At 43.4% G+C, this 72,089-nt stretch overlaps 1 long non-coding RNA gene and 1 pseudogene across 2 annotated transcripts; one reads left to right on the plus strand and one right to left on the minus strand.

The window, feature by feature from the left end:
* Positions 1 to 37,802: 37,802 nt before the first annotated feature.
* On the minus strand, positions 37,803 to 39,445 carry LOC310965052. The gene is made up of 4 exons (XR_014593774.1): positions 39,398 to 39,445; positions 38,970 to 38,990; positions 38,490 to 38,517; positions 37,803 to 37,881 (listed from the first exon to the last, which is right to left on the minus strand). It is a non-coding gene; the product is annotated as an uncharacterized lncRNA (long non-coding RNA).
* Positions 39,446 to 46,728: 7,283 nt separating this feature from the next.
* LOC310965896 (E3 ubiquitin-protein ligase TRIM35-like) lies at positions 46,729 to 55,005 on the plus strand (annotated as a pseudogene). Its single transcript has 5 exons — positions 46,729 to 46,781; positions 53,317 to 53,506; positions 53,995 to 54,083; positions 54,345 to 54,436; positions 54,490 to 55,005. The product of its transcript is annotated as an E3 ubiquitin-protein ligase TRIM35-like (transcript).
* The last annotated feature ends 17,084 nt before the right edge of the window (positions 55,006 to 72,089 follow it).

Below are 72,089 nucleotides of genomic sequence, written 5' to 3' on the forward strand. Positions count from 1 at the left end.
TCCGCGACCCGACCCTGGGATAAGCGGTTGAAGATGAATGAATGAATGAATCTTGCTATAGTGTTCCAATGGTGGCTGCAGCTGCGACTGGCTGGCTGGCTGCCTGTCTGCAAGTTGTTTTTGAGTTCTTATGGTGTAAAGTGTGGTCATATGTGCTTATGTCGCCGAGTTTTTTTCCCAGTCCAACACTGTACTCCCCCATAGGAGCATAGTCTGGGAGCTGCTTTTTTTTCTCCTCCCCTCTCCTCTTGTTCTCCTCTTTTCCTCCCCCCTCTTGTAAAACTGTAACTTCAATGTATGTTAATGTTCTTTTTACAAAAATGTGAAGAATAAATATTTCAATTAAATTCAATTCAATACAATGGTAGAAGTTCAACCTGCTTGTTGCGCTCCAAAGAAAGTCCTGGATCCCCAAGAGGTCATGATCCTCAACACCAAATGTATACTTTTAACCCTCCTGTTGCCCTCAGATTTGACTAACACCATTTATTCTTGAGGTTTATTTGACCGCAGCAATTTAAACATCTGGAAAATGATCATAATCAATGTGTGACTCAAGTTAAGTCGGGTACTTTATGTATTTATTTAACAAAATTAAAAATATCACTGATGTTAAACTGCATGGAGGGATTTCTGTCTGTGTGTTTTAAAGTAAGTCTGTTATTTTAAGTGCTATTTTGTGTTATTTGTAACATCTGGAATGAAAGTAACGTCCGTTATCAACGACAGCAGCATGAATTTGACCTCATATAATATTTGAATTGTAAAATAAACGATAATAATAATGATTAAATCATCCAGATTATCAAAGTGACCCAAAGGAACACCGATGAGACAAGTACATGTACGATAAGAACAATAAAAAATATATATAATCATGACAATTTTAGGTTTTTTATGTGTTGTCCCCATAAAATTAGGAAAAGTCATAAATGTTTATTTAGAGATGTTAAATATTAAATGGGGTCAAATTGACCCTTAGGAGAACAGGAGGGTTAGTCATGCGTCATGTCTTTCAACACAGTGTTGGAATTACAACTTAGCTGTACCTACAGATCCCAATACAGACAAGCAGTGTGAAACATTTAAAAACCAATAGGGCAAGTAGTGAAAGGACATGTTTCTCTTCATGCGGGAATAAGGATAATACGCAAGAGCAGTGTTTATGAGAAATATGGTGTCTGGATTTTATAAGACAGAGGTGACCAGTCTGTTATGATCTCATTTGCTGAACTTAATTACACCACAGCACCACATACTAATTAAACAAGTATTTACTTCCTGTGAAAAATGAGCCGTGCAGCACCTTTTTCAATGACTTTAAATGTATCTTCAGTGACAGCGTCAGGCTCAGTGATTCCTCTCTGTGCTTATCTTCACATTTGCACCTGAAGACATTTGGCAAAAGATTAAATTAATTGTTTGACATGAAAATGTATTGAACCGTCAAACTTGACTACATGACAGCTCGCTTCTTCATTCTCTCGGTGCAGCTGTGGAGCTGGGACTGCACAGCTAATTTGACAGATTAAAAGGTGGAGATGTTAACATTTAACGCAAAGACAGTCCCACTTGTCTACACCAACACAGGCATGACGTCTGCATGTGTGTGACTAGCATGTGAATGACAGGCAGTGGTACACCTGCATTGATTTTACCAAGCTTGTTAACACTCTGAGCTGGTCTCGATGCTAATAAAGGCGTAGATCAGGGGTGTCAAACTCAGGCCTGTGGGTCAAATCTGGCCCGCGGTGTAATTATAATTGGCCCTTAAGATCATATCACGGTTCTGTGAGCGCTGGTCCGCGAGTATAAAGCACATACATGTCTACTTTCTGATCCATGCTACCAGACTCTGCAGACACACTTAATCCACCCCTCCCCAAAAACGACCCAAAGAAAGATGGAGAACAGGATTTTTCAGCAGCGGTGGGAGGCAGATGATCTGTGTCTGAAGGTAAAGAGCTGTTTGTCACCGTGGCTGTAACCAAAGAATCAAACAGAAGAAACACCACGACAAGAACAAGGACCTGCACTGGAAAGGGTCAATGTTACACATCTGGAGAGAAGGAGACACATGCACATTTGCAGGGTTTTTTTTTGTAAATATTGAGTTTGGCCGCAACTTTGTCCCAGTTTTTAAATTTGGCCCACTGTGAGTTTGAGTTTGACACCGGTGGTGTAGATGATTACACTTTTATAATAATGCCTTTATTATCAGTAGCTGTGCATTTTTTGTTGCAAAGTGATAGAGGCGGCAGTAGCTCAGTCCATAGGTGACTTGGCTGGGAACCAAGTAACCTATGGAGCCAGTTCATCTCCTGGGCACTGCCGAGGTGCTGTTGAGCAAGGCACCAAACTCCCAACTGCTCGGGGCGCCGGTCACTGGCAGCCCCCTCGCTCTAACATTGCATGTGTAGGTCCTGTTTGGGCGTGTGTGTGTGTGTGTGTGTGTGTGTGTGTGTGTGTGTGTGTGTGTGTGTGTGTGTCATGATTAATAATAAGAGTGAAAAAAATTAATTTCCCCGTTGCGGGATCAATAAAGTAATTCTTCTTCTAAAGAGACAGCGATAATATTGTACAATATACAGTAAACATGAAAAGCTAAGCTGGCCGATGATGGTCAGGCAAGTAGGTGTACAATGTCCACAATGTATTTTTTAAATATTTCCTCATGTGTTAAATACTGTACATGTTGGAGTTGTTTAAAGGCACCTTTGATGGAGCTCGTTAGGTGCGTTCTCTTTGAGTTTAACCTCCAAAAATGTGGGTTAGATAATCAGCCAAGTCCTCTGACTGTTGTGTTCCCAGATCTCGGCAATAAACTTGTCATTAATTTTAATAAGTCCCTTTCTAAAGCACTGGCAGCCTCAGCCTATAGAGCAGCCATTACAGGCCATGTGTCTCCTTGGGGTCACTGAATCAATTACAGTTCATCCTTGAGGAAACAGAACACCAATGAAGCATCTTCACACTTTGTTGACAACACTCCATAATTTTGTGCTAAATAACTTAAAGTAATGTAACAAGTGATGTGACATATTTTTTTTTGCTGTAGTAATGTACTGTTTTGTTTTGTTTTTCTCAGTGATAACTGATTACATTTTTCAGGTGGCTGGCCTTTGTGTATTGTTGCACTTCCTCTCTGCCCGTTATAGCTTTTTTTCTAATCCCAACCAAGTGTTTTTCAAGTCTAACACCAACCGTCACCTTTTGTTTGCTAAAATCCGTCAAGAAACGTTTTCTGTGCGTTGTTGCACTTCCGCTTTAGCGTATTTTGACTTCAGGTGCTTCCTTCCTCCATCAGCTTGGTTTTTTTTCGTAGGAATTTCTACGAATTCAGCTTGTTTTTGTTTTTTTTGTGGGAATTTTCACAAATTTCTGTGCATAACTTTACAGAGGATTTGCTACGAACGTGTTCATGCAAACTCGTTGGATGCCCTCTGGCATCTGGCATCCAGACTTATAATGAGGGAATAACTCCCTAACCCAAACAAAAAGATTAATCCCAGTGATATTACAGTCCAGGGCAGGATGAGGGCCTGAGAGAGAGAGAGAGAGAGAGAGAGAGAGAAAGATCATGTTTTTATCATCCAATATTTAATGTCCTCCAGGTCATTTCCCTTTTAGCTCCCAGTTCATCAATAAAGCACTTTAATCTCTCTAACAACTGTTGAGACGAGACTCCAGCCTCCCTGAGTCTGTTAATGAGATTCAACCAAGACAGAAACTCAAACAATCAGAGTTTTATTTAACAAGTGCAGATATATCTGGAGATTCAACAGTGCAGAAGCACAGAAGCGTGTGTCCAGCTGAATCTGACCCAAAAAATGTGAGGCTCTATCTATGTAGTGAAACTCACCCCTGCCTCCCCTGCTCTGTGTTTTTCATTCCTTCAATCATCTCACCCTCCTTTCTCTCCTCCTGTCTTCTCCATCAAACTGGTGTGGGCTTGCATAATCAAGGTCATGCAGCAATGGTTTATTTAAGGCATGAGTGAATCCAAGGCATGAAACAATGTGACACTTTGTAACTGAGTAGCATATTGAATAACATACTGAATTAAGTGAACACATATCAACATCCCCCCTTTACACACAATACACACACATTAAATATTCATCTGATGGTTTACCTGTGGAGAAGGTCTTATTATAAATTGTTCATTCATTCATTCATTCATCTTCAGCAGCTTATCCCTGTCGGGGTCACGGGGGGGGGGGGGGCAGGGGGGGGGGTTGGTGGAGCCGATCCCAGCTGATATCAGGCGTGAGGCTGGTTACACCCTGGACAGGACGCCAGTCTATCGCAGGGCACATAGAGACGAACAGAAATAGTTAAAAAAGTGAGTGCTTTGGAGATTTATTTTAAGATAAATTATGAATGTTGTTATTGTTCACAGACACACTTTTTAACTTTTAATATTCAGTCTTTGTGACACCCGCCTCAAAAAATAGGGTTTGCTTTGACTTTTGTTTTCACTGCAAATACACACTTACCAACTTACACACGGATACACACACCTGAAGGTTAGAAAGACTGAAAAACACAGTATCTGGACCCCTCAATTAAAAAATGAAGCATAGCTGCCTTTAAATATTGATACAATTCTTGTGGGAAAAGTGTGCAAGTCTGTGGTCGAAAAATGTTTAAATATCAGCCATAAATATCAGTTGAATAGCAGTTTCATTTGAACATCATCAGATAAAACACAGTTGGGTCAAGCAGCGGTTGGGACTGGCCTCACTGGCAAATCACAACTAAGGGCGCACTCACACTGTCCTTCCGCACCGCGCCCCGGGCTTTAGGGTACTTGTCCCCCCCTCCCTCTCCCCCCGCACCCCAGGCCCATTTGTACTCACACTACCTGGGCCTCGCGCAAATGCTTCTTGCCTGTCCACACGTCACACGCATTGATCGACGTCATCGCGATGCGTCGCTTTGTTTACAAATCTTTCCATAGACCTCGGAGTTTTTGTGCATCTTGTCGACTGTTTTTGAATCTTTTCATCGACCAAATCTGCAGTAAACACTCCACCTCCGCATCACACCAACGTGAACCTTTCGCCGCCATTGTTGTTGTTAAATGTCCGCGCATGGTCCGTCTTTTTTTTCTTCTATGTCCGAACAGGCGCCCATAAAATGACTTGAGAGCCGCCGTAGGCGTCGTGCTCGTACACGTGCGCACACTCGTGCTCGTACATGTGCAGACACGCTTTACAAAAGCCCACCTCTCTGGCCGCAGCTAGGCGCAGAGCGGTTGCACTCGCACTGGACAACGAGCTAGGCTTTACCCGTAAAACCTGTTTTGGCACAGTATGGAAGGACAGTGTGAGTGCGCCAAGTGAGTCAAACTTATGGTTACATCTTGGCTCTGCCACACACTACTCTGTTGCTAGAGTCTATGGTCGCTACTGCAGCGTTATCATTTTTATGAGTATCACAACCCCCATGAAATGACTCATTTAAATTAAGAATTTGATCAGTTCAGTCCTAGAATAAATGCAATGAGGTGCCTTTTTTTATTGAATTTGGCTGCTGTCTGCTTCCAGACCTCAGCATCATCAGGAATAACAGTGAGACTATAACTAATAAGAGCCAGCAGCGGGTCCCAAGTCTTGTTGACTGCTGTCAAAAATCCCCTCTGTGAAAACCTTAACTTCTCTAACCTTAGGCATGAGTCAGTAAAAGAGAATGTTACAACTGGCAAGCAGGGTAGTAAAGTTCATACCACGTTGTGTAGTAATGGGTGGACTTTTAGATAGAGGGAGTCCAAAAAGATCAGTTAAGGGATCGGTTTCCAAATTTTGTGTTGAGAGTCTGTTTGAGGGTATGAAGTATATCGGATCAAAATTAAGCAAGCTTCAGGCACGTCGAGAACATGTGTGAGTTGTCGGCTGGGGACTGTTTACAGAGGTTACAAGCATCGCTGTGACTACGGTATATTTTAGCCAATTAAGCGTTGGTGACATGGGCTCTATGAAGCACGTTCTACTGTAATAGGACGTGCCTGGCACAAATTGGGGATGAGTGGACCACTTTTAGAATTTCCCTCCAGTGGACCTCAGTAATGTCTACCTCCAAATCCCTTTCCCATGCATTTTTAGGTGATACAGTGGGGACTGGGCCCAGAAGAGCGATCTTATTATAAATGACAGATATCAGTCGTTTGTGTTGTACGTTGAGAGCCAGGGATTTGTCCACTTCAGCTTCAGGGGGACGGTTCGGAAAATGTGGGAATTGCTTTTGGATAAAATGTCTCATTTGAAGGCAGGCTGTGTTTGTCCGACATAGACAAAAACACCTTTGTCAAACATGTCATTAAGCTTTTTGAGGCCCTCACCTGACCATAAGCAGAATGCAGGGAGGGAGAAATGCATAGCTATCCAAAACCCTTTGCGAGCCGAACTGCTTCCTGAACTGGATCCAAATTTTAATGGTATTGATGACAACTGGATTAGGTGAGACCTTATGAGCAGTTATGGGGAGCTATGAGCAAATCGTAGAATACAAAGAGCAGAAGGAAGATGTTGTCTCAGTAAGAGCCCAGGGTGGGCAGACGTCTGCAACTCCACTGCAGAGCCAATATAAAAGTTTATTAATGTTGCAGGCCCAGAAGTAGTGGTGGAAATTAGGGAGTGCTAGACCCACTTCAGGTTCAGGGAGTTGAGGAATAGGTTTTTTTTTATACAGGCTGGTTAATTCTATAAAATAAAAGCGTTAAGTTGATGGTCTAGATTAGTAAAATACGATTTGTTAAGACAAATTGGGAGATGTTGGAAAAGATACAGAAACATTGGCAAAGTTACCATCTTAATAAGATTGACCCAGCCTGCAAGGAACAGGGGGAGGCCTGCCCATCTAGACAAGTCAGACTTGCATTTATCCAATAGTGGCTGGAAGTTCATTTGATAACGGTTGCTGAAGGAGCTGGTGATAAACACCTGCAAATACGTGAACCCATTGTCAGCTGTTCTAAAAGGGAATATGGATTGTGGGAGTGATCTTGCCAAGTTGTTGACAAACAATAACTCACTTCTCTGAATATTTAACATTTACCCAAATAGGTTCCCAAACTGATCCAGAATTGAGAAAACTAGAGGGAGGGAGGATGTGGGGTTCGCTTCCGTCATATAAGGAGAGTTTGTGGACTAGACCAAAATGAGTAATGCTTTCAAACTCACTCTGGTTTCTAAGCCAGATGGCTAATGGCTCGATGGCTATGTTGAACAAGGGTGAGAGCGGACAGCCCTTCAGGGTCCAACGTTTGAGAGGGAAATGTGCTGAACGGACACCGGGGGTAACATACAGAAGCTTAACCCAAGAAATAAAATTAGAATCAAAGCCAAATTTCTCCAAAATGAAAAATAGAAAACCCTACTCTACCCGGTGGAAGACTTTCTCCGCATCTAGCACCTCTACGACCTCGGGAGTCTCTGACCCTGGTGAGAATATGATGTTGAGCAGCCTTCTGGTATTGAAGTGTCTCCCTGACGATGCCACAATGTCTGACCACGCTCATAAGATAGGCTCCCTTGAGGTAAATGTGAATCTACAAGACGAGCATCTGCTAACACTTGAGGCCTCCTGTGCCACGCTAACAGAAAGGCAACATTAAGCTTCTGGCTAAAGTCAGCAACCTGGAGTCCCACAGCCAGAGCAATAATCTCTGTGTGATTGGACTACCTGAAGCAGAAGAAGGACGCTGCCAACAGCCTTCTTGTGGACATGCTCATGGAGGTTCACCGCACGCTAGCCAAGAAGCCAAAGCCAGGGCAGCGACCACTGCCAGTCATTATCAGGCTGCACAGATATCAGGTGAAGGAGAAAATCATAAGCAAAGCCCACGCCAGGAGAGGCAAGCTGCAGTAAAGAGACTCCCCCATTGCCATATACAAGGATAATGCACTGGAGGTGGTTGAACAGCGCCAGAAACACCAAGAGGTGATTTCGGAGCTTTATAACTTGGGCTTCAGACTTGTGCTGCCGTTCCCTGCCAGGTTGGTCATCATGACAAAGGATGGAGGGAGGAAGAGGCTCACTTCGGTCATTGAGGCGAAAACCTTCATAAAATCCATCCACATGGAGGAGACCTGATGACCGCAGAAGGTTTTTGATTTCATCACAGACGAGCCACTGTCATGTAATTCGGATAATCGTGAGTGAATGGAGTGATAACTGTAAAGCTGTGCTTTAACCAGCCCCGGGCTGGCCAGAGTTTCTTTTTGGACCGCAGCATTAATAGTTAAAGTCCTGATGGGTCACTGCTATTCTTGTCATGAACGGTTCAGGTATAACACAAAAGGTGGACCCAATGCAGACACAGACAAAAAGTAAAGTTACAAAACAAACGTTTAATATAAAGAACGGACAAACGCAAAAACACTACAGAGAATACAAACACAAAGACTAACTAACGAACACGGGAATAACTGGAACAGGAAGACGACGGAAGATCAGGGAGACGGACGGGAAACAGAAACACGGGAAACTACGGAGAAAAACAGAAAACAAACACGATTAATCAACTTATTACGGGGCGCGTGATAATCACAACGAGGAAAGGGGATGCCAGTCCGGGGGGAATATTTTTACCAATACAGGGTCGACGACGGTCCGGCGCTGCATGCCTGTCAGCTTCAGGTATTTAGGGTGTTGGGGTAATCAGCATAACAGGCTGCAGCTTTGAGGGAACGCCTACCGGACCTACACAGAGACGAGGGAGAGAACATGCAGGGAAACACAGACAGAGGGAGACAAACTCACACAGAACGAAAGAGAGGAGACTGACAGAACCAGATCTTGACAATTCTGTCTGTGAAGAGTTTTGAACATAAATCACTAAATGGACACTAACACACTGTGGACATGTTGACTCAAGATCTGGTGTTTTCTGATCATTTCTGATTATTATTTTTTTTTAATTCCTGTTTTTTCATCTGTCTCTCTGTGCCTGCTTACACGATTATGTGAATTTAGAATATCTTTAATCAGCCTTCTTGCAAGGTAGTGGAAGCTAGTCTGCATGTGGATATCAGTTCGTTATTATATATTTTCTTCACAGTGTGTCCCCTCCAATATTGGAGACAGTCGCATTCGTCCCACTCAAATAATGTCCCATTATACCTTGGATGACAGAAATATTACATTTTGAAATTGTGCTTGTCCTACGGGAATCATATATAAGGTTAATGGAATCAGTCCAAGGACAGAGCCCTGTGGGACTCCTAACTGACTTTAGTGTGCATAGAGGATTTGTCATTAACATGTACAAACTGATCTATCTGATGAATATGACTTCAACAGCTTAATGCAGTTCCTTTAATGCCAATTAGATGCTCCGGTCTCTGTAGCAGGATGCCCTGGTCAATAGTGTCGAAGGCCGCACTAAGATCTGATAAAACAAGCACAGAGACAAGTTCTTTGTCTGAAGCTATTAGAAGGTCGTTAGTATTTTTTACCAGTGCTGTCTCAGTGCTATGATTCACTCTAAATCCTGACTCCTCAAGTCCTCAAATATCTCATTATTATGTAAAAAGTCACACAGCGGATTGGCGACTAATTTATCGAGGACCTTAAGGAGAAAAGGAAGGTTAGATATAGGTCTATAGTTGGCAGGAATTCTGGATCAAGACTGGGCTTTTTAAAAAGAGGTTTAATTACAGCTACTTTAAAAGACTGTGGTACATAACCTGCTGATAAAGACATATTAATCATGTCTAATACATCCCCAAAGCAATTTCAGTCAAAAGAAACTGGACTTTGGCTTCATCAGTTCATGAACACAACTGACCAGGCTGGGATTGATCCAACTAACTGGTGTGAATCTGGATCTCCACACCAGTTAGTTGGACTAGTCCAAGCTTGGTCAGTTGCATAAAGAAAGAATCTCAAATCTCTTAGCAGTGAATAACTTAACTCAACATTCTGGCAGTTCAGCTGGAGCCGATCCCAGCTGACATCGGGCATGAGGCGGAGAACCCTGGACAGGACGCCAGTGTATCGCAGGGCACATAGAGACAAATAGAGAGACAAAGAAGGGTGAAAGTATATTATTTTCAATCTCAATCCCCAAAAGCAGAATAGGCGGGATAAAGGTGGCATTTTTTTTAATGGGTTGTGTCAAATGTCATATTGTCTGGAAGCAGTAACAGTACAAAGCAGACGTGGAAAATGTATCAGCAGTATAGATTTGTTTGACTTTTTTTTTACCAGCGCTAACCACATCCTCCACCAAGATCTAACTAATTGAGCGATATTTGATTAAAGTGGATCTTTCACTGGGTTCTGATTACTTTGATTAAAATAATCAAGTGCAGGCCTTGATGTGACAGCCACTGTTTTTTTATTATATGAATTTGTGATGCAGCTTGAACAGACAAGTGATTTTTTTCTGTACTGAGCCACAGGGCTGCTCCTCATTCAGATATTAGAGGCTAAAGTAGTTTGTCTGATTAGTTGAGTGCTTACCAGCCAGGCCCGATTCCTGACAGAACCCCAGTATCCATCCATTGTAATTAACACTTCATCACAATTAGCTTTGTGATCAGCACCACAGTGGGCTGTGGGTTAAACACAAACACACACACACACACACACACACACACACACACACACCGTACAAAGGCAGTATAGTAGAATATTTTCCATCGAGGTGCCCACAGCAAAACCTGAAAACATAATGGAGGTCAGTAGACCTCTATACACTCTAAAAAACTGATGTGTCACCTCTGCTTTTTTGAGATTATAAAACTAATGGTAGGACTGTGCAAGGATATAGGGTATGAGCAGTGTGTCTGATTACTTCTGAGCAATATCCGTCATCAGAATCAGAATCAGAAATACTTTAATAATCCCAGGGGGAATTGTTTTTGTTTCAAACTCCAGCTATACAAACAACAGTTTTAACAACAACAATATTATATAGATAACTTATTTGTAAAAATAGAAATATATAGAAATATATACCAGTATATATATATATATATATACTTACAATATATATTTACAATGATAATTTATATACAGATAAAAAGTACTGTAATAACGTGCAAAGAACTGATGGTTTATGATTGAGTCAGTATCACAGAGAGGGGGTGAGAGACTCTCCAAGGCAGGAAAGATTTCCTGTGGCGCATCTGGGTGCAAGTAGTCTTCTGCTGATCGTGCTCCTCTGCTGGGCCAGTGTGTCGTAGAGAGGGTGGGAGACATTGTCCAGGATAGACTGCAGCCTGAACAGCATCCTTCTCTCTGCAATGGTCGTCAGGGTGTGCAGCTCCTCCCCCACGACATCACCAGCCCTCCTGATCAGTTAGTTCAGTCTGTTGGTGTCTGCGACCTTCAGCCCACTGCCCCAGCATGTGACAGTGAAGAAGATCACACTGGCCACAACAGACTCATAAAACATCCTCAGCATCGTCGGGCAGATGTTAAAGGACCTCAGCCTCCTCAGGAAGAAGAGTCGACTTTGGCCCTTTTTGTAGACAGCCTCTGCATTTCTAGTTCAGTTCAACTTATTATTGAAGTACACCCCCAGGTACTTATACTCCTCTACAGTGTCCACAGGGACCCCTTGATGGCGACAGGGGTCACAGGTGTTTTCACCCTCCTCAGATCCACTACAAGCTCCTTTGTTTTAGTCACGTTGAGCTGCAGATGATTCCACTCACTCCAAGTGACAAAGTTGCCCACAACAGTCTTGAATTTACTTTCATCCCCCTTTCCAATGTAGCCAACTGTTGCTGAGGGAGAAAGGACAGTCCCCTGTTAGGCCCCAGTGTTGCTGACCACCCTGTCAGACACACAGTTCTGTAGGCGTATATACTGTGGTCTGCCCAGTAGAGCCGGACGGGTGGTGTTAATTTAGATGACCATGAGGCAGGCAGCGTTTGTATAGGATACTGAGCTGGAAAGTGCTTCACAGGGAACACAGAGAGGTGTGTAAGACTGCAACTCTGGTTCATGTGCGCCTGTGGTAAGGGCAGTGCAGAGAGGTGCGTATGACTGCAACTCTGCTTCCTGATTCCAACATGTGGGGGATGGGCCGCTGTATCTAACCTATTGAAAAATAGGTTCAGTTTGTTGGCCTGATCCACACGGCCCTCCAACCCTGTGCTCATGCCACTCCCCGGGTCCCACATGTTCTTACGCTAAGGCAAGTTTGTTCTCCAGCTTTCTCCTATAATTGTCTTTAGCCTCCCTGGTTTTTAAGTATGAGAACTCCTTGCACTCTTCTCACCTCTTCACGGTTGCCATCTCTAAATGCTTTCTTCTTTTCATTCAGAATGGTATTAATGTCCTTGTTGATCCAAAGTTTATTGTGGGCGTAGCAGGTTACAACCGGGGAACATAGGACCTTTTGGGAGGAAACGGGTCTGATGTTCCCTGAGCACATGCAGAGTGATTATTTCCGAGTAGTCCATTCAGAAAAGGGGGTTACGCATACAACTGGAAGGCTTTGTTACATCAGCACAATAGAGAAATATACATACACACAGTTGCAACTCAGAAAAAAGTGTACTGCGACACAAAACTCCACCAAGCAGTTTTAAAACACACCACATTTTGTGTGATGATCAGTTTCTATATTTATGCAAACGCAGTGATGCAGCTTATCAGATGCTGTGACAAATTTAACACACATTACTTAAGAAAGAAAAAAAGAGACACTTAATTATAAAGTAATATTAATGTAAACTTTGCAGGCTTGTTTACACATATCTCATCTGTAACTGTGTAACCAAAGCATCAAACCACAATTCATTATTGATTCATGAAAGCCTCCTATCTACCCAAACAAAATCCTAACCACAAGATTCACACAACAAAACAGACCACTACAATTACACTCCATTCAGACTAAGGGTTCCTTAGCACCATCCAATCAGGTATTGCTCTGATGAGCTGACAATGATACAATAGCTGGATAGACTGCTGAGGGAGGAAGGAGGCTGATTGAGCTGATATTTCTTAATTTTTGTGCTATTTAAGTCCTTTCTCTAGCTGTAACATTTTAAGTACCAGCATGACAACCAAAAAAAAGCACTTACACTAGAAAACTGATTTGATTTTCGTTTGATCCTAGCTCAAGCCTGATTTTGTTTGTCACGCTAGCCAATGTGTGGGCCAAGGCAGAGTGGAAGAGCCATCCATCCATCTTCGACTGCTTGGCGCTAACAGGGTTGGGGGGGGGGGGGGGGGGGGGGGGGGCTGGAGCCGATCCCCGCTGACATGTGCACGAGGCAGGGTACACCCTGGACAAGACGCCAGTTTATCACAGGGCACCTACTGTAGAGAGAATCAGAGAGAGACAACCATTCACAACTACCGACAATTTAGTGTGATCAATTAACTTGCAAGACCTGCATGTCTTTGGACTGTGGGAGGAAGCTGGAGAACCTGGAGAGAACCCAAGCAGACAAGGAGAGAACATGGAAAATCCACACAGTAGGATTCGAACCAGGAACCGTCTCACTGTGAGGTGACAGTGCTAACCACCACACCAACATGCCGCCCCAGAACAAGAGTGGCTACCATATTTAGTTAAATATGTGACTCTACAGCAAAGACGTTTTTTTAATATCGCGTTATGTTAGTGAACGAGTGGGAGCTCCCTGCTCACCCGGATGACTCGCTCATCAGCTGGCAGGAAATCGTCAGTTTACACCTTTAAAGTTTAGCTCAGCACAGTGCCATTGAAATGTCCCGGCTTAGCGCTCAGCTCTGCATCTTGACTAAATATGGTTTTAATGGGTGACATCCCAGTAGCTACCTCCATCTCTTTTATGCAGTCAATGGGTTGAACAGCATGCTTCCCAAGACAAGTCTCTACAGTTTGAGCTACTTGCCGCCAAAAGCATCAGTTATATTTTCAGAAAGTGTTTTTTATGACATCTATCACTGGTACAATATATCTCATCTCATCTCATACTCATCTTCAACCGCTTATCCGGGGTCGGGTCACGGGATTTACAGTAAGAAAAGACTTTGTTGATGCAACCCACCTCTATTGGATGACTAAATTCTCCTGAACTACAGTCAGATACAGGTGTTTCATACTAACAAGATGGATTTCAGATGGAGTATCACTTTAGCAATTGAACATCTCCCGGGATGTGTTTACATGCAGTGACTCAACTCTGCAGTAATTGAAATGGAATCATACACACACACACACACACACACAAACACACACACGTATTTATCCGGAGCAAAACATTGATGAAAAGGAGTGGCGTCAATACATCTTACACATACAATAACTCTATTACACTCTATGTCCGCCTGCAATTAGAGTCAAGGTGATGGAGATGGACACACACATACACACAAACTCATCACTCTATTTGTCAGTGACTAAGTTAACCTCATTTACTTTGCTGAGAAGAACTCTCCATGGTCCCTTCCCGATCAACAAGCATTGATCTGCTTGTGTGTTTGCATACATGACATTTATATAGTTATGTTTATCTGTACTGGCTATTCATCTGAATGTGTGTGTGTGTTAGTGTGTGTGAGTGTGTGTGTGTGTGTGTGTGTGTGTGTGTGTGTGTGTGTTGCACAGTCAATGCAGCATTCCTCCATTTTGTGGACAGATGTATAGTCTTTACAGCCTTCAATATGTAGGAGGAGTTTGGTTTGTGTGAGTTATGACTACAGAGAAAAGCAGTATATAACTGTAGAGCAACACTAATCAATATTTTTCTGTAATTGTGAAATTGGTTGTGATGAAGCCTGTGAATATTCTCACTTGTCCAGAGAAATTTAAGTAAAAAGCAACTGGATTTGGTTTGTCTAGGAAGACGTTTCACCTCTCATCCAAGAGGCTTCATCAGTTCATGTACGCATCTGACCAGGCTGGGACTGGACCAGGACCAGGACCAGGCTGGGACTGGTCCAACAGTCTGGTGTGGAGATCCAGGTATTTAAGCTCTAGTGAGGGTGTACACTAGGCCGAGGATGTCACCTGAACCTGTTGTGCTCCAGGTGCCAACGACAGTCACTGGAGTGACCTTCGTTGGTGGAAAGTTGGTTTTGACTTTGTTAGTGCTCTACTGGGTTATAATGACAGTCGTTGGAGTTTAAGGTTAGATTGTTGAATCTCCTAGGATGGGATAAAAGGGCAGTATTGTAAATTGGAGATAGGTGGTATCCAGGATGTGGACATTCTTCTCCTTGAAGGAGTGGGTTTTCTCCTTGAGATGTAAATGGACAGCAGAGTCCAGGCCTGAGGAGTTAGCTCTGCTGTGTTGGGCCATCCGTTCATGCAGTGGTTGTTTTGTTTCTCCAATGTAGAGATCTTTGCATTCCTCGTTGCATTGGACAGCATAAACCAGGTTGTGTCAGGATTCCTGTTTCTGCCAGCCTCTTCTTTCCTTTTGTGCTCGTGTTTGTCTCCCTCTGTGCGTGGTTCCACCCAGCTGTATCCGGTTCCACTGATGACCTGCTCTGCTGCTTAAAAGGCCAGACCGTTTTCCGCATTTACGTGGTAACTTCTCGTTGGTTGGCTCCTGTACTTTGTTGGTTTGATCCTTCCCGTATTTGTCTGTTTGTTAATGATTGTTTCTTTGTTCCCTTTTGTTATATTTTCCAGTGATCCCGTTCCTGTCTACCCTCGACCGTCTCATCAGGTTTTGTTTGGTCCCTTTTCCCCTTTGCTTGGATTACCGTGTTTTCTGTATTATTAAATATTTGTTTAAACCGTTCTGTGTTTCCTTGTCTGCATTTGGGTCCGATTCATCGTGCTATTCACTGCACTGTTCATGACAGGTTGCTTATGCGGGTGTGTGATGTTCTGTCGTTGGGATGTACTAATCTCTGTCTGAGTGTGTTACTGGGTTTGAAATACACAAGGATGCAGTGTTGAATATCCTCCGAGTTTCTCTGATACCCCAGCCAAGTACGGGTGTTAGGCCTGGGCAAAGGAGGACTCAGATGCAGTCAGGGTACGATAAATGCAGGCTTTATTTCCTTTGGTACATAATAAGGCTGTGGTAATGGCTGGGGGTACAGGATGAGACGACATACTCTGGCAACAAGACAGGGGAAGGGGAGGACTATATTCACATGAGGGAGGATGACCCAGCTGGACACAATCAGGTAATCAGGGAACACAGCAGACCGTTGACAAAGAAGGAAGGGCAACTCACCTGAAACGAGAGGAAGATTCAGACAAAAAAACCCAAGACAGGACACCTCTCACGATGGTGTTACAACAGGATGACTATGTTGTTTTTCTTGTTTTCTTTTTCTTTTTCAACCACTTTGTTTTTTTTGTTCTGGTTTGAGATTTGGTTGTGTAAGGAGTTGTACTGTGTGAGCTGCTCTCTTACTGTGGCCAAAGCCTCCATGGTTGAAATACAGGTGAACAGGGAGGTCACGTCGTAGGATACCATGGTTTCATCTGGATCCATTTTCAAGTCTCGGACCTTGTTCACAAAGTCTATGGAGTTTTGGATGGGGAGTTGTGTGTTGCCCACCAGTGGTGCAAGGATATTGGCTTTGTGCTTGGCAATGTTGTAAGTGACCGAGTTTATGTTGCTGACAATGGGCCTGAGTGGGGACCCTTCTTTATGGATTTTTGGGAGTCCATATAAGCAGGAGATTGAGTACTGGGGATAGAGCCTGTAATATTGTGATTTACTGTATATTGGTAGTAATGAACTCACAGACTCTCACCAACTCTGCAGCTCTACTGAGCCTTTTAGCCTCATTTAGCTCAAAGTGAACAGTAGGTCTATATTCCTCGCAGATCTCTTGACCTATCAGCTATCGGTCTGACAACGATTTGGCCTCTTGGGACAACAGCATGTGTTTTGAGGGTTCTTGTTCCTGTTCCTCTTCTGTGCACCGTTTGTTGTTTACAGTCTGATTGTCAACTTGAGACATGAGAATACATTAGTGTTGGGTTGATCTGAGTTGATCGAATACATGAATACAAAGCTTATAAAAAGCTAAACGTCATCCAGACTATAGCTGAGGGGTTCCGTCAGGATGGCAACCAAGAGGGAATTGAACCTTACTCAGTATTTCAAGCCTTCACTGACTGTGCGTTCAGCATTAAAGTTCTGAGCAGGGCTGTGTGTTTGTTTACTGTCATTACTGCCGATGCTAATTGCTAGCAGAGAGAATAATGAAGTAGTCTGCTTGTGTGTGTATGTGCGCTCTCCATCATTTTGCTGTCGTTAGCACTGATGCTAATTGCTAGTACGCAGGATAATGAAGTACTTCTGGTGCATGTGTGTGTGTGTGTATGTGTGTGCGCTCGTACATCATCAGTCACAGTCCTGTCATTAGCACCAGTGCTAATTGCTAGCAGACAGTGTAATGGAGTGGTCCCTCATGACCGTTCAACAACCTCAGACTTCAATATGGCCAAGACACACTGACTGCATGTGTGTGTGTCTGTGTGTGTGTGTGTGTGTGTCTATGTGTGTGTGTGTGTGTGTGTGTGTGTGTGTGTGTGTGTGTGTGTGTGTGTGTGTGTGTGTGTTTGTGTTTGAGTGAGTGTGTGATCTTACTACAAGAAACAATTGAGGAAAACACTCAGTAAGGATATTTATCGTGTCCTCTCCTTCAGACCTAAGTAGATTGAGGTTAAAGAGGGAAGTAACAACGATTTTGAAGTGTTGAAATTTGAAACTGATTAATAAAAAACCTCCGGAAAGAAGATTTAATGGGCAAGATTTAAGACCTTCTGCAGACAAGCTATACTGTCAAGCTGTCTATCGTTAACAGTCTTTGGTCAGTGCAAACAGTTTTGGTTTTATGTGGTTAAGTAATCTAATATTTCTGCCTCCACCAAAATATCCATATTTGTAACAAGTGTGAGCCATGCCTTTAATGTTATCTGACACCATCTTGTTTTCTTTCTCATGATTGAAATTACCTGAATCCTACAAAACCGGTTACTGTTCTCACATGGATGCTAGAAAGAAAATGTCTTTCTTTCTTAACCTGTAATCATTTCAATCAACCTTCATATCAAAAGATAGTGACTCTTACTATATCTCATTCTACTAGTGACAGTTTTGTGGTCAGTGAATAGTCAGTCATTATGTCAAACATCATTCTGATATTCATGAAAGACAGACCACAGAATTGCTTTATCAGCCAATCAGACCGGAGAAATGAACTGAGCTGTGTATTAAATTAAACGTTTTATGCTCCGACCTGACAGCTGCCATTCTGAGTGATACCAACTAAATGCAGACACGGCACATGGAGGATTTACACAGTACAAATACATTTGTGTTTGCCTGGAAACACAGTCAGGAACACGCATCTGCTGTGTAACAAGGTAAAGATGTTGAATTATTCCAGATGAAGCCCAGGCCTTTCTCAAATCCTAGCACCCTTGTTAGGACTGAAGTGTAGGATGTGCTTATCTGTAAAGAACCTCTGGGACCAGAAAGTGTAGGAGGAAAATAAATGCATTGCTTCAATAAGAGATGGTGTCTGTGAGTGTAAGATTTGAGTTTGAAAAAAAACCCTTAGCTCAGAATGAACAGAATGAAAAACAGTCAAAGCACCAAATGTAATCGATCAAAGAGACACAAATAAATGAGTGGAAATTAAGAGTGAGAGGATGTTGCTCTGTTCTTAAATGCTGAGTCTGTGTGTGTGTGTGTGTGTGTGTGTGTGTGTGTGTGTGTGTGTGTGTGTGTGTGTCTGTGTGTTTCTCTCACACACCTCTAGAAAGAAAATGAATGGTGAGTAAATGCATTTAGCTCCTCTGGTCTGACTGCAGTGTCAGCTCGACATCAATCATCTGCTCACACTGCATACACAAGCACGCACAAAATGCTTAGACACGTGTGTGTGTGTGTGTGTGTGTGTGTGTGTGTGTGTGTGTGTGTGTGTGTGTGTGTGTGTGTGTGTGTGTGTGTGTGTGAATGTGTGTGTGTGTGTGAATCCTTTTAGTCCTGAACAGTCTTTGCTAACACGTTTATACATATTACATCAAGCAATTGGGATTTAATTTATTGGCGTAACTCATTTTCTATCCCTAATAGCAATCAACAAGAACATTACACACACACACACACACACACACACACACACACACACACACACACACACACACACACACACACACATACAGACAGTCAGGGCAGTCCTTCCTTTGTGATTGTCTAGCAGTGCTTCTCAGACTGTAGACCACTATCATTGCATGAGGAATAAACATGCACACTTGTCTAATGTGTATATCAGCCAATTAAACCGTTGTCAGGCGACTGAATAAGCATTTAATCGTCAGTTGTTATCACTACCACATATATTAAGTGGTATGGCCCTACTTTACCCCCTATAGCTGCCTTATTAGGCCATTATCATCTACAGTTAGAGTAAGCTGGATTAGCTGGATCTTAATAGTGGCGCTATATGATGACATATGATGGGAGAAAGGTTTAAACTGTACCACATAGTTTTATTACCTAAAAGGGAGTGTACCTATTCTACCAGGGTCCTATGATCCCCGCTTTGTATGTGACCGGGGGACATCAGACCCTTTTCTTAAAAAAGGTCTGATGTTCCCCCGTCTGTTATTTTTTACACCATCAGTGCTGAATTCCTAAGGTCTATGTAGACCCTAACACTACCCCCTAACCCTGACCCTAACTGTTACCCCTAACCCTGACAAAATGCAATTAACTCAGCGGAGGCATAGGCTTATGCGACCAGAGAACTTAGGGATTACCCCAACCTAACCTTGCATTTTCATTGCCTAAACCTAACCGCATATTATTATTATTTTATTACCTAAATCCAAGCAATAATGTCCGCTTTATTTGTATTCACAAAGCGAATCCCAGACACTGCGTCACCAGTTACAGAGTGACACTAGGGGATCCTTTGGTCATCCGAACGGTGACCATTACCATGTGGATTGATGATAACAGCCTTCTGAACCTCGGTGTAGCAGGCACATTTCAACCCACATCTATGAGGCCGATAAACACTGGTTACAAACATGTACATGACTGATAATAAAGTGGATGACGTCTATCTCCGTTCCAGTGCCATTACTTTCTGAGATTCCTTATCATGTTTTTATTCATTTGTTATGGCCTTTGTGTGTATTTGTGAAGTAGTTATGTTTCTTCTAACATACAGGAAGTAAATAGCGGCAGCAGCTCCAATTGCAAATATGTGCAACTGGAGACTGAAGCAGAATGGAGCTGACAAAGAGTGCAATGTTCCCTTACATTTTAAAAATGAAATGTAATACATCAAGATATGCTTAAAGGCATTATAGAAGACTCTTCCATTAGTCTGTTAGCAATCTCATCTCATCTCATCTTCAGCCTCTTATCCGGGGTCGGGTCGTGGGGGCAGCAGCTTTAGCAGGGGACCCCAAACTTCCCTTTCCCGGGCCACATTAACCAGCTCTAACTGGGGGATCCTGAGGCGTTCCCAGGCCAGTGTGGAGATATAATCTCTCCACCTAGTCCTGGGTCTTCCCCGAGGCCTCCTCCCAGCTGGACGTGCCTGGAACACCTCCCTAGGGAGGCGCCCAGGGTTCATCCTTACTAGATGATCCTGAACCACCTCAACTGGCTCCTTTCAACGCTAAGGAGCAGCGGCTCTACTCCGAGTTCCTCACGAATGCTGAACTTCTCCCCCTCTCTCTAAGGGAGACTCCAGCCCCCCTCCTGAGAAAACCCATTTCATTACATTGTTAGCAATGTATCTACACATATACTAAGTCTCTGCTTTGATATATGGAAGAGGCTGTTTGCATTTGACCCACATTAGAAATATGACAAGCTGTGGTATATGATTTCAAACCCCCCACAGTTCTGCTTGAAGGTGTCTGAAGTTGTAACCCCATTACATATGTTTCATAAAGCAGAAAGTCCTACAGCAGCACCATACATTTTTATTTAAAAAATACATATAAACTGCATATCTAACCATATTCTAATTTCTTTTTTTGTAAGACAGGGTTTCAATAGAGAGATAGATCAGTTATTTAAAGGGACATTTGGATGAATTCTTAATTGACCAGCAAAGCTTCTGTGAATCCGTAGCTATCTGTAACTGCCTTTTAATCAACATTTGACCCACATAATTTATATTATGAATTCTACTACATCATTGTATAATGAGAAAAAAACATTAATTTATTCATGAAGGCATCTTCTCCATCAACAAGTATATGTTTGAAAGAAAGAGAGTTGAGTTGCATTACACATCTTAAATATTAATAGGAAGTTTTGATTTTCCATTTCATTATAACACAAACACACAACATTTCCTAACGTTTCACATGAGATCATTTGACACAAGTGAGTTTTGTTCGTTGGTTTCAGGCGTTCTTTGGTTGGTTTAAGTCAGGGGTCTGCAACCCGCGGCTCTCTGGCCTCATGCGGCTCTTCAGTCCCTTTTCAGTGGCTCCCTGTAGCTCTGCCAAAAAATAACGTTTGTGTTTTTTGCACAGTGGACAATCTTTCAAAGGGAGCACCTGTTATCTTGGAGTTCAAGGGGATTTAAAAAAAATATTATGTGAAACTTAAATATGTGCCACATGCTACGGCTATCGCTCAGCACCTTTACCTGCTAATCTCGAGTTTCTGACCTGCGCTGTCAGTATGCTAACTGTGAATTAAACGCTCCCAAAAAACGTATCGGAGGAGAATAGAGTGTTGCGTGGAGAGATCTATTTGCTTTCACTGCCAACATTGATGGCTTACGTGTATGCTTGATATGTGGTGAGAAATTAGCAACAATAAACAACAGGTAATAATAATCATAATAGGAATGAAACGTCAACAGCTGTCTTTATTTTTGTTGTATAATTTCATAAATGCAGCAAACTGTAGTTTTTTGTATACATTATATAACTATATACACAACTTTAAAGGCTGTGAGATCAAATATGTTTTGCGGCTCCAAACTAATTTTACTTGGTGAAGAGGGGGCAAAATGGCTCTTCTGATAGTAAAGGTTGCAGACCCCTGGTTTAAGTATTAAAAAATAAATTTAATGAACACTTCCCTGGTGAGAAATAAACGTATAAGTCGACTGAGTTTAAAATGATTTAATGAGGAACAGGTTCAGTCAACAATTATACAAACAAATGGGCTGACAATCAAACAGACAGAGTCATGCAACACTATTCAGCTGAGTAGGGTCAGAGTCATCCACCTGGCTGGTTTCAGAGTTTGACCATTTCTTGAAGTTTAGCCTCTTTATACTCAGCTTCCATGTGCAGTAGACGTGGGATGACGCATGGGAACTGTTCAGTTGTTTGCGTTGGGGCGAACTTTGTTCAAGGCTTGTCTGTGCCCCGGTTTAACCTAGCCGGTTCACTTGGGTTTTCTAACAGCGCACTCACACTGTCCTTCTGTCCCGGGCCAAAACCGGTTTTTCAGCTAAAGCCTAGTACGTTCAAGCAGTGTGAGTGCACCCGCTCCGCGCATAACTGCGGACAGCGGGCCGTCCAGGGCCCGCTTGAAAGAGGTGGGCTTTAGCGGAGCCGTTTGCACATGTACAAGCACGCGCACGTGTACGAGCACGAGCACGAGCACGAGCCCTACGGCGGTAGCAGTATGTGCGCCTGTTCTGACATAGAAAATAGAAGGACGGACCATGCGCGGACATTTAACAACAACAACAATGGCGGCGAAAGGTTCACGTTGGTGTGATGCGGAGGTGGAGTGTTTACTGCAGATTTGGTCGATGAAAATATTCAAAAACAGTCGACAAGACGCACAAAAACTCCGAGGTCTGTGGAAAGATTTGGAAACAAAGCCACACACACGCGATCAATGCATGTGACGTGTTAGGGCGTGATGACGTATGGACAGCGAGAAGCATTGGCCGAGGCCCTGGCAGTGTGAGTACAAACGGGGCTGGGGCGCGGGGGGAGAGGGAGAGGGGGGCAAGTACCCTAAAGCCCGGGTCGCAGTGCGGAAGGACAGTGTGAGTGCGCCCTAAGTTCATTTGAGACAAACATGTTTGAAGAGCAAAGGACGGTAATGATTCAGCAAAACAGGTTTAGAACAACAGGTTTACAATGGGAGAAGGCAAGGCTTATGAATATTTCAAATTTCTATCACATTCATTATATCGTAATATATAGTTGATGGACCAAGAGTCAACTTTGCTTTGATTAGATTTTCATTCATATTGTACCATTTTTATTACCCACATCAAAAAGCTTTCTTCTCCGTGTGGTGGTCATTTCAGAAATCCACTTTACATTCTGTTATTTTTTAAATAAAGTCATAGATACTAAAAGCAGGTAGCATAGGGGATGATACGGGCAGATTTGTAAACATAAAAAGCTGCTAATTTCTAAAATAAAGAAGAAGAAGAATTCCTTTATTAGTCCCGCAAATGGGTTTTACACACACACACAGGCCCGAAACAAACACACATGCACAGAAAGGACCTATTTACATGTAACTAATGGAGAGATGTTAGAGCGAGGGGGCTGCCAGTGACCGCCACCCCGAGCAGTTGGGGGTTCGGTTGCTCAACAGCACCGCAGCAGTGCCCAGGAGATGAACTGGCACCTCTCCAGCCACCAGTCCACGCTCGGTTCATGGTAAACACAGGGGACTCAAACCAGCGACCCTTCTGTTCCCAGCCAAGACATCTATGGACTGAGCTACTGCCGCCCAAAATAACAAAAAGGCTAAAAAGAGGTCAGAATTTCCTTCTGTATATCAATATATCTATATTATTAGAACTAATGTCTTGGACACACTTGCACGCTTACTGACCTAATTGTCTGCAGGTTGTTGTTCCACTTGTTTTATTTAAGCAGTTTTAATCTGAATGCATGTTCTTTGTTCTGTGAGGAAGGACTTTAATCCACTCAGTGACTCAAAAGAATAAAACCACATATCAGAGAGTTCTTCCAACTTGGCGGAGGATGAATTTTTAAATCCAGCTATAACTAAGAAGGAGTTGATCATCGTATCATCTGATTATCTTATGAACACAGATCTGTTTATCTCCGCTGACCTAAAAAAAGTAGCCACCGCTTTAGTTTGAAACGCCAAGTTAAACAGCTTTTGTCTTTTCTTTTTTTCTAATTCACATTGTCGCTTCTTGTTCTGTCTTTTACACTGTTATAGAAACATGTCACTGTGCGACATGTACATGGTTACTGTACAACGTATGCTCATCAACAGGTTTGTGTGAAATCTCACGAAAAGTTAAGTATGACTTTCTATTTAACAATGTGAAATGGCAACTGTAAGTGGATTTTAATGGTTACATTTGGGAGACTGTGGCTGTGAGAGTGGGTCGTCCTCCATTTGAAAGATTGGCAGTTCGATCCCCGCCTCCCCGGTCCACATGTCAAAGTGTCCTTGGGCAAGACACTGAACCCCGAATTGCTCCCTGTGCTGCGCATGGGTGTGTGAATGTGGTGTGAATGGTTAGATTAGATGGTGTGTAGATGTCCACTGTCATCAGTGTGAATGTGTGAGTGTGACAAACACTGTGAAAGTGCCTTGAGTAGCAGGAAGGATAGAAAGGCTCTATATAAGTACAAGACCATTTATTATTTACATTTAGGCAACAAAAGGTTAGGGTTAGGCATCAGAAAGAGATGGTTAGGATTAAAAAAAAGTCACCCGGATACAAACACCGGTTCCCTGGGTGGACGTCCTGTGTTTTGGGACCCATCCTCCAGCCTGACCCGTCTCCCTATGTAGATCGTAGTGCATCACCTGATTTCCTTCTCTGCTCCGGATATAATTTCAGATTACAGTGCATTACATTTTGTTATATGTGCGAACAGTGAATGAGGACAGCCTGCATTCATGGACAGATCATAAGACAATGGGCCCCTGAGCACAGACACATAAGAGCCCCCCCACACACACACACACACACACACTGAACTACACACCCAAACACAAAGTCTATATTTTCTATTTTTTACCTCCTCATGGCCATTTTGTAATTGCTTGTCATCTGTTTTTAGTCGTTTTGTCATATTTTGTGGTGTTTTGCTTCTATTTTTTTTAGATGTTTTGCAATTCCTTGTAATCATTTTGTGGTTGTTCTATGATTGTTTTACGTGTATTTCAGTCATTATGCATGCTTTGTTCGATTTGTATCCGTATCATTTTGCATCTCTCTGTGCTCATTTTGCATCTCTGTAGTCATTTTGGGTTGTTTGTAGTTGTTTTTTATGGATTTGTGGTCATTTAGCAGTTATTTGTCAGTGGTGACTAAGGGCGCACTCACATTATCCTTCCGCACCGTGCCCCGGGCTCAAGGGTACTTGTCCCCCCCTCCCTCTCCCCCCGCGCCCCAGGCCCGTTTGTACTAACACGGCCTGGGCCTCGCACAAATGCTTCTTGCTGTCCATACGTCATCACGCCGTAACACGTCACACGCATTGATTGACGTCATCGCGATGCGTCTCTTTGTTTCCAGATCTTTCCATAGACCTCAGAGTTTTTGTGCGTCTTGTCGACTGTTTTTGAATTTTTTCATCAACCAAATCTGCAGTAAACACTCCACCTCCGCATCACACCAACGTGAACCTTTCGCCGCCATTGTTTTAAATGTCCGCGCATGGTCCCTCCTTCTTTTTTCTATGTCCCAACAGGCGCACTTAAAATGACCTCAGTACCGCCGTAGGCCTCGTGCTCGTACACGTGCACGCTCGTGCTCATACATGTGCAAACACGCTCTACAAAAGCCCACCTCTCTCAGACGGGCCGTGGACTGCCAGCCAGCCGCAGTTATGCACAATACCTGTTTTGGCCCGGTGCGGAAGGACAGTCTGAGTGCGCCCTAAGTGCCCCTGACCCTATGTGCCCCTGGGCCTGTGCCTGGTAGGCCCTCTCCGCGATCCATCCATGCCTGTACTATAACGTTCTGACTGACAGCAAAATTGTGAAACACAAATCACAATTTTACCTCACATGAAAAGAATTCTGCAATTGCATTGGATCTGAAAAAAATCACTGTGCTGTGAAATTGTTTCTTATTCAGAATTGGGACATTTACAAACATATCCCCGCATCTAATACATACAGCACCCGCACATCACCGTCACGAGGTGCCTCACCCTGGTTTAAAACATAGCTGCTCCAAAAGAAGTACCAGCTTTCCAGTAGAACTACCAGTAGTAGTTTTCTTGACATGGACAACAAGTTGTTCAACATTCATCTATGTGTGTGTGTGTGTGTGTGTGTGTGTGTGTGTGTGTGTGTGTGTGTGTGTGTGTGTGTGTGTGTAAGCTTTCATGGAAAGGCCAAGTGGTTGTCTTGGACGTGAATGTCGGTGGCAGCTTGTCTGCTCTCTTCTCTTCACCTTGTCACCACACCTCGTCTGTCATCCCCCTCTCTCTTTGTCTGTCTGTCAAATCCTTTCTCCATCTGTTACATCTTCTCTTTAGTTGTTCCAGAAAGGCGGTCTGCCCTCTGTTTCACCTCCCTCTATAAGAGCTTGCAGTCTTCGAGTCTGTCATGTACACACACACACATACACACACACACTTAAATGTCTCCATGTCAGCCCTGGAGTATATTGGAAGTTACATTATCTATCTTTCACTAGTATTTGCAGCATCATTTTTGTTTCTTTTCAGCATATTTTATGGAGTAACGTTGCATGCATCATCTCTTCCTAGACAGCCACAGTTCACAGAAACCAACAGATCGATACATGAATTGATTGACCGATTGACTCGCCTGATCCATCTGGTTTCACACAGAGCAGACTGCTGCTCGTTTCTTCATCCTGAGAGGTGGCGATGAGCCCAGAGATGTCATTTATTCTCACAGTATAACAGCCCATGCTCAACATAAAGGTCTGAGAGGAGAAAAATAGTGGGCTGAGCAGTCAGAGATGGAAATGACGGCATTTATCTATGTACACTTTCTGCTGTATAGAGAGGGAGAGAGAGAGGAGGAAGAAATCACATGAGAGAAAGCCAAGAAGGAACAAAGCTAGAAGTCTGTAGCCTAACTAGAGGCGGTAATGCTCAGAACATACTGGAAAATAAAATGGCTAATTATACTGGCTGCATTGCCATGGAGAAACAACTGTGAAAAATTAATTAATTTATCATTCATTTAATCATTCATCTTCAGCCTCTTGTCCCTGTCGGGGTCGTGGGGCGGCTGGAGCCGATCCCAGCAGACATCGGGCGTGAGGCTGGGTCCACCCTGGACAGGACGCCAGTCTATCACAGGGCACATAGAGACGAACAGAGACAGACAACCATTCACACCTACGGGTGATTTTAGAGACATTATTTTTTAATTTAATTCCTTTATGTATTATTTAATGTTTTGATTCACTTCGATGTTTGACCTTCCTCATGCAGAGTAATATGAGCAGAGACTGTTTTCACATGTATCAGCTCGTCCCAGGCTGGTCAGAGTTTTAAAAAAAAACAAAAAAACATTGGAAATCTTGTACAAACAAGCACTTAAAGTTATGGATAAAAAACCTAGGCACTATCATCACTGTGCAATTTTTAAAAAACATAGTATTTTAAAGTACTGCATAAATGGGCTCCAGATCCACTGGCAGAGTTCATCAGCCACAGAAACAGCCTTGAGCGTGTCACTCGAGGCTCTGTCAGAGGTGAGTGTTATATTCCTCTGCAAAGGAGCACTTTCAGTAAGTCGGCCTGGTCAGTAAGGAGCGCAAATGTGTGAAACTCAGCACCTGAGGAGGTTAAACTGCTCTCAACATACAAGGCCTTCACACAAAAACTGAAAATGTGGCTCATAAATAGAGTGAAAAAATCGAATTTCCCCGTTGCGGGACTTATAAAGGAATTCTTCCTCTTCCTCTTCTTCTTCTTCTTCTTCTTCCTCTTCCTCTTCTTCTTCTTCTTCTTCTTCTTCTTCAACACTTACAGTTGCCAACACTAAAAGATAAGCCTGTTGTGATGTTATGGTGTTATGATAAAAATGTTATGTTGTGATGTTGTATTTTTTCTTAATTGTAAAGTAAGTGTTTGCATATGTTTCATGTCTCATCAATGCATGTTAGTAATTCAACTTCTTCCCCGGAGTTGTTTGTGCTTTGTCGTCTGGCAGGTCTCTGCTGATCGTGGTGGTGCCTGCTGCCGTGGTCCTGCATGACGCTTCCTGCTGCTATTATAATCTATCACCTTAGCTGTGCTTGTTTCTACTATTCTGCTGTATTAATAAGTCATATTGGCGGCTGTGGCTTGGTGGCAGAGTGGGTCGTCCTCTGTTCGAGAGATTGGTGGTTCGATCCCCATCACCCCCCGGTCCACATGTCGAAGTGTCCTTGGGCAAGACACTGAACCCCGAATTGCTCCCTGTGCTGCGCATGGGTGTGTAAATGTGGTGTGAATGGTTAGATCAGATTAGATGGTCTGTAGATGTCCACCGCCATCAGTGTGAATGTCTGTGTGAATGGGTGAATGTGACAAACACTGTGAAGCGCCTTGAGTACTCAGATGACTAGAAAGGCGCTATATAAGTCCAAGTCCATATTCACATTACTATAGATATTATTATAGTTACTGGAAGTGTGTCTGTCTCTGTCCATCTGTCCGTCTTTTCTCTCTCTCTCTCTCTCCCTTTCTTCCTCTCTCCGGTGCAGACAGATGTGCGTCCTCCACAGAGCTGGGTCTGTCTGACGTTCCTGTCTGTTATAGTGAAGGTTTTCATTGCCACCGTACTCTACGGGGGAATTGTTGGGTCTGTGTAAATCATGAATAAGTCAGTGTGGTCTTTACCTACTCTGTAAAGTGTCCTGAGATAACGTTTGTTATGATTTGGCACTGTAAATAAAATTTAATTGAATTGAATATGTATTTTGTATTATATTGTACATGTATTGTGTGCTTTTTTCTCTTTTTCTTCTCTCTTCTTCTTTTTTAAATTGTAATTTTTATTGCCTCTACACATCATGGCCAGGGAACTACAGATTAAAACTAGCCTTCTGGCTAATTCTGGCTTTTTTAACCATGTGTAATCATGTGTTTTATGAAACTGCACTGTCCCCTTTTAAATAAACTAATAATAATAACAATCAACAAGCCGCAGCTGGACGACCTGGTGGTGGGGTATATTGTCGGAGACCTGCAGCCTTTGAGTAAAGTGGAAAGCCCATCTTTTGTAAACTTAATTTCAAGTTCAACCATAATTTCCTACCTCAGCCTGGTTCCTGGTTTAACTATTCATGTAAATTGTTTGTTGAACCTGGTATATTTTTCCAGGATTCCAGTTATTCCTTTTTAGTAAGTACTGAAATAGAAAATTAAAAAGGAGCCAGTTGAGGTGGTTCAGGATCATCTAGTAAGGATGAACCCTGGGCGCCTCCCTAGGGAGGTGTTCCAGGCACGTCCAGCTGGGAGGAGGCCTCGGGGAAGACCCAGGACTAGGTGGAGAGATTATATCTCCACACTGGCCTGGGAACACCTCAGGATCCCCCAGTTAGAGCTGGTTAATGTGGCCCGGGAAAGGGAAGTTTGGGGTCCCCTGCTAAAGCTGCTGCCCCCGCGACCCGACCCCGGATATGAGGCTGAATATGAGATGAGATGAGATTTGCACCTTAAGGATTACTGTCCTGTTTTCGTTTTTTTATAATTACTCTTATAATACTACTACTACTTATAATCGTTAAAATGTGATGAAAATGTTCAAAAAGTACTGAAACGCTCCTGGTTTTTTATTGAAAACCACTACAATAATTAATAATAATAATAATATAAGAATAATTAGCAGAACATTTTGTTGCATACACATTAAAATAATAACAGCTTCTTGAAGCAATTTTCTTTCAGGATGTTCTGCAGAAAGTGTAACGCCCCGTCAGACTGACGCTCTTTACAGGCCCCGTGTATTCATTGACGTGAAACAAACTCACGATGCCTGCTGCACCAGCGTCTGGGAGACTGTTTAGTTGATGCTGAAGTGTTAATTGTGAGTTTTTCACAATGAAGTAAATGGTTTAAATGGTAATACTAACCATCAGGAATTAGAACGTGGATTATCATTAAACCTTTAACCGTTTCATCTCTTATTCGGAATAGTCCGCAAGATGCTTCTGTTCTTTAACTGAGGTTACACTGACACACACATATAACACAGAGAGACAGGGGAAGAGATAAGTATAAACAGAATATTTAGTGATTGATATCCAGTACAACATGGGGGGGTCATGTACCCTACACTTTGTCAAAGGCTGTGTAGGATCCCTGCACTTATTATCGTCCAAAAACAATGTTAGCTACAGTAAACGGTGGCGCGTCAAGCACTAGGAAAATGGCCGCTCAAGCTGAAGCCTGTTTCCCTTAGTTTAGACCTCCCACAAGCTCCTCAATTGGCTCTGCGGTTTCTTGTGTGATTGGCCGTCCCTGCTGTCACTCCATCTTGCTTGCACACCAGTCTGCTAATCTGCGTTCAGAAGTCCTACAGGAGTCTGCTACTGTAAATCGGGACTCTGTTCTGCTGGGTTCATGTCAGCTAGAGGGATTTTAATATTAGAGGTTTAATTTACGTCAACGCTTGAACCAGTGTCCATAGGCGTATGTGCATGCCTGTGTGTGTGTGTGTGTGTGTGTGTGTGTGTGTGTGTGTGTGTGTGTGTGTGTGTGTGTGTGTGTGTGTGTGTGTGTGTGTGTGTGTGTGCGTGTGTGTGTGTGTGTGTGTTTGGTAATTAGGCGCAGCCAGGATGTCTAAAAAAAGAAAAGTGGACATAAGAGACTCCTTTAGAAGTTAAAGTGTAAGTTAATCAAAGAAATGCGTTACACCTATCCTGCAACACCTTCAACAGCTCCCAATAAAGCAGCATATCCACTTCAAGATCCTCCTCATCCGGAGGGGTGGTAAAGTTTCCTGAGATAACTTTTGCTATGATTTGGCACTATAAATAAAATTTAATTGAATTGAATTCAAGAGGCTGGAGGCTCACTTCTGAGGTCAAAATAATAAACGGCATAAATAGCAATAGAAAAGTAGAATAATTGCTAGAAAACTGTAAAAATGAAAGAGTTTTATTTTAAAAAATTGTGTCCCCCCACCTCTGAAATCAAAATTCCGTCCTTGAATATATAATATAATTAAATATGTCTTAAATTAAAATTATATTCCACCTGCAAAGAATCAAACCATCACCTCATGTAGACTAGTTTCCTCCTGCTAAACAGCCTCTGTGGTCATCTGAAATTCAATTTGATTAAAATGTGTTTGACAGATGTTAATGGACAGGACAAAAGTTTTTGTTTGGAGCATTAAACAAATAAAAGCACCACTCCACCGTCAGCTCATGTGGAACAGATTGTAAATTGTTATCTTTTTTATTTCTCTCATCTGGTTTGAATATGGTTTTAAATCTTTTTTCAATTTGGATCAATGTGTTATATTATGTAACTGCCAGTGATCAGCTGCAGTACAAAGATGAATTATTAAAACCTTCATACTGTTATGACAAATGATTCACCCTGGTACCACACACACACACACACACACACACACACACACACACACACACACACACACACACACACACACACACGTTTCTGCAGAAATGCTTCTCTCATCATATTTCTCAGAGTAATTAGCTATGATCTCTCTCACACACACTCTCTCAAAACTCTTGACCTCCTCATGCTCTCTCTTCCTGTCTCCATTTTTCTTTCACCAGACACATTTTGTCCGTACAGCTCCCATCTGATGTCCTGGAGACATCACATGGGAGAAATTACTGATTTGCTGCTTTATCTTAAGAATTCCCCGTGTGGTACCGGAAACATTAGATGATTATTGCAATGAGACCCATTTGGACTCATAGTGTGTGTGTGTGTGTGTGTGTGTGTGTGTGTGTGTGTGTGTGTGTGTGTGTGTGTGTGTGTGTGTGTGTGTGTGTGTGTGTGTTTAATTAAATAGTTATTCCCATTCGCTTCCAGTCAGCCATTGTTTTAAATGTTGTGCTTTTAAACCATAACTGTATATAAAGATGGTCAACGCAGCTTATCCCACTTTGCAAAAAAAAAAGCCAAGGTATCCTGGATACCAGCGATGCCATGTTGTTGGCAACGTTGCCACCAAAGTCTGCGCAGTACACTGTAAATCCTAACATGGGATTTAATAAAAAATAAGCGCACTCACACTGTCCTGCCGCAGCGGGCCAAAACAGGTTTTGCGGGTAAAGCCTAGTTCGTTTGACCAGTGTGAGTGCAACCGCTCTGCGCCTAGCTGTGGCCAGCTGGCCGTCCACAGCCCGTTTGGGAGAGGTGGGCTTTTGTAGAGCGCGTTTGCACATGTACGAGCACGAACATGTGCACGTGTACGAGCACGACACCTACGGCGGCTCTCACGTCATTTATGTGCGCCTGTTCGGACATAGAAAAAAAAAAGAAGCACAGACCATTCGCGGACATTTAAAACAATGGCGGCGAAAGGTTCACGTTGGTGTGATGCGGAGGTGGAGTGTTTACAGATTTGGTCGATGAAAAGATTCAAAAACAGTCGACAAGACGCACAAAAACTCTGAGGTCTATGGAAAGATTTGTAAACAAAGCGACGCATCGCGATTATGTGTTGGACAGTGTGACGTATGGACAGCAAGTAGCATTTGCGCGAGGCCCAGGTAGTGTGAGTACAAACGAGCTGGCCAGCGGGGGGAGAGGGAGGGGGGGACAAGTACCCTAAAGCCCGGTGCGTGGTGCGGAAGGACAGTGTGAGTGTGCCCTCAGTTACCAAGATTTGTATCTTGATTGCTAACAGTAAGTTCACACAGTTCATTCAAAACAATGCATTCAATTAGCTGACACGTTTATCCAAAGTGACTTACAATAAGTGTATTCAACCATGAAGATACTACCCAAAAAGTTCAAGAATCATGTAAAAGAAGCAGCCTACACCACTGACTTCTATCTCTTTACTGTAAATCATTCTTCTTTCAATAGATTGAGCAACACAATTATAAAACTATGACATCTTACTGCATGTGGACTCTTTGACTCCTGGTTCTCCTGTCAAAACGCTTGTTGTACCGAAGGAGTAAGCGCTGCAGAATTGTACATTTTCTGAATTTACTATGTGAGCCACGAGAATACAGGTGATTTCACCCCCCTCAATCAGCTTTATATTATAGCACCAGGACATGAAACTGAGGTCCCAGCAGCAAGGACTACTGTAACACACACACTGGCACACTGCATCCCCTCTGAATTGACCTCAACTTGTTGAACCTGCAGACTACTTATCAATACTCCGCTTCCATCACATTTATCAATATTCCTCGGTGCTTGATAACATCATCAGATTCACAGATCAATACCCGCCGCTGTTGTATCAAATTATAGCTCGCTCTTATCAATACCCAGGAGTGTGTGTATTCAATTAGAAAGGAGGGCAGATCAATAGGCGGCAGCTACTGCAGCCAATCCTGAAGCCTTATCAATGCCAGACGCCATCCTGACAAATGATAACGCACACAGATCAATAGGTTGTGCTGATGATAAAGTCGCCCTGCCCACTGGAACCAGCAGATGGAGGCGCAGGCAGAGAGACTGTAATATTACAGTTTTTAATGCAACTGTTGTGGTTTATTTTCATTTTAATGTCGAATTAATGATTAGTCTCTAAATTCTAAACCACTGGGGATTTGACACCCGATCTTCTGATGAGAATGTTTGTTGCAGTATCTTAGTATTTGGGGATTTTTGCTGTGCAATCTAATTTCTTCTGAGTGTCTAAGTGTTTTCTCTTTAAGTAGTTTATGCCATTCATGGGCTACACCATCTTTGATATGTACAACGTACAATAACAGATGGTTACAGGTGTTTCCGTCACTCCACAACAGTGCTATTGCGGCGGTTAGCGGGGGGACTGCACTTGTTACTTCTGGAGGCAGCAGAATGCAAGAAATCTGCAAACAGGATTTAAGGAAAATACACCCTCCGACCACAAAATGGGATGCAATGACATTTGCGCGTAAAATGTCTAACACCTTCCGCACATGGGTGACATGTTCCAGGTAGCTCGAGGAGAAGATTAGTATGTCATCTATATAGACCACAACAAACTTTAGCAAATGGAAATACTTCATTCATAAAGGCCTGAAAAACTGAGGGTGACTTGGCCAGCCCATAGGGCATGACGCAGTACTCATAATGGCCACTAGGTGTCAGGAACGCAGTTTTCCACTCATCACCTTCTCTAATGCGCACAAGATTGTAGGCGCTGCGCAGGTCTAACTTTGTGAAGATGCGAGCGTTGCATATATGTTTGAGTGCAGAGGGAACTAAAGGCAGGGGATATCTGAATTTTACAGTAATTTTGTTCAACGCACGGTAATCAATAGAGGGCCTAAGACCACCGTCCTTCTTTTCAACAAAAAAGAAACTAGACGCAGCTGGAGAAGATGATGGTCGAACATACCCTTTTGCAATGGCCTCAGAAATGTAGTCCTCCATAGCTTTATACTCGGGCGCAGACATCGGATATACTCTGCCATGGGGAATAGGTTCTCCTGGGACAAGATCAATAGCACAGTCCCATGGTCTGTGCGGGGGAGGCGCTGCAGGGTTGTTATGCGTTGGGGGCGTGACTGGATGCAGGCACGTAAACACGAATCACTCCATTTGAGGATTTCACCAGTGTTCCAATCTATATTAGAGCTATGCTGTATCAGCCAAGGACGACCTAGAACAATGTCATATGTAGTTTGTTTGAATACCATGAGTGGGATATGTTTGACATGGAGCCAACCAACTTGGAGTGTTACGGGAGCAGTGATGAAGAGAACTAGTCCGTTCTTCAGTGGCTGGCCTGTGATTGACTGGACGCGGAGCGGCTGGGGTCGACCGGATGCTGCAGTTCGTTGACGAGGCGCCGGGAGATGAAATTGCCGGCCGATGCAGAGTCCAGGAGTGCTGTAACACACATCGAGATGGAGAGGGTAGTTAGGGTGACAAGAGTGGTTAATGTGGAAATTAGTGTGGTGTACAGCACTCACTTGGGACCGTGGCGGCTTGACAGGACAAGTAGCATTAACATGCCCTGCAGCCCCACAGTACAGACAGAGGCCAGAAGTCATTCTCCGACGCCTCTCGGCCACCGAGAGTCGAAGTGAGTCCACCTGCATGGGTTCTGGATCCTGGATACGTGAGGCTGACGCTCCGAGTGGTGGGCCCTGGACAGGAGTATGTCTGATATCTTGCAGGCAGCCCTCGCGGCGACTGGAGACACGGATGGCAAGTGGGATGAATTTCTCCAGACCAATGCAGTCATCGTAAGTGGAAAGCTGGAGTCGGAGTGTTGTTCCAGCCCCTGACGGTACGTGGTGAGTAGAGCTGTTTCATTCCATCCACTTGTTGCTGCCAGGGTTCTGAATTGAATGGTGTAGTCTTTCACGGTTCCGCGTCCCTGACGCAGTTGGTGCAATCTGGTTTGCACAGAGGAGACCCCCTCCGAGTGTCCAAAAACTTATTTGAAATGCTTCGTAAAGTTTTCTAGGCTCTGCATTACCGCTCCCTCTTGAGCCCAGATACCCCCGGCCCACTTTAATGCATCGCCGGATAAACAGGAGATAATGTAAGCAATCCTTGCTCTATCAGTGGGGAACCGGTCAATTTGCATTTGGATAGCCAGAGAGCATTGGAGTAAAAATCCATTACAGACATCATCACCAGAGTAGGTAGTAGAGGGAGCCATGGGGACATGCGTGACAGGTTGTGCAGGGCGGGGGGACTACGCGGCGTAATTTGGTTACCAAAGTCTCAAGGTTCACTGTGACCTCCGAAGGCCCGGGTTGTTGAGACATTGCGTGGCTGAGCCTGTTAATTTGTCCGTCAAGGTCTGGTCTTCTGTCCTAGAATCAGACTCAGTACTTGTATTGCTCAGTAAATATTTATTGAGAACGGGGAATCAACAGGGATTACTAAAGTACCACACGCCGTGCGTGGGAAACAAAACCATAAAAATCTGTTCCAAGAGGGGATACTGTGTAACGAGGCAAACCAAAACAAAACACGCCACATGGGTAAAAAGGTGGGCAACTCAAAAATAGCAAAACTCAGAGTCACTTGTTGGTAGGAACTGGAACGGAGGAAAAGCACTGAGGCCAGGAGCTTGAACACGGGGGAAAGGAATCAAGACACGGGGAAATACATGGGATCGCTGGGGTTGTCTGAGTCAGTTCAGGAGTTCGTGAACAATCAGGGAGACCAGACATCTGGGCCTTGTGAATCAGCTGCTTAAAAGTCTGTCTGAGGGGGCGTGCTGCAATTAGTGCTCAGGGGATAGTGACCGTGTTGGGTGTGATTGGGGATTGGGCTCAGGTGATTCTGTTTGGGTGCAATTAGTACTCAGGGGATAGGGACCGTGTTGGGTGTGATTGGGGATTGGGCTCAGGTGATTCTGTTTGGGTCAGTGTGGAGGTGGCATTTGGGCTAAGTGAAGGTGATTGGGAATTGGGATTGGAAAGGGGATTGTGCATTTCTTGGGGAATACCAGACTCAGCCATGACAAGGTGAGGGTTCGTTTAGGTAAGATGAAGAGAGGGTTGAGGGAATGATGAGAGGGTCGATCGCGATGAAGGTCGTGGGTCGATCGTTGGGGATGAAGGACGTGGGTCGATTGTCTGGGATGAAGGACGTGGGTCGATGGTCTGGGATGAAGGCGGTGGGTCAATCGTCGGGGATGAAGGATGTGGGGCGATAGTCGGGGATGAAGGACGTGGGCCGATCGTCTGGGATGAAGGCCGTGGGTCGATCGTCAAGGATGAAGGATGTGGGTCAATCCTCAGGGATGAAGGATGTGGGCCGGTCGTCGGGGATGAAGTATGTGGGTCGATCGTCGGGGATGAAGGACGTGGGTCGATCATCAGGAATGAAGGACTTGGGTCGATCGTCGGGGATAAATGGTGTGAAGGGGGATGAGGTAAGTATGGATGTAAAATATTCTACCTTCATATCATTCCTTACATTTGTGGTGCCCCGTGTGAGGCATAGACAAACCACAGCTCTGTGAAATGAGCTGAATGTTTACAGACAAACATTGAGTTGATGATCAGTAATTTGACATGGGAACAATACTAGTTTAATGGTGTTGCATTGTGGGAACACAGTGCTTAACTGCTGTACTTTAAAAGTAGTGCAAAGTCTATCTTGTACTGAAATTACTTTGATTAAACTTTCGGCCGCCGTGCCATTCTGCCAGGTTCTGTGTGTGACAACATGAAGCTGTGAACAGCTGTTACCCTGAGGAGTTAACTCTTTAGTTGCCAAACTAAAATGAGAGGAAAAACTCTGAGGTAATGGAGTACTTTTAAGAGGCGGAGCTTGAGTTAAAATACGTGCGTCTGTCACATCAGAGTCATCGTCACATGAACGGCGTTCTCCTGGTCAGAGTCTGACGTGTGTTCGACCTCGTCCCTCAGAGCAGTTTAAGGTTCATTGAACTACATCGCAGGAATTCTGGAGCTGTTGCTCTGAACTTGACTTTAAAATCTTCAAACCCATGGGGGAATTATTTTCTACAGTCTTTTTCAAACTGACCAACTAAAAACAAGAGATATAACCAGCTGCTGGAGGAAACTGTAGGACCAATCAGCAGCTACGGTTTCTGCAGGTCGCTGAATAAAACTTCAGTTCATCCGTGGTCTTTCACGTTGTTGTTCTCAAAATGTTCAATATTTCATCCCAGTTGTTGAGCATATTTCCAGGATCATTTTATGTTTTGATAAATAACTCAGACAGTGGAGTGTGCAGATTCTTTCATTGCATTTATTAAAATTATCAGAAGAAAAGAAGAAGTTTCTCTACATGAACAAGTTCAGCATATATATAGTTGAGTATATGAATATACATATATATACTCTATGCAGGGATGATGTAGAAATGTAGATGAATTAGCTAGAGTTTACACATCATGCTGGAGTCGGGGTAGATGATTCCTTCATCTCCTGAACAGGATCAGAGTGAAAACACAAGAACAAACTTGTTAGTTTCTGTCTTTTGTCAACATCAACACTTTCCCTTTAAACCTGTATTTATTATTATTATTGTTTTTGTTGTTGTTCCTGCCTTTGTTAAAGTAATCTTTGTAATTCATTTTTTATTTTTTTCTTCTTCCTAACATTTTTCAGTTGCCTCTTGCCGCTGCATACTTTCAGCTACAAAAACCATTCAACGATCAAAATGTTCATCTTTTTCACCTCTTCTGTCTTTCAACCCCATTCATACTTTTTCATATATACAGCTTTATGTCATTGTGTGGAAAATAAATAGCCTAATTAATGATTAAAAAGGGGATTCACTCATATAAATGCTTAATCCTGATGGTAGAATCTATCCCACCATTATTTGGTGCCCCGTGTGAGGCATAGACAAACCACAGCTCTTTGAAATTAGCTGAATGTTTACAGACAAACATTGAGTTGATGATCAGAAATTGTGTGTGTTGTATGTGAGTGCACAGAAACCCTTTGATCTAGCCTCTGAAGAAGAAGAAGAAGAAGAAGAAGAAGAAGAAGAAGAAGAAGAAGAAGAAGAAGAAGAAGGTGAGTTTTACCTTCAGCCCTTTCATGTAATTGTCAAACCTGCAGAAGAAGACACAGAAGAGCATTTTCATTATGACTTTACACAAAATATGAGCAAAATATTTGAGAGTCAAATGTGAAGAAACGATAAAGTGATGAATGAGTGAGGATCAGGACTTCCTGTTGCTCCTGTTGAACTAATGACTTGATGTGATTGGTTCCCATGGATCAGCTGATCAGTTAATAACACAGTCATGGATGTGTCCCAGATGGTCTGGATCCATGCGACATCACTTCATCACTTCACGTTTGTATGAGAGGAGACATCTCATCATATCTGAGCATCATCATGATCTGTGTGAGACATTCAACTGGGAACCAATCACATCCAGTGTTTAGTGAACGTTGAGCCCCAGCAGCGTCCAATCAGGTGCATTCAGTCCTTGTAGATGGTGACCTCCTTCTCCTCCTCCTCCTCATATTCTTCATCGTGTTACTCAAACGTTTCTTACTTGGTTTGGACCTCTGGAGCTCTAAACATCAGCAGGAGACACACAAGAGGGTTTCTGTCAGTTCAGCAGCTTTATGACTTCACTAAACACATCACTTCATCATCACACAAGTGTCCCTCCGGGTTCTGTGGTGTGTGTGAGGGTCAGGGACACGCCATTGGGCTTCAGATCAGTCTGTTTGAAGTGTCTAAAGTTCTATATATGATAAACTCATGCAATGTCTAGTTTTGGGAAAGGGCCTCATGATCAGTGTGATTTTCTCCTTGGAACTCGGGGTGGAAAACACAATAGCGATGAGCACGAGGAGCCTGAGCAACGTCGTACGTGTGCACAGAAATACGAGGCTGACGGTCGAGGGACAGATGATGTCATCCACGAAACACAGAAGCGTCTAAAGAGACGTCCAATCACAAACACACGCTTCTTACCCTTCCAAAGCCTCGGACACCGCGTCGACCAGCTCTTCCACGGTCGTCTGAAGACGGAACAACAGTTGGATTTAAAACCAAGGATTTTAGCGTGGACAATAATGATGATGAGCACAAATGAAAGGTGGGGACTTTACCGCTTCGTGCTGCTGCATTTCATGTTCCACCTCAGCAAGGAACAAACTACAGCAGAGGACACAGAAACATGAATATATGGACAAACAGGTTCATAAGAGAAAGGCAGTAACATCACATCTGTTATTGAAACATTCACTAAAGAACCCTAAAAACCCATTAAACCCCTGAATTGCTCCCCGTGCTGCGCATGGGTGTGTGAATGTGGTGTGAATGGTGACATTAGATGGTCTGTAGATGTCCACTGCCATCAGTGTGAATGTCTGTGTGAACGGGTGAATGTGACAAACACTGTGAAATGCGGGCGGCGTTGTAGATAGCGCTGGTCTGTGGAGCACATGTGAATGGACTGCTAAATGGACTTGTACTTATATATATACTACTCGAGGTGCTATATAAGTACAAGTCCATTTACCAGTCCATTTACATGTGCCCCACATGTGTCTCACCGACCACCGCCATCTACATCGCTGTCCGCCATTTTGCGTCTTTCTCTACAAAAGCAGGACGCTTCTCTCCTCCGTCGTCTCCGACTTTCTTGGGGTCAAACTTTATCGGAGTAACTTTTGAATGTGAGCGACGCCCTCTAGAGGACGCTTTGATCAACATCCATTCCAACGTGAAGGAGCATGAAAGCACGAGGACAGAGACAGTGAGAACGATGAGAACGGTGAGACTCACTAAAAACCCACTAAAACCCACTAAAACTCACTTAAAACCCACCAAAACCCACTAAAAACCACTAAAACCCACTAAAACTCACTAAAAACCACTAAAACCCACCAAGACCCACTAAAACTCACTAAAAACCCACTAAAACCCACCAAAACCCACTAAAAACCCACTATAACCCACTAAAAACCCACTAAAACCCACCAAAAATCATCATCAGCCATCAGTGTGAACGTCTGTGTGAACGGGTGAATGTGACAAACACGGTGAAATGCGGGCAGTGTTGTAGATAGCGGTGGTCTGTGGAGCACATGTAAATGGACTGCTAAATGGACTTGTACATATATATACTACTCAAGGCACCATACAAGTACAAGTCCATTCACCAGTCTATTTACATGTGCTCCACACGTGTCTCACTGACCACCGGCGTCTACATCGCGGCCCACCATTTTGCGTCCTTCTCGACAAAAGCAGGTCTCCATCTTTCTCGGGGTCAAACTTTATTACACAAGGACATAGACGGTAAGAACGATGAGAACGGTGAGAACGGTGAGAACAATGAGAACGGTGAGAACGAAGAGAACGAAGAGAACGATGAGAACGGTGAGGACGATGAGAATAGTGAGAACGATGAGAACGGTGAGAACGATGAGGACGATGAGAACGATGAGAATGATGAGAACGATGAGAACGATGAGAACGGTGAGGACAATGAGAACGGTGAGAACGGTGAGAACGATGAGAACGTACGTCTCATTTTACGCACTAAATGTCTCATTTGCAGCTGAGACGATGGGTCGAGCGACCGGTTGAGAGGAGCGAGGAGTCGGTTGACAGCCGTGTTCAAAACAGTGGACACAATAACGAGGAGCACGAGGAGCCTGAGCAACGTCGTACGTGTGCACAGAAATACGAGGCTGACGGTAGAGGGACCGATGATGTCATCCGTGAAACACAGAAGCGTCTAGAGAGACATCCAATCACAAACACGCTTCTTACTCTCCCAAAGTAGTGGCCACTGCATCGACCAGCTCTGCCACGGTCGCCTGAAGACGGAACCACAGTTGGATTTAAAACCAAGGATTTTAGTGTGGACAATAATGATGATGAGCACAAATGAAAGGGGGGTATTTTACCGCTCCGTGCTGCTGCAGTTGATCGTCCACCTCATCGAGGTTCAATCTACAGCAGAGGATACAGATATATGAATGTGTGGACAAACAGAGGTTCACAAGAGAAAGGCAGTGACATCACATCTATTATTGAAACATTCAATATGACAAACATGAACAAACAGACAACAACATGAATGAGGACAGAATCAAACAAACAATGTTTGACTAAATCCGACTAATCTGACTAACACGCCCTCTACAAAAGAGGCCGTGAATCTTCTAAAGTCCTTCCACCCCCCGATGACCTCATCAGCTGAGGTCACCAGCCTCCCGACCGTACTGTAAACAGCTTGGACAGTTCCCTGTTTCCCCCTCCTGAGGTGCCGAATGGTTTTCCAGAAGCACCTTGGTGCCGCCCCAAAGTCCTTATCCAGGACTTCTCTGAACTCCTCCAACACCCGCTGCTTTGCCTCTGACACAGCAGAGGCTGCAGCCCTTCAGACCTGTCGGTACCTTAGAACCACCTCCGGAGTCTTCTGGGAGAACAGATCCTGAAGGCCTCCTTCTTAAGTCTGACAGCTTCCCTGACGACCGGTGTCCACCACAGTGTTGGAGGGTCACCGCCCCTTGAGGCACCTAAGACATTGAGGCCACATCTCAACGCTGCAGCTTCAGCAGTGAGAGTTTTGAACATCACCCACTCCGGTTCAATGCCCCCAACCTCCAAAGGGATGCCAGAAAAGCTCCGCCGGAGGTGTGAGTTGAAGATCTCTGGGACAGGGGCCTCCTCCAGACGTTCCTAGTTCACCCGCACTACTAGTTTGGGTTTACCTGGTCCGTCCAGAATCTTCCCCATCCTCTGACCAGCTGATCCCCAGATGGTGATCAGCTGACAGCTCTACCCCTCTCTTCACCCGAGTGTCCAAAACATACGGCTCAGATCAGATGATACCATCACAAACTGGATCCTGGACCTTTGGCATAGGGTGCTCTGGAACCAGGTCCACTTCTGAGCCTCCTTATGTTCCAACATGGTGTCTGTTAAAGACGATCCAGGACCAGCACACAAGTCTAACAACAGACGCTGGGATCTAGATTAGGGCGGCAGTTCCTCCCAATCACGCCTCTCCAGGTGTCTCCATCGTTGCCCACATGGGCGTTGAAGTCTCCCAGCAGAACTATGGAGTCTCCAGGAGCCTCAGCAAAGTCGTACATGTGCACAGAAATACGAGGCTGACGGTCGAAGGACAGATGATGTCATCCATGAAACACAGAAGCGTCTAAAGAGACGTCCAATCACAAACAGACGCTTCTTACCCTTCCAAAGCCTTGGACAAACTACCGACCAGGTCTGCCCAGGCCACCTGAAGACGGGACCACAGTTGGATTTAAAACCAAGGATTTTAGTGTGGACAATAATGATGATGAGCACAAATGAAAGGTGGGGATTTTACCATTTCATGCTCCTGCAGCTTTTGTTCCAAGTCAGCGAGGAACAATCTACAGCAGAGGACACAGAAATATGAATATATGGACAAACAGAGGTTCACAAGAGAAAGGCAATAACATCACATCTATTATTGAAACATTCAATATGACAAACATGAAGAAACAGAAAACAACATGAATGAGGACAGAATCAAACATCAGCTGAAGAAATCCATAAATACAGACTCCATGAATAAGGAAGTGAGTAAATGCATGAATGAAAGTTTAGGCGTGGTCTGAGACAGGGACATGTGAGAAGAGATGAGGATGTGTCCTCACCTGTAGCTGTCCTCTGGCTCGGAGGGTCGAGCGTCTGAAACACACAAATGAACAGTTTGGACGTGTTTCCTGTTTCCTGTTTCCTGTCAGCACACGTGTCCTGTCGTCCTCAGTGTGTCAACAACCACAATATGTGATCAAAGTGTGTGTGTTTGGTGTGAGTGTGTGTGTGTGTGTGACTTTCTCACCAGTTACAGAAAGCAGGAGGAGTCCAGCTGCCAGGGCTGCAACACACAAACACTCGTTACACACACAGGGCTCTTATTGTGAAGGAGCCACAGCTTCCTGCTCCTGAAACTGAAAGTGTGACTCTGTTTGGCTGTGGGATCTCACAAGTTTTTTCTAGAAGACTTGGAGACGCTGTAATAAACACTGGTTAAACACAATCAAACTTTATGTAACCGACATTTTTATACACAACAAGAACGGTGTCTGCTGGCTTCTCTGCGACACGTCTTCATATCGTCTGCATACGGACGCCACGTCGGTTTGTTGTGATGAAGTGAATAAAGAGCGGACTCACCAACAGTCAGGGCGATCTTTGGAGTCATCATGTCAGCAGCAGCGAGTCGTCTCACTTCATGACTCCACAGTTCACCTGCTCAGGTATAAATAGTGAGGTGTGAGGAGCCCCAGGCTCGTCTCTGCTCACATGTTCACCGACTGCTGCCAGCTGTTTCTTCCTAATCACACAACATCTGTTTGAACATGTGTGGATTCATCATTATAATATTAAAACATTAAAGGTGAGAGCAAACAGAGGTGAAGAGTAATGATTTGCTTTTGGTCCACTCCTGGAAGCTTTTTACCGTTGGACTTGAAGACATAAAGACGTCCATTCAGAACTCCTCAGATCCTTCTGTCCCTGCAGGCTACACCTGTTCACTAGGTATTAGGTATGAGTTTATTTAAAACACATGATTACACATGGTTAAAGAAGACAGAATTAGCCAGAAGGCTAGTTTTCATCTGTAGTTCCCTGGCCATGATGTGGAAAAGCTATAAAAATGAGTCTCATGATAAATGAATGTTCCCTAACAAGACCACACTATTGTACGATGTTGGAGAAGTTTAATTGGAATAGCCGGGGAATGCAAGAAGGTGGGGTGAGGGTGCGTTTGGGTGGGATGAAGAGAGGGTTAGGGGAATGATGAGAGGGTCGATCCCAATAAAGGACGTGGGGCGATCGTCGGGGATGAAGGCCGTTGGTCGATCATCAGGGAGTAAGGACGCGTGTCTATCGTCGGGGATGAAGGACATGGGTCGATCGCCTTGAATCGTCTTGAATCAATCAAACAGAGTTGAAGAGTAAAGATTTGCTTTTGGTCCACTCCTGGAAGCTTTTTACCGTTGGACTTGAAGACATAAAGACGTCCATGTGTTGATTCAGAACTCCTCAGATCCTTCTGTCCCTGCAGGCTACACCTGTTCACTAGGTATTAGGTATGAGTTTATTTAAAACACATGATTACACATGGTTTAAGAAGACAGAATTAGCCAGAAGGCTAGTTTTCATCTGTAGTTCCCTGGCCATGATGTGGAAAAGCTATAAAAATTAGTCTCATGATACATGAATGTTCCCTAACAAGACCACACTATTGTACGATGTTGGAGAAGTTTAATTGGAATAGCCGGGGAATGCAAGAAGGTGGGGTGAGGGTGCGTTTGGGTGGGATGAAGAGAGGGTTAGGGGAATGATGAGAGGGTCGATCGCGATAAAGGACGTGGGGCGATCGTCGGGGATGAAGGCCGTTGGTCGATCATCAGGGAGTAAGGACGCGGGTCTATTGTCGGGGATGAAGGACATGGGTTGATCGTCTTGAATCAAGGAGGTGGGTCGATCGTCGTGGTTGAAAGACGTGGGTCGATCATCATGGATGAAGGACGTGGGTCGATCATCATGGATGAAGGACGTGGGTCAATCGTTGGGGATGAAGATAGTGGGTCGAACATCGAGGATGACGGACATGGGTCGAACGTCGAGGATGAAGGTCGTGGGTCGATCGTTGGGGGTGAAGGACGTGGGTCGATCGTTGGGGATGAAGGACGTGGGTCGAAAGTCAAGGATGAAGGACGTGGGTCGATCGTTGGGGATGAAGGACGTGGGTCGATGGTTTGGGATGAAGGACGTGGGTCGATCGTTGGGGATGAAGATAGTGGGTCGAACGTCGAGGATGAAGGTCGTGGGTCGATCGTTGGGGATGAAGGACTTGGGTCCATCGTCGGGATGAAGGACGTGGGTCGAACATCGAAGATGAAGGACGTCGGTCGAACATCGAGGATGAAGGATGTGGGTCGAACGTCGAGGATGAAGGCCGTGGGTCGATCGTCAGGGATGAAGGATGTGGGTCGATCGTCAGGGATGAAGACGTGGGTCGATTGTCGTGGATGAAGGACGTGGGTCGATTGTCGTGGATGAAGGACATGGGTTGATCGTCTTGAATCAAGGAGGTGGGTCGATCGTCGTGGTTGAAAGACGTGGGTCGATCATCATGGATGAAGGACGTGGGTCGATCATCATGGATGAAGGACGTGGGTCAATCGTTGGGTATGAAGATAGTGGGTCGAACATCGAGGATGACGGACATGGGTCGAACGTCGAGGATGAAGGTCGTGGGTCGATCGTTGGGGATGAAGGACGTGGGTCGATCGTTGGGGATGAAGGACGTGGGTCGAAAGTCGAGGATGAAGGACGTGGGTTGATCGTTGGGGATGAAGGACGTGGGTCGATCGTTGGGGATGAAGATAGTGGGTCGAACGTCGAGGATGAAGGTCGTGGGTCGATCGTTGGGGATGAAGGATGTGGGTCCATCGTCGGGATGAAGGACGTGGGTCGAACATCGAAAATGAAGGACGTGGGTCGAACATCGAGGATGAAGGATGTGGGTCGAACGTCGAGGATGAAGGCCGTGGGTCGATCGTCAGGGATGAAGGATGTGGGTCGATCGTCAGGGATGAAGGACGTGGGTCGATTGTCGTGGATGAAGGACGTGGGTCGATAGTCGTGGATGAAGGACGTGGGTCGAACATCGAGGATGAAGGACGTGGGTCGATTGTCGTGGATGAAGGATGTGGGTCGAACGTCGAGGATGAAGAACGTGGGTCGATTGTCGTGGATGAAGGACGTGGGTCGAACATTGAGGATGACGGACATGGGTCGATCATCGAGGATGAAGGTCGTGGGTCGAACATCGAGGACGAAGGAAATGGGTGATTGTCGTGGATGAAGGACGTGCGTCGAACATCGAGGATGAAGGAAGTGGGTCGATCGTCGGGGATGAAGGACATGGGTCGATCGTTTGGGATGAAGATAGTGGGTCGAAAGGTCGAGGATGAAGGTTGTGGGTCGATCGTCGGGGATGAAGGACGTTGGTGGATCGTTGGGGATGAAGATAGTGGATCGATCATCTGGGATGAATTGTGCGAAGAGGGTTGAGGTTTGTGAGGATGCCACACCTGCCCGGGGAGCGGGCCTCAGAGGGGGGTTCCACCTTGATGCGTGTTCATCAATCCCCAAAACTTAATTGGATGAGACCAGAATGGACTGTTTGGATATCGCTTTTTGGGATGACCAAAGACTGGAGACCAGAGACTGGAAACCAAAATTGCTAAGACGAACATACTTCAAGAGTTGGGATGATGGGGGAGAAGATGTATCCAGCACGTAGGGTCTGGATGACGGGGATGAGGAGGTCAGCTGCCGAAGGTGAGTGATATGAGGGTTCTGTGTTGCGTAGGTCTGATTAACACGTTTATGCAGGGGTGAAATGAAATAGAGGGGCTGCTGCTCCGGCGAGCTGTTTGGAATAGTATATGCAATTATTTGTAGAGTAGCGCTCCGTATTTCTGCATGTTGACTCCACAGAAAATAAGCAGATGAAGAAGTAACGTGACGCTGACAGCTACAGCAAAGAGGCTGAAAACAGTAACCAAAATATGAGATAGCCGTGTATTGCCATATTTCTGCTGAATGACACTCACAGGACTTGATTTTGACTGGTGGGCTGATTTTTATTCAGCCGATTCTTCGCTGCGGAGCCGAATCAACGATAAGACGAGACATTACCGTTCTGTTGTCTGTGGATTTCATCATTATTTACATGTGTTTTTAAATCAATCTGTTTGTACACCAAAATGAGCTCTTCAGTTTGCGTTAATGTGGCACAGTTTATATTTAAATGCATTTGCTCAGCTGTTTTCTTTTAACAATATATTTCCAGATACAACCGTTAAAACGTATATCTGCAGAGTAGTCTTAAAATAGTAGAATTTTTTTTTTCAGAATTACAGATAACCCCAACTTGTTTTGTTTTTAAAAGAAAAAAGTGCTGGCACTCAGGTGGGTTTAAAAAGTTAAAAACCCTTTATGTTATAGGGTATTTTATTGGTGTAAAAAACACCAACGTGTGTCGGCCTGCTCCTTCCTCAGGGTGCAGAGCACCAGTGGTTTGAGGGACTCCAGCAGCTCCGGCGATACTGTTGTTTCATTTATTTATAATTTGAGAATAAATGCATGAGATAATCCGTTGGTAGGCTAACGTTTTTCAAACTGTTGGTTTGCGCTGTGTTCTTCAGTTGGCCGTTGGTTTTACGGCCTGATTAAAACTGGATATCATTTTTAAAGTTGCTGTTTTTCATGTTGTTCAGCAATGCACATATTACACAGAAATAGGTCGCTGATCAACTCAGAATATAACATATGCATGTCCTTTTTTAAGCTTCAAGCACAATGTGTATTCTCAGTTTAAATACTGAAAATTGTGAAATAACAAATGTTTTATTTTGTCTTTTCTTTGTCTTTCTTTTCCCATTTAATGCTGTAGGCCCGTGGTTGAACCTGTCTATCTGCCATGACGATGTGAAGCCACAGAACTGGAGGATCTCAGTCGTTGATTTTTTTCTTTACTGAGATCTGCTGTTAAAGTCATACTGGTCATAGTCTACTGTAGATGTGCGGGGGCTGTTGACACAAACGTCATGATGGTACATAGCTCATCAGCCCGAGCAAAGGATCGAGAAACTCTGGGCAGCAGTTTCGGTCAAGTCCCTTCTTTAAAAAATGTATATCATAGTGTATTTTTCTTTTTCTCTTGTAAATGACGCTTTTGCTTAGAAAATGGAAAATAATGAAAATGGCAATATAAATAAAGACATTTTTCTCCATCTCTAATTCACTGAAGAGGAAAACTTAAATGATTTGCAACCAGCTGACTCGAGTCAGACAGGCGGGTGAGCAGCGTGCTCCGTTCACCTGCTACTGTAGCTCTGTTTGTGTAGCCGACTTCAACTTAACCTAAACTAATTCTGCGTTGTGTACAATGATGAGTCGGAGACAACTGCTGCCTGGCCTGCCTAAAGGGGTCTTTATTCAGGATGCAAACACATCAAATATTAGTACAGCGAACATGAAGTCTGTCCCAATATACAGTCCTCTCCCCAGCAGGGCGAATCGCAGACTCAAAGATCATGCTGATGACACTGTCATTAAAAGTAAACATTTATACATTGTGATCGCACAGTAAAATTGACAAAATCTCCACAAAAGCTTTTCTCCCCTTAGGTGGCAAGGTTTATCTTTTTTTTATGAACAGCTAAAACAACAGCATACAAGTGCTCATTAAACATATAAATTAAATTAAAATACATTAAAATAAATACACAAAAAGAGAGCTCACACCTGGGTGCAAACATCAAATATTAGTACAGAACATGAAGGCTGTCCCAATATACAGTCCTTTAAACCACAAAGGGACATGAGCGCCAAATGAGACTTCATCATACAACAAAAACCGCCGCACTAGATACAAAAGCACATTTACGCACCAAACCGATACTGTTTTACTGTTTTAATCTCTGTGTTTTAGCCTTCATGCTTTTATTTATTTTTATGGCCTCATGTCTTATGCTCTTATGCTTTTATTTTCTATTTCATGTTTTAGCCTCGGTGCTTTTATGCTTTTATGTTTTAGTCCCTCGTGTTTTTAGCCTCCATATTTTAACCCTTTACTGTTTTAGGCAACAGTTTTTAGTCTCCAGTGTTTCCTCAGGGGGCCTAAAGGATTGGGAGTTGTCTCTGGTCTGGCCGCGGGGGGTGCTGTCCCGTGGACGGCTCCGGCCCGGGCAGCTAGAGGGCTCTGCACCTTGGTGCGGAGGCTCCTGTCTGCTCGGGTTGGGGTGGTCTCTGTGGCGGTGCTACCTGTGACCTTGGACTGGGATCTCTCCCGGTGTGGTTGGCCCCCCAAAGGTAGCTTCCTCTAGACTCCTCTGTACCTCAGGTCTCGCTGCCCGGCCATGTCTCTGTAGTAACAGCTAGTGTCTGTGTAGGTGTGAGTGTGTGTGTCTGTGTGTCAGCGTGGCTGTGTGTGTGTGTGTGTCTGCATGGCTGTGTGTGTTTATGTGAATGTGCGAATGAATGTATATACATTTGTGTGTGTCTCTGTGCATGACTGTGGGAGGGTTGGGTTCTTTTAACTTTCTTCTCCTGATTTTATTTGATGTTTCTCTTTTTCTGTACATCTCTGTAACTTGGCACTTTGCGATACTTTTCTGTATGAAAAGCGCCATATAAATAAAGTTTGATTTGATTTGATTTGAAAAGCACATTTACGCACCAAACCAAGCGTCTTTATGTCAGTTAACAACAACTGCAACCTCCAAGGAATATTATTTACATCTTCGTTTCAAGTTTCCCTGTGTTTTATCACTTTTATAATCGTTGTAATTCAGAGCACTGTGCGTTCTTACCTCTCCCCAGCAGGGAAAATCGCAGACTGAAGAGAAGAGCGGGAAATAACAGGAATTTACCTCACAGGTCACTACGGGGTCACACAACCAAACGTATCAAAATAAAAGCTTTCAAAACAAATATGCATTATACAGACATAAACAAAGGATAAATAATAAATAAATGACCTCAAAGGATTACTGGTGAAATATATCTTGAACACCGGTTACATTTGCAAATTGCACCTGGACGCTGCAACGTTATTTCCAGTGAACTGCGATGACACTATTCTACTGTAGGCGACTGTGGGGGTTGTTGAACAAAAGGTGCTCGGTGGAGCAGTGGCGTGCAGGTTACTTGTTACAGTATGAGCGACTCTTTCTACATTAAATTAAGTTCTCAGTAAATCATAGGTTACAACAGGCATTTTTATGTTTCTCTTGTAAGACACGCTCTTAGAAAATAGAGTATAATGAAAATAGCAATATAAATAAAGAATATTGTTCTCAATTATTGTCTTTCTCATCCAATTTTTTGCTATATATATATATATATATATATATATATATATATACTATTATATGTATATATTAGTTCATTGTTAAATATGGCTGTTGATTCATGACATCATACTGATAACTGTGCTGCTCATTTGACTGTTTATCACTGTACAGTTTGTTTAGTACATTAAAACGTACAAGAAAAGAAAGCAGTTGTTAATTTAATTCTCAATTTCTTAATTTTTTCCATTTCTTTTCTCTCAAAAGAACAAATAACAAGTACTGTACTGGAAATGCTAGATCGATAAGCAGTATGGGTCAATGCAGTAGTATCGTTCCCTACTCGTTACTCCAATTTAATTTCTACTGTTTTCACGTCTTGTAATTGTTCAAAAAACACACAAAAAAATGTATCCAGATAATTCGTGCCATCCGCATAGAGTGAATTTAATTATGGTTGAATGAGAAGTATAAATATATACCATTCTGACACCCTATTAGTTGTACGCGATCCACATCCATCTGAACATCACACACATCACACACACTCCCAGGAAACCGCAGACCTTGGAGTATGTAGCCTGTTGCAACACAGTCTCACAACCAACACGTCAAAAACTGACGCTTGGTCAGGGGCCTTTGGCGTTGGGTGTGAGACTGTGTTGCCTAAAGGATGTCTGTGGCAGACTCAAGAGAACTGGAGTGAAATGTCCCAACAAAGCACCAGTTGGTAACCAGGAGGACCAGCCAACCCTTCTGCATCCCCGGCCGTACTTTGAAGATTTTTTTTTAAGTGGTTGGACCCAAAAACATGTTCTTTCGAATGCGCTTCAAGCTCTGTGCACCCAAGTACGACAAGCGATGGCTTTCAAAAACTCAATAACTTCACATTAACATTTTAATATAACATGACATGAACATAGTCATTATGGCCTTTAGACCAAATCTTTAGGGGGAGGTGGGGGAGTGCACTATTGCAGCCTGGTATCACAAAAAGGCGTGTGGTGGCGTGCTATTTATACGCCCTCCCATGAGACCACGTTGACTATTGGCCCCTGTGGTGTGGCATTTGTCCTAATGGCATTTTTTTCCCTTACGTTACTTTTACTTTTATACTTTAAGTAGTTTTGAAACCAGTACTTTATTACTTTTACTTGAGTAGAAGGCTTGAGTTTCTACTTCTACAGAAGTATTTCCAAACCCAAGTGTCTATACTTGAGTAATAAATGTGAATACTTTTGACACATCTGACATTCACCTCGTGATTTCACATACAGATGCACACAGATAATGTGACTTTGCATCAAAACACAGCATTTAAACTCGAGCAACACTTGTAGAATACAGAACAACTCATTTTGGTCCGTGAACTTCATCAGGATCTTGGATGATTGAGTTCTTCTGTGTTAGGGAAGAATTAATTGTGATGCCAGCAAAGAATTCAAAGTGACAGAGTCCTGAATGCCTTATCGGAGCGGCAGTAGTTCAAGTCCCTGTCCGGACAATGTATGGAGCGTGGACTGGTGGCTGGAGAGGTGCCAGCTCACTCCTTGGCACCACCAAGGTGCTATTGAGCACCGAACCCCAAACTGCTCGGGGCGCCGGTCACTGGCAGCCCCCTCGCTCTGACATCTCTCCTTAATTGCATGTATAGGTCCTGTCTGTGCATGTGTGTATTTCGGGCCTGTGTGTGTAACATGATTAATAATAAGAGTGAAAAATATGTATTTCCCCGTTGCGGGATAAATAAAGTTATTCTTCTTCTTCTTCTTCTTATGCTGAGAGGAGTTTATTCATTCTTGATCAAGGAGAAACAGAAGAGTCGTCAACACCAAGTAGTGTGTGAAGCTCAAACAGCAAAGATCAGAAGGTGGACCGAGACAGCAAGAGATGTGTTAACATTTCATTGGCTATAACACATAAACATGACATTAAGGAGGTGACAGTGATTGTTATCATTTAACCAAGCAGCTGTATCTTGCAGCCTGCAGGGAGTAAGATTGAAGGCGCCAAGGGAATCTTGGCCATGGGTGTTCCTCCGAGAGTCTTGGGGAGATTAACTGACACAGAAGTAATCTAACAGAAGTGCTGTAATTAAGAGCTGTTCACTTCAGAGGGAGTGATCATTAACACACAAACTGTCTAGGGAAAATGCAATTCCCCCTATCATTCAGCATAGTACAAGAATTTTACCTCTTCAGACTTTTTACCTTCCAAATTTTGAAGTAGATGAAGTTATGCCAGACATCCCTTATCTACTTCAACTATTCTTTGTCATAGTATTTGTTACCAATTCTTACTCTAAACACCCCAAACCAGGGCCTGCTTATTTGATCAGACATTATTTTATTTGAAAGCTAAAATCAAGGTACAAATGATAAATGCAATCATAAATAGAAGGCTAAAAGTAGTTATATGTGAACTGTATTTAAAGCCACTTTTTAAATCAAACACAATCTGCTATGTGAATAGTATACAACACAGGAATCTCATCTCATCTCATCTTCAGCCTCTTATCCGAGGTCGGGTCGCGGGGGCAGCAGCTTTAGCAGGGGACCCCAAACTTCCCTTTCCCGGGCCACATTAACCAGCTCTAACTGGGGGATCCCGAGGCGTTCCCAGGCCAGTGTGGAGATATAATCTCTCCACCTGGTCCTGGGTCTTCCCCGAGGCCTCCTCCCAGCTGGACGTGCCTGGAACACCTCCCTAGGGAGGCGCACAGGACAACTAATCCCTGGTATGTACAGTTAATAGCTGAGCAAAAAATAGAAAGGGCATGAGAGAGCTAAACCCCTTACCTGGATCCCCCGAGGTAAACCAAGAAGTAAAGGTTATTGTTGTTTCACTGCGAGGCACAGACACAAAGAGAAAACAATATTCATCATCTGATTAAACTCACAACACTGCAGAACAAGCAGAACAGGGAGTAGTGGATGGCATCTTAGCAAAGAGCGAACTTTCTTTTTGAATTGTGTGCCTGCTGTGTTTTCCATCTTCACTCAGAGAGAAACTGGTTTCACGTTGTGAGGACGATCTTCCTTATGTGTACAGCTTCTGTAAAGACTGTCTGCAGAACCTACAGGAGCGTCCAGTTTGTAAGAGGAGGTCTGTAAGGAGTGATCCACCTTATACTGGCTTTAAAGAACCTGTGTCAGTCTTTCTTACAAGAGAGAGCTCAGAAGAAAAGAAAGCAGTTGTTTATTTAATTCTCAATTTGTCAATTTTTTCCATTTCTTTTCTCTAAAAAGAACAAATAACAAGTACTGTACTGGATCGATAAGCAGTATCGGTCAATGCAACACTCCACCTCCGCACCACACCAACGTGAACCTTTCACCACCATTGTTGTTGTTGTTAAATGTCCGCGCATGGTCCGTCCTTCTATTTACATGTCCGAACAGGCGGACATAACGCTACTGCCGTGGGGCTCGTGCTCGTACACGTGCGCACGCTCTTGCTCGTACATGTGCAAACGGCTCCGCTAAAGCCCACCTCTTTCAAGCGGGCCATGGACGGTCCGCTGGCCGCAGTTGAGCGCGGAGCGGGTGCACTCACATGGCTTAAAGGTACTAGACTTTAGCTGAAAAAACGGTTTTGGCCGCGGCCAAAAGGACAATGTGATCACGCCCTCAGAGAGAAAATGGCTTCACGTTGTGAGAACGATCTTCCTTATGTGTACAGCTTCTGTAAAGAATGTCTGCAGAACCTACAGGAGCGAGTGATCCACCTTATACTGGCTTTAAAGAATCGGTGTCGCCCTTCTTACAAGAGTGAGCTAAGAAGCTTCAGCAGAGGCCTGAAAAACCTTTAAAACTTAGGATAAATAGCTACATGATTTATAAAGCACATTTATGCTCCCCAGTAGATCATTTTTTCCAATAATCAACCCTCATGTCAACTGTGCATGCACACAATCATGATCAAACTTGCACACTGTTGACAATTACACAGCACATTAATGCTTCTCAGAGGATGAACCCTCTTGATTATGATGACCCTGTGACATTGTCTGACACACCGTCCTTTTGTAGCTCAATTGATTGTAGCAGATGAAATTGATGAGTCTGTGTTAACTCACAACGATAATATAGCCATGATGGATGTGATGAACAAGAAAACTCAGGTTTTTAAGAGTCTGACAACTCATTTTTCTAATAATCTGGTGAACTGATTAAGGAGATCAAGGAGCAGTTTAAGAAGCTGCACCAGTTTCTAGAAGAGGAAGAGGAGGCCAGGATCTCTGCTATGAAGGAGGAAGAAGAGCAGAAGAGTCAGGTGATGAAGGAGAAGATAGAGGCTCTGAGCAGAGAGATAGCAGCTCTCTCAGACACAATCAGAGCCACAGAGGAGGAGCTGAGAGCTGAAGACGTCTCATTCCTGCACAACTACAAGGCTGCAGTGGAAAGAGTCCAGCAGCGCCCCCTGCTGGATGATCCACAGCTGCTCTAAGGAGCTCTGATAGACGAGGCCAAACACCTGGGCAACCTGACCTTCCACATCTGGGACAAGATGAAGCAGATGGTCTCCTACACTCCTGTGATTCTGGATCCAAACACTGCTCATCAAGAACTCCTCCTATCTGAAGATTTGACCAGTGCGAGGCGTGAAAAGAGGCCAAAGTTTCTTGACAATCCAGAGAGGTTTGATAACTACCCCTCTGTCCTGGGCTCTGAGGGCTGCCCCGTGCTTTAGGGTACTTTAGGGTCCCCCCTTCCTCTCCCCCCGCGGCCCAGGCCTGTTTGTACTCACACTACCTGGGCCTTGCTTGAATGCTTCTTGCCTGTCTATACGTCATCACACCGTAACACATCATCACACTTGCGCACGCTCATGCCCGTACATGTTCAAATGTATGGTATGGTTGCACTCACACTGGTCAAACAAACTAGACTTTACCCGTAAAACCTGTTTGGGCACAGTACGAATGGACAGTGTGAGTGCGCCCTAAATGGATCTTGAGGTGAGGTTCATAAGGTCAAGAATGGCCTTTCAGTCACAAGAAGTCCTTTAAAAAAATTAACATTTTCATAACAACTGGGCAATCATTATCTGCAGTTGAAGATTGTGAGATTGAACAGCTACTGAATGGGCATTGTGGTGCACATGATTTGTCAACTAGCAACCAGTTTGCTTTATACTTGACACCAGTAATATACATAATAAGCTGTTATTTTTAAAATCTTTGTAAGTATTTTGTTTATTTTATTGTACATGCTCCCTTCCTTGCCCTGTGATAGACTGGCGTCCTGTCCAGGGTGTACCCCTCCTCACGTCTGATGTCAGCTGGGATCGGCTCCAGCCCCCCGCGACCCGGATGGGAACAAGTGGTTGAAGATGGATAGATGCTCCCTTCCTGTACCCCCTCCATATCTTTAAAGGTTGTTGGTCTTCTTCACTGCTCTCATAGATATGACAGATATGACACTGTTCTTGGACTGCACCGCACTCCTGTCTGAATAAATTATCAACAATCTAACTGAGTGATTAATTCAGTTAGTTCAACAGATTGTATAGATTTAGGATGCAATTTGGCCATGGTCAGATGATTGGATGGGCGTTATCAGTTGCTTCACTAGATCACTAACATAGATATGAGGCTATGGCCCTAATCTACCTCCTAGTTTTCCATCTATTCTCTTATAAAAAAAAAAGTCAACGGTGACTTTTTAAGTTAAGTTTCTTACATAATGATCCTTAGTTTTTTTTAACCCAAACCACAATATTTCCCGACACATAACCACGCGGCCTAACGGCAATAGTTACATGTGTAGCGATGGCAGTCACCCTCTGAGCCTACTAGTAGGTGTAGGAGGCCCCTTCTAGCCCATATCTATGGGGGTGATGACCGCTGATTATTGATATTTAACGGAGTGATGATGTCCAAATTGGGTGGATTCACACCGATGTCTAGGGACCCAGAAGTTTTCCAATATTCAATCTTACTGTTTGTTATATGACAGTTGGAGATATTCAAGGCTGAGATGGACTTGAAAGTCTCCTGGGTGGAGAGTTAGGGCGCACTCACACTGTCCGCCTGTACCGTGCCCCGGGCTTTAGGGTACTGGTCCCCCCCTCCCTCTCCCCCTGCTGGCTAGCCCGTTTGTACTCACACTACCTGGGCCTCGTGCAAATGCTTCTTGCCTGTCCATACGTCATCACACCGTAACACGTCACACACATTGATTGACAACATAGCGATGCATCGCTTTGTTTACAAATCTTTCCAGATTTTTTGTGCGTCTTGTCGACTGTTTTTGAATATTTTCATCGACCAAATCTGCAGTAAACACTCCACCTCCGCATCACACCAACGTGAACCTTTTGCCACCATTGTTGTTGTGTTTAAATGTCCGCGCATGGTCCGTCCTTCTATTTTCTATGTCCGAACAGGTGCACATAAAATGACGTCAGAGCGGCCGTAGGTGTCATACTCGTGCCTGTACACGTGCGCACGTTCGTGCTCGTACATGTGAACACGCTTTACAAAAGCCCACCTCTCTCAAACGGGCCGTGGACGGCAAGCGTACTGCAGCTAGGCGCGGAGCGGTTGCACTCACACTGGTCAAACGCACTAGACTTTACCCGTAAAACCTGTTTTGGCCCGGTAGGGAAGGACAGTGTGAGTGCGCCCTTAAAGACAAAAGTACGAGTCTAGGAATATAAAAACCTGGACCGCCTTTGGTCTTCTGCATTATGTCTAGTGCATGCACTATACATTGTGTAAATGTGCAACTGGATGATTTCAAGATGTATAATAAAATACCTGTTGTTCAAATCAAACTAACTTGAACAGACTGTCTGAACACAGAGCTTTCACTTCATATTCTGTTCTGTAGAATAGTAAGTATTAGCGATCACACAGCTTTAGGTGTTTTGTGAAGCTTTGTTCCCCTCTCCTTGGCTGCTCGTCCTTGTCAAATTGCATTATGGGCAGCAAGTTGGCTGTTAAAGGTGACGACGACCCGCAGAGAGCTTCAGGTTATGTCTGTCAGTAGCTTGAGAGATTTAACCTGCAGCTGTAATCACGATCGACATCAACAGCAGCTTCCTCCTGCTTCCTGCTGTGTGCCAAAGTGTGTGAATTGGACACTCACCAATCACGCTACTGGTTTTTCCTGCGGGCATAACAGAATATATGTGAGGGTTCAGAGAGGATTTACAACATTAGGTAAAGAAACATTTCAACTGTACAAATGCATAATGTCTAGTTCTTCATGTTGTACTATAGCTTATTTCTTGTGCCCTGCATCATTGCCACATCATTACACAATGACGCTCATGGAGGGAATTAAACTGTTTCCTACAACTGAAGACTTTTGTATCACCTCTTAAGCAGATATATTAACAGGTATTGAGAAAACTGAAATAGTACTGATAGTCATGGAACAATTTTACAACTCAACAACTGTAGAGATGTCCTAAAAAGACCCAGGGTTGTTACCATCATCAGTTCACAGTGGTTTACAAAGCCATTCATTCTTAAGCCAACCATCCCCAGCAACAGGAAAAGTTAAGATGCCGCAAATAATACTTTATTTGAAACCCCACTCACCTTAAGCCAATTTCACTCCACATTCATTCTTCAAGAGACAAAACCCAGCACTTTGTCTCCAACAGGCCTGTGGTTCAACAGTGAGACCCTGATCTCTGAAACACACAGTGAGTCTCACTTCAAGTCCCACATAAGCACTGAGCTTCAACCGCCTCCGTCCATCCTGCCTTTCCTGCTGTTCTCCCTCCATCTGAATAAAACATGCTACTGAGTCAATTTAATTTAAAACCAAAGCCGAACAAGTGAAAGCAAAAAAAAAATACTGGCAGAATTTTTAACTATGTTGGTTTGCTGTTTCCATCTTGTATGTATTGTACCGATCAGAGTGGGCACCTCTGTCCCTCTATCATAGCCTACTCTACAGTATACAGCATTTTAGGGACTGCACAGTTGCATATAGTCAATTCATTACTAATTAATTGCATTTAATTAGCTTTAGTGAGTACTTGTGTGGTTTGGTGAATAAATACAGTATTGACAAACTGTTATGGACCAGTGACCTGTGTGGGACATTACACACTTCTTATCTTAGCCTGGTTCCAGTCCTCTTCTGGGCGGCAGTAGCTCAGTCCATAGGTGACTTGGCTGGGAACCGTAGGGTCGCTGGTTCAAGTTCATGTGTGGACCATGTATGGAGCGTGGACTGGTGGCTGGAGAGGTGCCAGTTCATCTCCTGGGCACTGCCAAGGTGCTGTAGTTCAAGGCACCGAACCCCCAACTGTGCCGGTCACTGGCAGCCCCCTCGCTCTAACATCTCTCCTTAATTGCATGTATAGCTCCTGTGTGTGTGTGTGTGTGTGTGGTACACACCAACTTACAGAAATGTGACAGCTCCTTGGCCTCTGACCTAACTTTCATTTGGTTGCCTGGGATCTGGGGAGTGGCTCATCAGGAGAGATGGCTAAGACCTGAGTGTGTGTGTGTGGGTGTGTGTGTGTGTGTAAGGGTGCTCAACTATATAAATGGGTGTCGGAGGATTAACTCGCTCTCTCCTCTTTGAGTTGCTGGTTTGTTTGAGCTTTGGTTATTTAGATTTTTGTTTCATATACATACATGCACACACACACACACACACGCACACACACACACTACAGACATCAATGATGAACTCACTAACATGGTTAATTTAGTTTATGTAAATAATGTAATGTTTGCTACTTTAAAAGTCATGTATGGTCTCCGTATTATGCCATGCCTTTGAGCCAGGTCATGACAGAAATAAAAACTCGTCAATCGACACATTTCTTTTCTCTTGCGAGGACAGGAATAACAAGTTACATCATTTATCTGTTTTTAGCAACCAGCGCTTCTGTGTCAACAGAAAATGATGACCGTGGTATGAATATGAAATAAGAAAATCCTTTATTACTCCTACAGTGGGGAACTTTGCAGGATCACAGCAGCAAAGGGGGGATTGTAATAACATCATTTTCAGTAGAAGAAGAAGAAGAACTTTATTTATCCCGCAACGGGGAAATTTAATTTTTTCACTCTTATTATTAATCATGTTACACACACAGGCCTGAAATACACACATGCACAGACAGGAGCTATACATGCAATTAAGGAGAGATGTTAGAGTGAGGGGGCTGCCAGTGACCAGCGTCCCGAGCAGTTGGGAGTTCGGTGCCTTGCTCAACAGCACATTGGCAGTGCCCAGGAAATGAACTGGCACCTCTCCAGGCACCAGTCCACGCTCTATACATGGTCCACACATGAACTTGAACCAGCAACCCTACGGTTCCCAGCCAAGTCACCAATGGACTGAGCTACTGCCACCCAAATGCAAAAATATAATTAAATAAAAATGCAAGATGTAAAATGTAAACTATAAAAATCACTCAAATGTAAAGAGCTACATATACAGTAGTAAGCAGACTGAAAGGCTTAATGCAGTATTCACACTTTTGTACATATAGCTGCATGCTCTTAATATGGGAGCACATGTCCACTTGGAAACTAAACAAAATGAAGGAAAATGGATGCATGGTTAGTTCAAATTATACTAAAGGAGAAGAAGAAGAATTCCTTTATTCGTCCCGCAATGGGGAAATTCAATTTTCACTCTATTTTTTCATTTCACACACACACAGGCCCGATATACACACACATGCACAAACAGGACCTATATACATGCAATTAATGGAGAGATGTTAGAGTGAGGGGGCTGCCAGTGACCGGCGCCCCGAGCGGTTCGGTGCCTTGCTCAACAGCACCTTGGCAGTGCCCAGGAGATGAACTGGAACCTCTCCAGCCACCAGTCCACACTCCATTCATGGTCCACACAGAGACTCGAACCAGCGACCCTCCAAGTCACCTATGGACTGAGCTTAATGGGAAGAAAAGCTTGACTTCCCGTAAATGCGTTTTTTTTGCCAAAAAAATTTGGCATTAGAAATTTAATGCAACAATAATCTTTCTAAATAAAATATAAAAGGTGTTTACTGTGGTTAATTTCAATCTAAAGTATGTGCAAATTTATTTACATCACCAATGGCTACCTTGACAGAGCAACATCCAAGTTCTTGTAAAAGTGTCGGCAATAATGTAAAGCGTATATTCGATTAAATTGAAAGTCCTTCAGCACCTTAAATGGACAGCTTCACCTGTAGTTTCATACAATCCACCGCCTAAATAAATCATCCTCTGTGTTTTAAAAAAGGCAAATAAAACACATAAATGAATCCTGAATAAAAAGAAAACTTCTCCAAACTCCAAAAAAAGTGACTTGCTCCTTGCCTCACCTTCGCCCAGAACACCCTGACCCCCACCACCAGCTTCCTCTCCCTGCTCTCGCTTCTCCGCCTCCCCTCCTACCACACGATGTTCATCTTGGAAAGCCTGGTTTAATTATTCAGTGATGTCGTGGGAGGTGGAAGAGACACTGTTATGTTCGCTCTACTTGTCTGAATTAGGAATCCAACAAGGTCATGTAGAATGACCTGCTCATGAGTATCAAGGATGGGATGTGGCGAACAGACAGCGCTCACTATTAAATGTATTTATCTGACTTTGCGTGCACAGTGAAGGTCTTATAACTCTGGAGAGTCATGCAAGGTCTCTGGTATGAAGAGTTTGACTCTAAGTAGCAATCAATAGTCAATGTCAATCTGTTACTTCCCATCCTGCATTAGTCAGAGTTGTATCTAAACCTTTACTGAGAGACTCGATCCTTACTGTCTTATTTTAAAATGATGTGTTATGAGGATGGCTGCACACACATAAACATGCACACACATAAAATGCAGTTATCTTTGCAGTTTATGAACATTTTTGCCCAGTCGTGTTTATCAAGCATGATAAATTGCTCTATTACTCTCACTTTTGCCAGGCACAAAGTCACATTTACAAGCCAACAAGACAAAGACAGACCAACGGAACGACTCAAAGGCAGCACATCAACTTAAAGTTACTGCTATTTGCTAGTTGCTAACATGCTAGCAGAAGACTAGAAAGGCGCTATATAAGTACAAGTCCATTTACCATAATGTCACCAAATCAAGTGTTGACCTGATCATCCCCACTGACAAAAGAGTCATTTTGTTTTTTAGGATTCTGAAACAACTAACACAGAAGTTTAAAGTTTATTTATTTTCACAAAGGGACAAAGTATATTGATGAACATTTAAAAACAATCACATAAAAATGTACACGATTATAGACAAAGGCTAATTTCCATCCTTACCTCTGTAGTTCAAGACTTCTTTAAACCTTAACAAAGGCAAGACCAGATCATTTCTTTCCAATCCAACCTTTCACAATAAAAGCCCTAGACTACGTGACTGTTGCTACTTGTGCGGTATTGCTTCTTGTAAATTGAATTTAACAGTATAGTTTATCTGTACACACAAGTATAATTAATGCATCCACTGTCACAGACTTGGAACGCAGATACATTCAGCTACGAAAGACATGCTCACTGGGATTTAAACGTCCGACATGACACAAATCACATTTATGAACATTCACACTGACTGTCACGTCTACAGACACTTTATAACACTCAAGTCTCAACAACACACACTCATAGAGAGACTGAAGAACAGCCCATAATCTTCATGACAGCTAACATGTCTATAATTACACAGCATGTATCCACGGCAGCCATTAAAAAGATCTGAGACAATTTCAGCTGTCAGCTCTGCTCACCAGTGTGAATGTTGATTTGTTCAATTTACGTTAAATCCAAATCTATTTTCTTTATGACTCCATCATATTAAATCCATTCAGCTACAACACTGTAACTACCTACAGAGTTGTGGTAGAATACACTTGTGCATTAGAACAAGATTTTAATGCTGATTGAAAAGGAAAATTTTGGTCTCTTGACACAGAAGCATAAAACCATAAAATATGCAACTATATGAATGACTTCAGCTGTCAGCGTGTGAATGCTAATCTCGTCTCATTTTAATTACCCAGATCTCATCTTTCTGCCGATCTACACACAAACAAACACACACAGACACACACACACACACACACACACAAACAAACACACACACACACACACAAAAACATTTTAATGCTGATTGAAACGCTCCACCTCAGTCTCTCGGGACTACAGCTGCACAGAATACATGAGTGCCACTGCACACGCAGCAGTAATGATGATTTGGGCTCCAGTGTTTTTAAACCAACCAATCCCGCGCTCTCACCGCAGAGCAACAAATACATGCAGCAGAATGAAGTCATAACTGATCACTTAAAGGGAAAAGTGCATCCCACTTAAAGAAAACAGTCCGAATGTTCATTAGGTGCCAGATTTAATAGATGACACTTGAGCAAACTGGTTCTGAACAATCGTTTATAAGACAAATGAATCTTTTTCATCATAAAAACTAAATAACATGGATGAATGCTGGTCTATGCTCTTTTATTTTGAGCACCTCTCAACCACTTTCACAAAAAGGATTACTTAACACCTTTCGTAACAGCTTAAATACTTAAATGTCTGTGGTTTGCAGAGCTCCCTGGGGGAATCATCCTAAATGGTTTTTACTTTGTCCCAATTTGGGACGCCCAGCTCACTGAGGTCTTCTCCTCTGCTGACTTCACATTTCTCCTGTGGAGGACTGCTGGCGAACATGTTCTACCTCAATAACACAATTCTTATATTTACTAAGCATTGGCAGCCTTTCTTTTTATTACTGTATTTTTCGGATTACAAGTCGCAGTTTCTTTCATAGTTTGGCCGGGGGTGCGACTTATACTCTGGAGCGACTTATGTGTGAAATTATTAACACATGCCCAGGCTATTATTTATGTCAGTCACGTAAGAGACTAGGCGTATATCAGCAATCGTCACACACACACGTCAACCAATCAAAATTGGGCGGAGGCGGGTCATGGCAGAAGTGCGTTGTGGAAAAAAAAGATGCTAGCTGCTACTTCCGTACCGTTGAGTTGGCGGAGTTGTTCAGAAGTGACACCGAGGAAGAAGAGTTCAGTGGATTCAGTGATTAGCATTGACAGAGTGTTTGGTAAACGTAGAGCATGTTCTATATGTTACAGTTCTGTGTGATTAGTGACAGAGTGTTTGGTAAACGTAAAGCATGTTCTACATGTTATAGTTCTGTGTGATTAGTGACAGAGTGTTTGGTAAACGTAGAGCATGTTCTATATGTTATAGTTCTGTGTGATTAGTGACAGAGTGTTTGGTAAACGTAGAGCATGTTCTATATGTTATAGTTCTGTGAATGACTCTTACCGTAATATGTTACGTTAACACACCAGGCACGTTCTCAGCTCGTTGTTTATGCGTCATATAACGTAAACACTTATTCAGCCTGTTGTTCTCTATTCTAGTTTTATTTTAAATTGCCTTTCAAGGTGAAATGTCTTTTCTTGGTGTTGGACTTTATCAAATGAATTTTCCCAAAAATGCGACTTATACTCTAGTGCGACTTATATTTGTTTTTTTACTTCTTTATTCTGCATTTTCAGCTGGTGAGACTTTTACTCCGGAGCGACTTTTAATCCGAAAAATACGGTAATAAATTGTGTTGTCCAAATTTACCAACGTGGCGCGAATTAAGCATCTAGAGCGTCTGGTGCGTCTGAAGCGGATAGAGTAAAAAATATTGAACTTTTCAGGCGACATTGCGCCGCGACAGCCAATCAGCGTTGAGATTGCGTTAATAATGGCAGCAACGTGCCTTTTTTTCTATTCTGCCGGAAATCCAGAGGAAAAAGAAGAAGAAAGCCGTCAGAGCAGAGGGAAGCTGATCTCACTACAACACAACGGCTCTTTTAAGAGCCACACACTTCATCTGAGAGCTAATTTCTGTTCTTTTAGAAGCATCAGACCCCTGTTAGCGCTAGCATAACTTTCCATTTAGCACAACAGCAGAGTAGGCCGAGCGGGGGATTAACTTCAGTTAGCTAGCTGCCTCGGCTACTACCTGCGATAGACACGAATGTAGCGATGATCAAAAATGTGACAAATGTGAGCAAGTGGCGCAATACAAGCGTCGGAAGCGATTGTATTTACGTCATTCGCGTTGAATGCCCCATTAGGCTGCAGGTGTTGCACCAGTATAACTGAAGAAAAGCAGCTCTGTGCTTTTGTGCTCATTCAGTATGTGCTGTGTATTTCTGCTGTCATGTGACTCAGGCGGAGAGAGAAAGAGCCAGGTCAAACATAGAAAGTTCATTTCTGTTCTTTTTGTCATGAACGGTACGGGGATAACACAAAGGTGGACTCAAAGCAGACACGGACAAAAGAAAGTTACAAATTAAACGTTTAATAATAAAAACAGAAACAAACTACAGATAATCAAACAAAAGACTAACTAAACAAACACGGAAACACAAGTACGGGGAGATGTCGGGAAAACGGGAACACGGGAACTACGGAAAGAAAACAGAACACAAAACACGATTAATAAGCTTACAACGGGGAGCGTGAAAATCACTACGAGAAAGGAGATGCCAGTCTGGGGGGAATAGTTTTACCAAGGTTGGGTCGACGACGGTCCAGCGCTGCATACCTGCCAGCTTCAGGCTTTTAAGGTGTTGTGTAATCAGCATAACAGGCTGCAGCTTTGGGGAACGCCTACCGGACCTACAGACAGACAGGGAGAAGCACATGCAGGGAAACGCAGACAGAGGGAGACAAACACACACAAGACAAAGGAGAGGAGGGCACTGACAGAACCAGATCTTGACACATTTAGAAGCATTCAGACCCCTGTTAGCGCTAGCATAACTTTCCATTTAGCACAACAGCAGAGTAGACTGAGCCACGTGGTTAACTTCAGTTAGCTAGCTGCCTCGGCTACTACCTGCGATAGACACGAATGTAGCAATGATCAAAAATGTGACAAATGTGAGCAAGCGGCGCAATACAAGCATCAGAAGCGATTGCATTTACGTCATTCGCGTTGAATGCCCCATTAGGCTGCAGGTGTTGCACCAGTAAAACTGAAGAAAAGCAGCTCTGTGCTTTTGTGCTCATTCAGTATGTGCTGTGTATTTCTGCTGTCATGTGACACACTCATGCGGAGAGAGAAAGAGCCAGGTCAAACAGAGACAGTAATAACCTCTATGGTGTCTCCAGTTGCTGGTCTTCACCTTCACCAAGTTAAGGGGGCAGCCAAGTGCAAAGTCTCAGAGAAACCAAATCACTGTACAAGTAAAAAATATATATATATCTTAAAATATACATTTCCCCTGATTTTATAACGATATACTTTGTTGTTTGCATTCTTTGTGTCCTCTTTTTCTCTTCTCCCTTCTGTAAATCACCTTATTATTAACGCCTGTGCTGTTTTAAAAGGAAGGTGGTTAATAAAGTGTACTTACTTACATGTCACGGCTCTAAGTTCTTGACCTTTTTAAGTATAAAACCAAAGACTCCCTCCTCTTTCTCCTACTGCCACTGAACTTTTACAACAACTATAAAAGTATGAAAATGGCCAACACAGTTCAACAAGAGTACATTTCCATCGATTAGCCTCCTAATACAATGGGGCCTTGTTTTAGGAAACTGCTGCTGTTTGCAGAATCCTGCCAGGAAGCCAGATCATCAAACACACACACACACACACACACACACACACACACACACACACACACACACACACACACACAAAGGATGGATATGGATATGCTCATAATTAAAACTATTGAGTTATGAACTATTGATATTCCTGTCCGATTGCTTGACTGCTTATCTTTACATTTTTAGCAATGCCATTGTGGTCACACATCTTTAATATTATATGTTTTATTATTATTATTATTATTATTATTATTATTATTATTACCGATAGGAAAGATGGACAAAACCACAAAAGCTGAGACCTTGTATTAGCTGTAGCTAGTAGAACATATTATATTTCAGGAGTATTTCAAGGGTAACTGCTGCCAGATAGTTATCACACTAACAATTAAATATAAATATGACTGTGGTTGGTGCAAACACCAGGAAACTGTACCATCAGTAGTATAAATATAATATAAACTCTAATACTGGACAGTCATATTTATGGTTATAGTCATGCAAACTACGAAAGTGCAAACCCATCTTCATCTCATCTCATCTTCATCCGCTTATCTGGGGTCGGGTCGTGGGGGCAGCAGCTTTAGCAGGGGACCCCAAACTTCCCTTTCCCTTTCACATTAACCAGCTCTAACTGGGGGATCCCGAGGCGTTCCCAGGCCAGTGTGGAGATATAATCTCTCCACCTAGTCCTGGGTCTTCCCCGAGGCCTCCTCCCAGCTGGACGTGCCTGGAACACCTCCCTAGGGAGGCGCCCAGGGTTCATCCTTACTAGATGATCCTGAACCACCTCAACTGGCTCCTTTCAACGCAAAGGAGCAGCGGCTCTACTCCGAGTTCCTCACGGATGCTGAACTTCTCCCCCTCTCTCTAAGGGAGACTCCAGACCCCCTCCTGAGAAAACCCATTTAGGCCACTTGTACCCGCGACCTCGTTCTTTCGGTCATGACCCAGCTTTCATGACCATAGGTGAGGGTAGGGACGAAGATTGACCGGTAGATCGAGAGCTTTGCCTTCCGGCTCAGCTCTCTTTTCGTCACAACGGTGCGGTAGAGCAACTGCAACACCGCCCCCGCTGCTCCGATTCTCCGGCCAAACTCACGCTCCATCGTCCCCTCACTCGTGAACATGATCCCGAGGTACTTGAACTCCTTCACTTGGGGTAAGGACTCATTCCCTACCTGGAGTAAATGCAAACCCAACATGTGATAAACCAGAATAACTCTTGGAATAACACACTTTCATTAGCATTAGTGACAGAAATTATCACTTTATCTAAACAGTCACTGGTTGTTTTACAGCACTCCAGTGATCCAAATGAGGCTTGAGGTTCCTGAATGCGGCTCATTTGTGATTTCTGATTATCTTCTGTTTGAACTTTCAGTCTAATTTTAGAGCTGCAGCATCGGTTATCTTGCTATACATATGCTCATATGCAGAGCACGTACCCGACAGCACCACGACGAGAAGGCCTCCTGTCAAGCAAACATGACAGGCGATGACAGACACTGCTGGAGCTGATGAATAGTTTATTACCTACCTGCTGTCAAACAGCAAACATCCATCTGCAGTTATGCTCACAACCAACTTCAACTCATTCAGTGTTCTTATGTATCTTAATATTTCAGGCTATTTTCAGGCTAGCGTTTTATTATTTAGATCTGACTTCTCCATCTTATATCCCTGATGATGTTAACTCTGCATTTGTCTGAAAAGGTTAATCTAATATATCAGCACTATTTTCATATTTAAATATGTGACTCAGGTGATTAATACCTGCGGTTACCCGCCCAAGTTACCCACTTTAATACGAACAACATCCTCTTTTCAGTTACAAGACTTGTAAATCATTGTGGAGTGACCCTAACCCAGTCAAAAATGTGTTTATATTTGGATGCCTTTGAGGTACAGTACCATTAAAGACCATTAGATAATGTCAAAAACATCTCCAGGTTAACCTTATCCACTGCACCTGTAATGAAGCTGAGTGGGTTCAAGACTTCAAAACAATATTCATTCATCTTCAACCGCTTATCCCGGGGTCGGGGTCTCAGGGGGCTGAAGCCGATCCCAGCTGACATCGGGCATGAGGCGGGGTCCACCCTGGACAGGACGCCAGTCTATCACAGGACACATAGAGACGAACAGAGACGGACAACCATTCACACCTAAGGGCAATTATTCAAAACATCCCTTTCAGAAATCTATGGGTTATATGACAGACAATTTATCAGCGTCCTCTGGCATATGCTGGATGTAGAAGTGGAAGTAGAGGAGTGATGGGCTTTAGTTTCTGTCCCTGGGTTTTATTTGTTGATGCTCTGCTTCCATCTCCTGGAGGACACAAGTACAACAGCTTCATCTTAGGTTTTGTTTTGTTTTTGTTCCCTGTTTGGGTTTGTGTTGCTGGGGGGGGCTGCTATTTTAAGTCTGTCTGTCTTATATGTCGACTATATATATATATAACAACCCCATTTCGAAACAGAGTTTGAATGGCCTGTATAAGCAGTGATTAGGCTACAGCAAATACAAACAGCTTAAATTAATATGGACATGACTTTTGTTTTAAAGGGGAACACTCTGTCTTATATGTCGACAATCATCTTTGGTGTGTTGGTTGCACCTACACACAATACACAACTCTCTTCAAATCCAAAAACTATAGTGATAAAATTTGTGATGCAACTCAAGTATAAAGTGTGGAGCTGCTCCAAAGACAACAAATTGGGAAAGACATTATAGCTGACGCTTTTTAGAACAGAGAACAAAATAATAATAAAGAAAATTTCCAGACTTGAGACTTATAGCGTACTTCTCCGGTTTCTTGATTTGAGAGAGAGTAGGTCTAGCTCATGTTTACAAATATTGATCAAACTTTCCTCGGCCATGAGAATAAAATATTGGAATTTGTAATCAAAGTGGCGTTCCCCTTTAAAACAATAGTCATGCCCATATAAATTTAAGATGTTTGTATTTGTTGTAGCCTAATCACTGCTTATACAGGCCATTCAAACTCTGTTTCAAAATGGGGTTGTCATATATATATATATATACACACACACACACATATATATATATATATAATATGGGATTCAGGTGATTAATACCTGCAGTTACCCGCCCAAGTTACCCACTTTAATACGAACAACATCCTCTTTTCAGTTACAAGACTTGTAAATCATTGTGGAGTGACCCTAACCCAGTCAAAAATGTGTTTTTATTTGGATGCCTTTGAGGTACAGTATATTAAAGACCACTAGATAATGTCTCAAAAACATCTCCACGTCCATCCACTGCACCTGTAATGAAGCTGAGTGTGTTCAAGACTTCAAAACAATATTCATTCATCTTCAACCGCTTATCCCGGGGACCGGGGTCGCGGTGGGGCTGGAGCCGATCCCAGCTGACATTGGGCGTGAGGTGGGGTCCACCCTGGACAGGACGCCAGTCTATCACAGGACACATAGAGACGAACAGAGACGGACAACCATTCACACCTAAGGGCAATTATTCAAAACATCCCTTTCAGAAATCTATGGGTTATATGACAGACAATTTATCAGCGTCCTCTGGCATATGCTGGATGTAGAAGTGGAAGTAGAGGAGTGATGGGCTTTGGTTTATGTCCCTGGGTTTTATTTGTTGATGCTCTGCTTCCATCTCCTGGAGGACACAAGTACAACAGCTTCATCTTAGGTTTTGTTTTGTTTTTGTTCCCTGTTTGGGTTTGTGTTGCTGGGGGGGCTGCTATTTTAAGTCTGTCTGTCTTATATGTCGACTATATATATATATAACAACCCCATTTCGAAACAGAGTTTGAATGGAGTTTGAATGGCCTGACATATATATATATATATATATATATATATATATATATATATATATATATATGTGTGTGTGTATAATAATAATTCATAATTAAGTTATTACTAAAGAATAAGTCAAAAAGATAAGCTTAAACGTTAAATATGGAGAATGAACCATTAAGTGTCTCAAGATCGTAGTCACAACAACGAAAAATAATTTCAGCACTCGAGTTGCCAGGTTGGTCAGACCTGGCCCCAGTAGCTTAGGGCGCACTCACACTGTCCGTCCGTACCGCGCCCCGGGCTTTAGGGTACTTGTCCCCCCTCCCTCTCCCCCCGCGCCCCAGGCCCGTTTGTACTCACACTGCCTGGGCCTCGTTCAAATGCTTCTTGCTGCCTATACGTCATCACACCGTAACACGTCACACGCATTGATGACATCATCGCGATGTGTCGCTTTGTTTACAAATCTTTCCATAGACCTCTGAGTTTTTGTGCGTCTTGTTGACTGTTATTGAATCTTTTCATCGACCAAATCTGCAGTAAACACTCCACCTCCGCATCACACCAACGTGAACCTTTCACCACCATTGTTGTTGTTGTTAAATGTCTGCGCATGGTCCGTCCTTCTTTTTTCTATGTCCCAACAGGTGCATATAAATGACGTCAGAACCGCCGAAGGCCTCGTGCTCGTACACGTGCGCACGCTCATGTGCAAACGCGCTCTACAAAAGCCCACCTCTCTCAGACGGGCCGTGGACGGCCAGCTGTCCACAGTTATGCGCGGAGCGGTTGCACTGGTCACACTGGTCAAACGCACTAGGCCTGACCCGAAAAAGCGGTTTTGGCCCGGTACGGAAGGACAGTGTGAGTGCGCCCTCACAGTAGACTGAAGTCTCTTTGAGCCTGTTTGAACCCGTCCCCTTTCCAAATCACACCATAAAATCAAGTATTGCAGAGGAGTGACGGACAGTTACTGTAAGCCGTTACCATTAGCTGTTACAGCTAAGTAAACATGGAAGCTAGCTTAGTAATTAAGAAGAAACGTAGTGTTACGGCTGAGAGGGTTGTGTGTGTTTATTCTGGTTGCTGTTTTTTTTTCTCTGTGCTTCCTGGCTGTAGGTCCCACCTTTCCCCACCTGGTCGCCGAGGCTGACATCAATTTCAGTCAATCAGCTGCTCCTTAAAAGGAGGAGGGAATCTGCAGTGGCTCTCTGACTCTCACTCCAACAGTGTTACTAAAAGCCTGATTTACTTCTTTAAAAAAACAAATGGTCTTTGACTCCTTCCCCCAGTTGCCTTGCAGGAGGCATCTCAAAGGATCAATAAAGCAAAGTCTATGTCTAAGTCTAAGGGTTGATATAGTTTTAATTTTATGTTTGTCCCTATTCCCCCTAGAATTAATTCGTGACGTGACACGTGACCCATTTGGGCGTGCGTTTTAATGCAGTTGAACTCCTTTATCTCAGTCCATGGAGTGAGTGCTCGGCCTATATTGACTCTAGTTTTTGCCCGTCTCCGTTACTCAGCTGCTGGGACAAATACCGCAGCAGCAGGATTTGCAAACTCCATTTCACCAGTGCCAGCCTACAGTAGCTGCACCAAACAAATGAGACAACCCTGGCAACCTGCAACGCCCAACGCTATTGGCTGGTGCAATGTTAACAGCTGGGATTGGCTCTAGCCCCCCGTGACCCCGATAGGGACAAGCGGTTGAAGATGGATGGATGGATAAAGATTCTACATATTCAACCTTTAACATATTTTTAACAAGCTGTTTTTTAAGTAATGTAGTTGGTTTGTGCTTGCAATCCTTTGGTTCAACCCATAGACTGTATAAAAAAGTACTGACACTGTACTGAATATAAACGCTGCATCGACTGTGGAGGGACATGCCTAAAGAGCCGCCATTTTGGATCAGGGCTAGCAGAGGCAGTGGTGCATAAACATACGAAGGAAAGAGGTACAGCTCAATCTCAAAGTAGAATTATTGGCTCAAAGTTTGACCGATTTCCAAACTTATTGATTTGTTTAAAACATCACAAATGTAGCTATGATACAGGGTGCTTGGATATTTTAAAAATGCTGATTTTACTACCCAAATACAAATTATACTTAATGTTATCAGCAGACTTCTGACAGAAGGCACAGACACAGACGATCCTATGGTTACAATAATAATGACATATTATAATAATAAAAATAATACCATAATATTATAATAATAATAATACTAATACTAATAATAATAATAATAATAACAGCAATAGCAACCATTAATCAGAATCAGAAATACTTTGAGAATCCCAGGGGGAAATTATTTTTGCTACAAAATTCCAGATATACAAACAACAAATATTATACAAACAACATATATTAAAAAAACTTTTAAGAAATATATACAAGTTCAAAA

This window comes from Echiichthys vipera (assembly GCF_963691815.1).
Source record: "Echiichthys vipera genome assembly, chromosome: X".
NCBI classification, from domain to species: domain Eukaryota; kingdom Metazoa; phylum Chordata; class Actinopteri; order Perciformes; family Trachinidae; genus Echiichthys; species Echiichthys vipera.